Source organism: Humulus lupulus, chromosome 1, assembly GCF_963169125.1.
Source record: "Humulus lupulus chromosome 1, drHumLupu1.1, whole genome shotgun sequence".
Classification (NCBI taxonomy): Eukaryota; Viridiplantae; Streptophyta; class Magnoliopsida; order Rosales; family Cannabaceae; genus Humulus; species Humulus lupulus.
The window spans coordinates 20690273-20762361 of NC_084793.1; the positions used below are offsets into that span (position 1 = coordinate 20690273).

The 72089-nt window shown below is 38.2% G+C and overlaps 2 protein-coding genes across 2 annotated transcripts; both read right to left on the reverse strand.

The window, feature by feature from the left end:
- Positions 1-5011: 5011 nt before the first annotated feature.
- On the reverse strand, positions 5012-8366 carry LOC133788628 (probable amidase At4g34880). The gene is made up of 5 exons (XM_062226188.1): positions 7684-8366; positions 6273-6487; positions 5943-6185; positions 5652-5850; positions 5012-5570 (listed from the first exon to the last, which is right to left on the reverse strand). Exons 1-5 carry the CDS (start codon positions 8221-8223, stop codon positions 5169-5171), a joined length of 1599 nt encoding a protein of 532 aa, XP_062082172.1. The 5' UTR covers positions 8224-8366; the 3' UTR covers positions 5012-5168.
- Positions 8367-11265: 2899 nt separating this feature from the next.
- On the reverse strand, positions 11266-56287 carry LOC133794734 (protein ALP1-like). Its single transcript, XM_062232152.1, has 3 exons — positions 56158-56287; positions 11537-11785; positions 11266-11453 (listed from the first exon to the last, which is right to left on the reverse strand). The coding sequence occupies exons 1-3, from the start codon at positions 56285-56287 to the stop codon at positions 11266-11268; spliced, it is 567 nt and encodes a 188-aa protein (XP_062088136.1).
- Between the last annotated feature and the right edge of the window lie 15802 nt (positions 56288-72089).

Genomic DNA, 72089 nt, shown 5'->3' on the forward strand with positions numbered 1-72089 from the left:
TGGTTAAGGTATTGTGGAGGAACAGCAAGGTCGAGGAAGCGACTTGGGAGCTGGAGTCAGACATGCAAAATCAGTATCCCGAGCTGTTTAGGTAAATTTCGAGGACGAAATTTCTGTAAGGAGGGGATAGTTGTAATGCCCCGAATTCTCCGATGTGGTTTAATGGCGAGATTAGTAGGCTGGGAGGGCCATACCTGTTTAATTATGCTATTAAATGATTATGTGCATGTTTATGTGAATTATATCATAATATAATGTTATATTCATGCATGTGGGTCCACATTTGTTAATTGAACTGTTTTGGCAATTTGTCCCGTTTAGGGCATAATTGTATATTTGGGTGCAAATTGTGAATTATGAATGAGATTCCATCATTATGGAGATATATTCGAGCTAGTTGACATGAGACGGTCATATATAATGGATTAGCGGTTTTGTCATAACGGGGTCAGATATGGGGTAATAAGAATAATTATTTAATGATAAATTGGGAGTATTTGAGATCAGGAGGAAATTTCGAAGGTTTTGACTATAATGTCCTCGGGGGTGTTTTCGGGGTCCCGAGCACTAGGTTTTATTTGAGGTTACTTAAGCATGAAGTAGCTTATCAGATAGAACGTACGTTAGAAAACCTCTCGTTCTCCTTCGTTAGTTCATTTTTGCCATCCGAAGCCTTTTCGAAGAAATCTCGAGTTCTATGAGTCAGAATCGAGCGAGGATCGAGGCATAGCAATCCTAGGAAGGATTAGAAGCTTCTTAACTGAAGGATTTGACGAAAAACAACCCAATCGAAGGTAATCGAAGTTTAAAGTTTTGAGTTTTTAGAGTTTCTAAGCTTTGAATTAGACTATGTGAATCATTGAGTTTTTGGTTCGATTGAACCTTGGGTTTTGAGGGTTTTGGACCATTGGGAAGCTTGTGAACTTTTATTTGATGATTGGGGAATGTTTAGGTATGATTTTGGAGGCTTTGGAGTGATAAAAACGTGTTTGGGAATGGCCCAGGGTTGGGGGCCGCGGCCCTGTTCTTGGGGTGTCGCGGCCCTTGCTTGAAGAAGTAGGTGGGGCTTTTTGTGCCTGCTGGGCGCCGCAGCCCTTGCTTCAGGGAGTGCTGGGGGCCGCGGCCCAAGGTGCTAGGGCCGCAGCCCTTGGTCAGTTTTCGCCCCGTTTGCGTGTTTTGACCACGGAAACATAGTTTTAGGCCTCAGGATTGTTCCTACTACTTGGATTAGTTTGGATTGATCTCCCGGAGGCTAGATATTGGTTTGGAAACCTATGATGTTCATTTTATTGATGGTATTCCTTATTTGGTTATGATTAGGTGACCACTAAAGGACTTAAAGTCATATCGTTCTCAAGGGTCATTCTTTTACTCATTCTAGCTCGAATTTGAGGTAAGAAAACAGTGTAAGGAACTGCACCCCCAAATGAGACATGCATGGTTGTATTTTGGTGCATGTTGGATGGTTAAATGTGGACATTGATAGCATATTGAATGCTTTGCAAGCTTGCTCATTTGCATAAAGATATCATTAAGGTGTGCCATGAATATTGACTGTTAATTTGTTCAGAGCTTGAGTCTTTGTGTTTGTGCATGATCATTATTATGCTAGCAACTGTTAAGTAAGCATGATGAATGCCCATGTTTATATATTTGACCTATGATATATGCTTGGTAGCATTGCTTACTTGTGAATGGCACTGACTCATAAGTCAGGGCATTGACTCACAAGTCAAGGATGGTTTTTGCATGCTTAATGCAAGCCAACAAAGATTAGATCTAATCGACATCTGCATTGAATGACTCACATGAGCATTAATGCCAGACCAACCTCAAGTTCGATGAATATTAATAAGTGCTTGTCTAGCCCAAGGCTAGAAATTTAGAGCCAGAGACAGAAAAAGCTAAGGTGACCCACAGGTCACATGGCTAGGAGGGTATGGGACCTCCAGGGCATGGCTCATTATTCACCTATCCAGAGCGTGGCTCATTCGTCACCTATCCTGAGCGTGGCTCATTAGTCACTTAACCAGAGTGTGACTCATCAGTCGCCTGTCCAAAGTGTGTGGCTCATCAGTCACCTGTCCAAGGTGTGACTCATTAGTCACCTGTTCATCTGATGGCTAGAGACTTATCCAACAGTCACCCATCAGTTTAGAGCTATAATCTATGTGTGATGTAATTACATCATCTGATATTATTCACATGCAATATTGTGTTTTCTTGCTGGGCTTTGGCTCATGGGTGCTATGTGGTGCAGGTAAAGGGAAAGAAAATCTCACCCAGCCTTGAGTGGAGAGCTGAGGCGACGCTGTGTACATATGCGGCCGCTTGACCACCACGGCCAAGAAGTTCTCAGAGGAACTAGGGGATTTACCCTAATTTTGCCGCTTAGGTTGGCGGGTTGTAAATTTTAAATAGTAATGGTCATTTTGAGATGTAAACAACTTGTAAATGTTCTGGTGGGCCCATGAACAGTTTTTAATAAAATCTAGCCTTTCCTTTTTATTGATTTTCTCCTTAACCTAATAATGACACTAGAAGCACGTTTTTAACCAAAGGACTCAGGCAATGAGTCAAATTTCTGGTTCACCGATCACCGTCGCGTGTCCCGAGGCAGTCGGGGCATGACAGTATTTTTGGGAACAAAGTAAATAATAACATTATTTTGTAATGGGTTTTTTTCAGCTGCGGTCCCTATTTTTTATATTTTGTAACACTTAGGTCCCAAAAATTTATTTTGTATCAGTTTGTTCCCCAACATTTTCAAATCATATCATTTAGGTACCTAAATGTTATTTTTGTTTCTTTTTTCTTTTAAAATAAATAAAATAATACAAAATAAATGGTGAATCATTCTTAAAATGTTTTGAGATTTAATTTATGATAATAACAAACATGACATAAGAAAAAAATATTTAATATTTTTATAAATTAAATTAATGTTTTATTAAAAAAAATATTATTACCTTCATTGTTGTTTTATAATTAATATTAATAACTATATTATCTTGATTATCTTAATATTATCAATTTTTATTATGTTTATATTTTTTTTATTTCATACATTTTTTTAAAAACTTAATAATAATGTATATAAAGTTATTTATGTGCATATATATATGATTAGTTATAAGTTGCATTATAGAAAAAATTTACAAAATAAAAAATAAATGTTGACGGTGACAACTCGTCAACAATATAGGATTAGAAAACTCAAAGTGTATTGTAAAATCTAGGTAAAAAGAAAATAGAAAGAACTTGAAGAAGACAAGTGCAGAACCACAATGGAGTAAAAACTCGTATATTACTTAATAGCTTGAGTATACAATGAATTTTCCAACCCCCCTCTCAAGTATAGGGAGGCTCTATTTATAGGTGAGCATTATTGGCTCCTAATACATGGTGGTCCCGAAGGGAGAGAATGACTCATCTGCAGGCCACAAATAATTGTGGAGCAGGTGGTAGTGATGTTGGAGGAGTGGCGGTCGGGTCTAGTACATGTCAGGTATCAACAAGTAATGCCCAGCCTTTGTACTACATCGTACCACCACTACCTATATGGTATAGATGTCTGGAGCGTGGTAGTAGAGGTTTCACCACGTACTATCTTTGTATTACCACTACTTCTTTGCCGTGGGCACTTGGTTCGTACTCTGTGCTTTTCCTAACACATACGTACCTGACGTACTCTGTGCTCTCTTGGTTCGTACTACTTTTCGGTTTGGCTTTCTCACTTATACCTCCCAACGCTTGACAAGGTCGATGCGTGGCTTCCTTATTGGGAACTTGTTGTGAACAAGTTATTGTGCTCTAGCAAGATTTTTAAAGTTGTCTTAACTGTATGATAAGCAAACGATGCCCCGCTGGAGGCACGAGGCTCATGTGACGAGCCACGGCCTCATCAACAGAGTAGGCATCACTAAGTGAGGCAAGCTTGTCTCATGTGACGTTGGCACGAAGGCCTGTGAGGTGCGATGGCCACGCAAGACGCCAAGAGGCGTGCGAGGCACTACCATGTGGGCGAGGTACCGAGTGGAGCGCGAGGCACCAAGTGAAGCACAAGGCGCGGTTGTGTGAGTGAGGCGTGATGGCCTCGCGAGGCGCCTGTTAGCATGCGAGGCACTGCTGTGCAGGCGAGGCGCCGAGTGGAGCGTGAGGCGTTGTTGTGTGGGCGAGGACCTATGGGGCTTCGCGATGCACCAGGGGTGCGCGAGGCACTAGCAGGTGTGTGAGGCGCATCCGCCAATCCACGTGAGACGCTACTGGAGTAGGCCGATCCGTGCCAGGCACACCCGAAGTTAGCCTGTGCAAGGCAGCTGGTGATGCTCATGTATATTTGGTCTATGCTTCATTTTATATTTCTACTCTCATAGTGTTTGAGCACCGCTTCGAGAGACCAACAGGGCTTTCGACATGATTGCTTTGGACTTTCAAGGGACCTTAGACACGAGATGTGGGTCTTTCACCGGTGTAGAATTTTTAGCGTCCCCAATAAATATGTACATTATAAATATTGATAATCTTGTGATAGTTCAGTTATTAATATTAAAAATTTATAGGTACGAATTATTTTAATGAAAAAATAATTTAAATTATTAAATATTTTTTTCAATGTCATGTTTGGTATTGTCATAAAATTAAGTGGTCCATTTTTTTTAAGATTGATTCACCATTTTTTTTATATATTTTACTTATGTATTTTGAAAGAAAAATAAATAAAAATAGCATTTAGGGACCTAAATGATAGGTTTTGAAAAGATTGGAGGCCTAATTGATACAAAATCAACTTTCGAGACCTAAATATTACAAAGTGTAAAAAATGAAAACTGCAGCTGAAAAAAACAATTTTGTAATGTTAGAATAAGGTGTTACTTTTTGGAATTATGAGTCCAAAATATGGGTAGAAACTCAAATTTCTCTAGTCAAATATATTTGAATATCTATTAGCATAAGGTACAAATACTAGAAGAGGAAAAAACCAATAATCGTGTGAATTATTACGTTATAAAAAAGAAAAAAAATACCAATAAAGTGATCAATTACGCTCTAGTTAAGTAAATATAAAACAGATCAAACAATTATCAACCATGCAGAAAACCCATATGACAGTCTTATGAAATATTAAAAGTTCAGTGATTAGTTCAGAAGGGTAAGCATTACAATCACTACCAACTTCCGAAAAGACCTTCATTATCTACTAATGGTAATGGATATGATCTGGAAAATGGAGGCCTCCGGATCAATGTGGCCTGTTCAAAAGCATGAGCAGCCTCAATTAGATTTGGCTCTGTTCCTTTCAACCCTCCAAAGCAGAGACCAAAAGGCATGCCTTTGTCATCGTATCCAGCTGGGACTGTAATTCCAGGATAACCCCCAAGTGCCAATACAGAAATAGCTCCTGTACCAGGTGTTACTAGAGCATCCAATTCATTTTCCACCATTAGTTTCTCAAAGCCATCACGTGAGAGATTTTTCATCAACTCAGCTGCATTCCTTTCCTTTTCTCCAATTCCATTCGTTTTTTCTGATGAAATAAAAGTGGCTTGACCGTATTCTTTGATCTTCTCCTGCATTGGGAAAAAGAGACCAAACTCAAACAAGAAATAATCTTCTCTTTCTAGATTCACTTTTTAGAATGAAATCCTTACCAAATCAGGGTGTTTTTCATTGAAGGCAATAATGTCAGAAAGTGACCTTACTGGGGAAACAACAAGTTCTTTTAAGTAGTCATTAATGGAGAGCTTAAACTCGGCCAACATTGATGTCAGCTCCCCACTTTTACCAAGATTCAGCACTGTTTTTATGTTCTCTATTTCAAGATTGTCCACTATAGTTGCACCCCCTTGTCTAGTTTTTAAACATATTGACCAAACAAAATAAACAAAGTGAGTACTTTTCTACAGAAACTAAGAAGGCTTAGTCTTGTTGTGATTACATACCTTAATGTGTTCAAATGACTTTCAAAAGCTTTAAAGAGTGAAGGCTTTTTTATGGGGTCCACAAATGGCTTCCTAACGACCCCAAGTCTTTTTCCTTTTAGTCCATCTAGTTTGAGAAACTGCTTATAACCACCCAAAGGAATGAATTTAGAAGCTTCTTTTGTTGCTTCATGATCTCTTTGATCATAGCCCACTATACTATCAAGTACATAAACCGCATCAGAAACTGTCCTGCTTAGAGTCCTGACCATTTAAAACGACAGTATCAAGTCAAGGGTCTCTTAATATTGATATTAGAAGTTGTGTAATGGCAAATAGATTTATGTCTACCCGATGGTGTCATGAGGAGGCAAAACAGGAATGACCCCAGCTCGGCTGGTGAGTCCAACAGTGGGCTTGAACCCTACGACAGAGTTGTGGTCAGCTGGGCAGAGTATTGAGCCACGGGTCTCGCTCCCAATTGACACAGTAACCATGTTTGAAGCTACTGAAATTGCTGATCCACTGCTTGATCCACATGGGTCTCCAGAAGCTAAATAAGGATTCTGCGTTGTTTTTAATATTATTCACTTGATAAGAACAAAAACTATAAAGACATTCGTAAATTAAGGCCATCTCAGGTAGCTACTTGTCTCTTGTCACGTACATAAGAGTTTACAAAATAAAAATGCAAAACATTACTTAATTTGCAAAATTGGTACAAAAAAACACCAAAATATATTAGTGCAAACTTTAATTAAAACCAAAAAAAAAAATGATATGCCATCTAAATAATACACACTAGAAACAAAGAAGTTGAATGCAAAATAAATAAATAAATAAAATTATTTATTACCCTGTTTCTATTAACAAATTAACTAGATAATTTGATTACTATTAATTTACAAATTGATTAAAAAAATTCATTTGTTAAAAATGACCATTTTTATTTGGAAAACCAAATATTGAGAATGTTAAACTTGTAACATTTTTTGAGTTAAAAATAACCCTAACTTTATGTATTTATATTAAGACAAAAAATTATTTTGTTTATACTCAAATTTAAGTTCTATTTTTAACAACTTTATTTTAGATGGTAACTATCAAATTGTTACCTTTTGTCATATTTTGTTGTCCAAAAAAAAGGATAAAACAATAGTAACGATGGCACAACAATTCACGCATGCCCTTTTTTTCTTTTGAGAATCAATTCACGCATGTCTTAAATGGTTATAATTTGTAATCAAATGGTTACAGTCGCACAAAAAGACAAACAAAAAAATCATAGTTTTTTATAAACAAAATAGTAATTGTCGTTACACGAATACTAAAAGACAAATATATAAATATATATATACATTATTCTCCTCAAAAAATAAAAAGATAGTGAAATATTTACTAAAGCTCAATATTGAAGCCCAGCCCATAGAAGTAGGCTTCAAGAGGAGCATGTTTACATTTTAGGCGGCCCACTTTGGGCATTAGGCCATTTATGCGATGTGTCATCAATTTTAACATCTATTTTTTAAAATTACATTATTAGTATTTTTTAAAACGATTTATATTATTTTAATATGGTTTACTAATCACACAAAACTAAGATATTTTTGTATTTACCAGTAAATTAAATTATATAAAAAATAATATAGATCTAGTGATAAGATTCAGCATAAAAAAAATATTTGGTATTTGTAAAAGTCAATAACATATATTAACTTATCCGGTTTTTTAAGGTTTCATTTATAAATAGTAAAAGACTGACCACGCCTTGTCCGGCTCTGGCACACCACCCGTTCGGCACGTGACCAAAAGCACGAAATGAGTACCACTCCGACAGACTAGCTTTCCCCAAAATGATAGCTCCGGCGGCTCTGAGCTTCTCCACCACTCCGGCATCGCGAGCCACCACCGATCCCAGCAGCGCATACGACCCAGCCGTCGTGTTCAGCTTATCTTCGGTATTAATAGTATCCTTGAGCAGCACCGGGACACCATTCAGCTCTCCCAACGATGAACGACCCAGGTTGTTTTTTCTCCGGCGATCGGCCTCGTCTGCTAGATCTAGAGCGTCCGGGTTGACCTCTACGACGCTGTGAAGTATGGGGTTTAGGGTTTCGATCTGGTTCAGGTAGAATTCCACCAGCTGTCTTGATGTTAGCCGGTTCTCGGCGAAGGCTTTTTGGATTCCTTCGATTGTTGCCTCGTGGAAAGTGAAATCCTGGCCGTTGGTTATATTGATGATAACGATTATCAAAGTGAGGAACGGAAGAAAGAGGGGAGAAGCTTGATTCTTTACCGCCATTGTTATGGTCTTGTCTTGGCTCTTCAACTACTTAGGGCGTTTGGTATGGAGAGCTCAAAATTTTCATATTGCTCGGTAATCAGATGATGTTAATCTGATTATCTTAAAATCTATACCGGGAATATCAGTTTTCTATTTTTGGTTGGAGATGGGAATGTGATAATTTATAAAAAAAAATTACAAATTAACACATAATTTTTTTTGGTAAAGTCACATATAATATTATAATATATATAATAATTTGTTAAAATTAAAATTTTACTTTTACAATTTTATAAAATATATTATTCAATCTAATATTATTTATTTATTTTTTTTAAATCTAAATCTATATTTGTTTAAATGTAGTTAATTACTATTACAAAATCAATACTAATACAACGTAAATATTACATAACCAATACCAATATCACTTATATTTTCTCATAAAATTATATTTAACAAATTATAAAAGTACTTCAAAGATTATATAATTATATCATTTCTTTTATAAATTTACGAATTTCACATCATATTGTTCACCAAAGTCAAAAAAGTTACATTATAATGTTCACAAAAGTTACATTATAAAGCATGTATATAGCAAAATGTTGTACAAAAAGTTTGGGGCATGGTGCAAAATGACCCTTAATGTTGTGTGAAAGTAAGTAAATGTCCATATTTTTAATTTTGTAGTAAAATAACTTAATCATCTATTTAATATCACATATTACCAAATACACCATCGAACAAATTACTATTTTATTCTAAATATTTTAATATTATGGTATATGTATATTAGTTTTGTTTAATTAGTTTTTATTTTAAAGTTATTTTGATTTTTTTTCATTTTTTATGGGTTGTTGAATGATATACCATACCACAAAATATATATACTGAGTTAAAAAATAATATACCATCAAAACTTACAAAATTATTACTAAAAAATGTATATACTATGCTAACAAAATTATATACTACCATCAAAATGTATATACCATAATACAAAATTATATACCACCACTATGTATAATAAAATAGAAATTAAATATCACAAAAAAAAAATTATATACCATACCACAAAAAACATATACACTAATTGGAAAATAATATACCAACAACCTATAAAAAACTTAAAAAATCAATATAACTTTAAAATAAAAACTAATTAAACAAAACTAATAGACATATACCACTATATTAAAGTCATACAGTCCTAAATAAATAAATAAAATTATAAAAAAAAGCAATTTAGGTAATCAACAATGTAAAAGAGACATTTATCTACAATTTTAAAAATGAGAACATTAGCTTCTTGATAGCTTTATTTTGGGTCATTTCCTATAATTTCTCCAAAAAGTTTCCTAGCTAGCCCACCATTCATTTGGCAAATTAGTTTGGCAAATTAGTTTCTAAAGCATGCATATGACAAAATGCTACATAAAAGGTTTTGTAGGTAGTCAGTTCATCATTCATTTGGCAAATTAGTTTCTAAAGCATGCATATGACAAAATATTACACAAAAAGTTTCCAAGGTAGCCCACCCTTAGCCTATTTTTAATCATTCCAGTAGTTCCATAAAAAATCTAAGCTTGACTCCGGATCTAATGTGAAGAAGTAGTCGGTGTTAGCTTGATTCTGGACAAGAAGTCATCCAACTGTAATTCGTTGGTCATTTGTTAGTCCATCAATCTTTTTAATTTCATCAAAAAGTGACATCCTTCTAGCAACACTATCAGCCTCAAATTGAAAGCAATCAGCAAGTCTTTTGATGTTCTTACCAGTTTGAGATTGCATAGTAGTAAATTGTTTTACTGTGTTAGTGAGGACCTCAATCAATGGATCTTCAATCCTAGCTCTTTTTTGACATTTTTATCTACTTGTGTTGAAGATGAAAGGGTGTTTGTACAATTTGCATCACCAATCAACTCATCTAATGAATTGAAATGATCGAACTCATTGATTTGCTCATTCACAATCTCTGACTCAATTTCTTCAACTCTTTTGGAGAATCCCATTGCACCTTGACCATTAGCACGATCATTCCCAAAAACTTGTCCCAAATCATCATAATGAGTAAATGATTTCATTCTTAAGCCTTTTGCAGTTGGATGACTCTACAATATTTAAAAAAACATGAAAAAAAATAAATATTTAAACAATGAAAATAATTGATAACTAATCAAATGAAAATATTAAAGTAGAGAAATTAACCTTCACTCATTCATCAAAGACAGTTTTCTCTACCACAACACACTTCAAATCCTCATTCCACCCAAATCCAGTAGCATTAGGCCCTAACATTTCAGAAATTGCATAGTATTGTTTCTTCGATATCTTAACACGCGAATCAATATGTGGTTGTGCTTTAAGTCCACAAGTTGGAATCTTTTCATTCATCATTTTTTCTAGCTGTTGTAAGTAGCCAAGCTTGAACATTCCATTATTTGCCTTCCACCTTCCACTATTAGCTAAATCCAATAAGCATTCCACCAATTTTGAATCATCAATGGTGGTCCATTGATGCTTTCTCCCACCAATTAATATTGATTGGGCAGCATCATCCATTTTTTCCTAACAAATATCAAACATATATATATTAAACTTAAACAAGCAAATGTAGATTAATCCATCAAACAAGGAAATGTAAAAATCTAATAATGTTTGCATTAACAATATTCCATCAAAGTTATACAAATCCATATAATTTTGTTACATAAAAATAAAAATATTCATAGTTCAAACCTAACCATAAAAAAAGCTCCACATAATCAAACATTTCATTAAACATCATAAAAAATAAAATCTATGCATATCGACTTCATCGCCATTGCTCAAACATTTCTTTAGACAAGTTGCCAATGCACTCGATGTTTCAATATGCCTATAATAATCATCACCTGTATCATTACTATCATCATCAATATTACTTTCCTCAATTGGAGAATGTTCCAAAGGGTCCATAGGCATTTCTCTTCTAATCAAGTTATGTAGAAGACAACAAGCTAAAATAATTCGACATTGTATCTTCATATGGTAGTATGATCGACCTCTAAGAATTTCTCATCGTCCTTTCAATAATCCAAATGCTCTCTCAACTATATTCCTAGCAGATGAGTGTTTCATGTTAAAAAATTCTTCAGGAGTATTTGGTGGGATATCCCAATCATTCAAATGATATCGTTGACCTCTATATGGTGTTAAAAATCCTTCACTGTTCGGATATCCAGCATCACATAAATAATAATATCCTACAATTCATTTAACAAAAAATTTAGAATGCTAATTTATATGAGTAGGAATTCAAAATGTAGGATAATTTTTATTCAATTACCTTGGGGAGCCTTAAAACCATTTGTCCTAGACATAGCATCTCTCAAAACTATTGAATCAGCAGTTGAACCCTCCCATCCAGGCAGAACATAAATAAATTGCATATCTTGGGAAACCACCCCTAATACATTAGTGGCAATTTCGTTCCTTCTAGTTCGATACCTAGGTCTATCTGATTCTAAAACATTGACCTTGATGTATGTTCCATCAAGTGCCCCTAGAAAATTCTTAAACCATTTCCACCTTTCATCTGTTGAATTATTTAGAATTGGCTCTGGTTTTATTAGCAACACCTTGTAACGCCTCACGTCACTATGGTTGCTTCCTGGAATGATGATTGGCTCTACAAACCAACACAAGTCTTTCCAGCGTGCTTTGTCCTCACTCGCACGCTTCCTGGGAAAACTTTCTAGGAGGTCACCGATCATGAGACTACTCCAAGTCAAACACGCTTAACTTTGGAGTTCTCAAGTGATGGGCTACCGAAAAGAAGATGCATCTTGTTGGCATAGGTAGTACCCATCAATCCATTTAAGTCATCTTCAAATGTGTAGTCTCATACTTACACAGTCTTAGAATCATCACACTTGACCTTCCCCAAGCGAAGTGGGATTGCACCGCTTTTACCCAGTCTTTGTAGCGTCCCAAAGTTGCTAATAAGGCTTAGGGCCTTGATTAGTGTGTCTGGAGGGCAATAAGTGATTTATTGTATTAATATGTTAATTTGATAAGTATGTGATTAGAAATGCATGTTTAGGTGAATTAAATATGCATGTGGGCCTCATTTGGTTATTAGGGGCATGTTTGTAATTTTAGCTCGTTGAGGGCATAAATGCAATATTGTGATTGACACCACGCGTTAGTGGTGATATATTTGAGATGCACGATCCGAGACAGTCCTAGGGAGTGGTTTAGCTAGGGAGTCACAACGGGACCCGATACCCGACTCGGGGTGAGTCAAGGGGTATTCTGAGCATTGGACATTTAATTGAGTTATCGGGTTATGAAAATAAATATTTGGAGATATATTTGAAGTTAGAATGTTTAGGAGGGAATATCGGGGAAAGTTACCATTTTGCCCTTGGGGACGTTTTTGGTACCCCGAGCCTGGGAAGTAACTTAAGTGACCTAGATTAAGTAAGACAAAACATAAGAAACACTCAAAAACTTGGTATAAACCGACACTATCTCCCTTCTCTCTCCTTCTTGTTTTCTCTAAACTTTACCGAGGAAGCCATTGAAGCTTAAGCACGGAATTGGGGCTCTAGACTTGAGGATTAGCTCAGTTTCAACTTGTGGATTCAAGCAGAGGTTAAGGTAAGCTTTGAATTGTTATTTTAGCCATTTAATTATGTAGTTCTTGACTGGGTTTTAGCTTTCTTGGGCTGTTGAAGTTGAAGATTGAATTAGGGATTTGATGAGGTTTTAAGCTAGCTTTTTGTTCGGTTTTGTTGTTGGGACCATTCTAGAACTACTGTGGTGATTAAATTGAGTTGTTAGATTGGTTTTGGGGTAAATTGGCTGGGTTTTGGTTGATAAATGGGGGATTTTCTGGGTTCGAAGGGGTCGGGTCGCGGCTCTGTTCTTGGTGAGCCGCGACCCTCTAGGTCAGATGAGAGGCCAGGATGGAGGGCGAGCCGCGGCGCCCCTTTGGTTGGGCCGCAGCGCGTGTCTATGAAATTGGGAGGTTAAGCCTCTGATTGAGGAAAGCCGTGGCACAAGGCCTTGGGCCCGCGGCTCTTAAGGGGTTTTTGTACCCTGAGAAGGTTTTAGGCTCAGGAATTCAAAAGTTAAGGCTCGGGATGGATTTTATCACCCGGATTGATATAATTCAAGGTTCTGGAGACTAGAATTATGTTCCAAAGCTATTTAATAGATTAGGGCTTGATGGATGGATGTTGTTGATACGTTGTGACTAGGTTATCAGCGAGGCTCGGACTAGGTGATTGTGCTCAGGATATCGGTGCTCGGGAAGCTTGGGACATAGGTAAGAAAACTGTTATACCCGTAGAGCAGGGCGTGGCCCTGTAGTTTGTATTGCAGGACACGACCCTATGTGATTGTGTTGTAGGGCATAGCCTTATTGATTATGTTTGTATTTATTTAAGTATTGGTTAAATTTACATTGTGTGTTGCCTATTTGTAAATGAATGGCAATGGAACGATGAAGACCGAGAACGGCAGGGAGCCAGAAACGGCATTAAGCATGTGGAGTGCGAGGCCGAGTACGACAAAGGGCCGGGAGCGGCGTTAAGCACGCGGAGTTCAAGTTGCTAGGGTGAGACCCTTCTTGGATGCCTGAGTCATCCTTATGGTGTATACCACGAATCCAGGGCCTGGTAAAACGTCTGGGACGGCACGACCGCTATATGTTTAGCTTGTTGGCTGCCTTGTTATATGTTGATTGATAGTTATGCATATGTTGATTGTTTGTGTTGAGTTTTCTTGCTGGGCTTTGGTTCACGGGTGCTCTATAGTGTAGGTAAGGGCAAGGGAAAGGTTGACCAACCATGAGTACGGAAAGTGTGAAGCGACGTGTACATGTTCAGCCTGCCTGGCTGCCACGACCAAGGGTATTTTTGGGAAATGCTATGTATTAATCCAAATTTTGTTGTTTAGTCGAATTTAATCATATTTTTGAGTTGTAAATATTTCTAAACAGTATTTTGGGATCCCAAATGTATAACGCTTTATAATTTCAATGAATGATTACATTTTCAAATTATATGACTTTTATTATAGTTTAGTTACACTTTTAACCTAAAAACTCGACTAGCAAGTTAATTGCACGTTTAAAACTCACTTAGTAACGACTCTAAGGAAGTAGGGCATTACAGTCTTCCCCCCTATGGTGTAGAGTCCAAGAACTTTACTTAGCTAAGATAGATAGTAGTATGATAGTATTTATAGCATTATCTTTGTTACTATGGATTTTTGGTTCAGACCGGGAATTATTTGGACACTCATAGTAGTACTTATAGATTTTCTAAGTTTAATCTATAGTTTAAGAATATTAAGTTAACCTAAGGTTTGATTAATGTGACTGATATTAAGGATTATATATTTTATACTATAAGGTTTAGATATCAACCAATAGGATTTTAAGCACATGTTATGAATGGTGATTAAGGATTAAAGATTTTTGAGGATTAAATATAATAAGGAGTAAAGTTTGAATGTTATAGGGTCAGTCAGCAGCTTTGAGTACGTTGAGGGCTTAGTCAAGGCTGTTTACTCCATTCAAACTTAGCTAAAAATGTGTAATTTCGTGTTTAAATATTCAGCGTGTGCCGATATATCGCAGCTATATGGGGCGATATATCGCAGCACGTAGATACGAAAAACACGAGACGATGCACGGTCGCCTCGGGCATACTGGCCCAGGCGATATATCGCCTACAGGGGGCGATATATCGCCTCCTTCAGCATGGATTCAAACTCTTTTGAATTCATTTCCTTTCAGCCATTCAAACTCCTTCAATAGTCCAGCATCTTTTGAACGAGTCTTCAGCCTCTGCTGAACGATTATTCAAATGATTTTCACCTAAAAAGCCATTATTTTTATTCAAGTAAAATCAAGATATTTTCATTCCCAAACTCTATAAATAGGACCTAGTACCCAGCCATTATTCACCATTTGCTCTAAGTTCAGAAGCTGCTAGTGTTAAGTGAGTGTGAGAGTGTAAACACCTGGTTTGGGGAAAAACTATAAGCTTAAACATCATAAGCTTATCAAACACTTTGGGAAGTGAGTTCTATAGTATTTCGGTGAAGGTTAGATTGATCTTGAAATCTTTGAGGTAAACCCAAAACTCTAGTTCCTTTCTGTATTTTATGTTATTTCCTTTCTCAAAACCTTCTACTCAGTCCCCTAACCTTATTCTTATTTTGGTTAGGGAATCCAAGCTCTTAAGCATATAAGTCGGTAAGTATGTTTTTTTTATGGTTTAGTCTTTCCATCTCTTTCATTTCATCTCCTTTCTTAGACTCACTCTTTCTTATGGTTTTAGGAGTGTTCCAAAAGTCCCAACTCAGTCCATAATCCCGGTAACTTTGGTAAGGAAAATAGGCTAGAATCAATATGTTATGTGCTTATGTTATCTATATGTTTTATGTTATTAAAAGTGTTATGATATGTATATGTGTATGTTTGTAGGCTTGGGCATATGACCCATATGACTAACAAGACCCCAAATGGGTTATGGGCATATGACCTACTTAGCTAGTAGGACCCCACTAATCCCATGGGCATATGCTTGTTTAGTCTATGGGACCCCAAGTAATAATGGCCATTATAATAAGTGTATGTTATATGTGTTATGTTAAGTCTTTATGTTTTCTTATGAAATTATGTATATGACTTTGTGTTAGATTTTCCTTACTGGGCATTAGGCTCACTCCTTTCTGTTTATGTGCAGGAAAATAAGCTTAGAGGCGGTAAGATTCGTGGCGCTTGGAGGATGTGTATCGATGATGAATGGAGTCAAGGGGTCGAGCGTTAATCGATTCGAGGATGTAGTTTCGGTTTTATGTCTTTTTTTATATGTATTTTCCGCACTAATTATGTAATGTTTTATTATTTTAAATTATGTTTTTGTTTTAAAGACAATGGGATCCCATATCCGTTTTGGTATTTACTTTGTAAATAACTCTTATTTTGCAAGTTATTCAATAAATTATGGTATTTTCGTAAAAATGTAAGTTTTATGTATAGTTTCGTTAATGGTCCAAATAGTCTAGATTAGTGGGTCATTACATATGGATCACGGGATTCTGACTGTCACAATCACCCCCCTTAAGGGTCCGACATCCCCGTTGGCCATACTTCCGGCTAAGTCAAGGCTCTGATACCATTTGTAATGCCTCACGTCACTATGGTTGCTTCCTGGAACGATGAATAGCCCTGCAAACCACACTTCCAGCTAGGTCAAGGCTCTGATACCATTTGTAATGCCTCATGTCACTATGGTTGCCACCTAGAATGATGACTGGCCTTGCAAACCAACACGAGTCTTTCCAGCGTACTTTGTCCTCACTCGCACGCTTCCTGGGAAAAATTCCCAGGAGGTCACCCATCATAAGACTACTCTAGGTCAAGCACGCTTAACTTTGGAGTTCTCAAGTGATGGGCTACCGAAAAGAAGATGCATCTTGTTGGCATAGGTAGTACCCATCAATCCATTTAAGCCCTCTTCAACTGTACACATTCTTAGAATCATCACACTTGACCTTCCCCAGGCGATGTGGGATTGCACAACTTTTACTTGGTCTTTCCCCCTATGGATCATGGGATTCTGATTGTCAGACACCTCATGGAGACGTAACAAAGCAGCTAATATAAGATTGAATTGCCTACTAATTGTTTCACCTGAACGTGCAAACTAACGCCTTATAATTCTATTCTTCACATCATGAGATATGATATTTAAAAATATAGCTATCATTTCTTCAACATCCATATTTTTGGTTCCCTTTAAACCCACATTAGTTCTAAGAAGATGGCATAATATGACAAAAGTTCTCATATCCATACGAGTGCTTTCTAAACATGCTAAATCACTATCATGTATCATTCGATGATAATTAAGTTGGCATATATGATGCCTCTAAAAAGAAGTTTGATCCCATATTATTTTTCTACGTAATCTCCTGTTAGTATTGATGATATATAATATGAAAATAAACAAACACGTCATATCATTTAACATCTCCATATATTGAATCAAATTTGCCATAATTCTTTTCTTTGCAACCAATGGAAGACGACCTATATTTGCACTTTTAACAATGAACATATTTAAGTTATCTACTCTAAATAGCAATATTTTTGCACAAAAAACTATAACTTTATATTTGAATTATATTCTCTCTAAGCAAATATATGTATATTCTAAATAAAATATATCTTATATATGCAAAAACATTTCACTGATATGTTTTAGATTATGAATCCATGCTATTTGTATTAATAATATATATCCATCAAAATATTCCAGTAACATGAGGCTATAAATCTATGATTTTGCATAATGTATTTGATGCACTTGCAGAGTTAATAAATCACCCAAATATATGTAAAAGGCAAGAGAATAGATTGACTCAATAATTGGTAAAACTATATATATTTATATAAATATATATATAGAGAGAGAGAGATAGACACGAAAGATTGAAAGGGAGAAAGAATAACATAACAAAAAAAAAAAACAAAATCTATGAATCTCACCAAAAAAAAAAGTCTCTTTCTTACCCAACAACTCAACTGAATAAAATGAAACCTTTATATATGTACACTTGCAGATTTAATAAACCACCCAAATATATGCAGAAGGCAAGAGAATAGATTGATTCAGTAATTGGTAAAACTATATATATATATATATATAGAGAGAGAGAGAGAGGGGGGTACGAAAGATTGAAAGGGAGAAAGAACAACATAACAAAAAAAAAAAAAATCTATGAATCTCACGAAAAAAAAATCCCACACTAGAAAAATAAAATATCTTTCTTACCCAACAACTCAGCTGAATGAAATGAGAACTATATATATATATACTCCTAACAAACTTTATAGATCCATTACAACAATAGGAAAAATCTAACACCAAGATTCAAGAGCACTCAAATCTCGAAAAACAAAGAAAAATAAAATAAAATTTTAAACAAAATAGCTAAAATTAGCAATAAATCTCACCGAAGTCGTGAAAATGATCAACAAGAAAATAGGAGAAATACAAGCTACACTTGCTGCAATGGTGAAATGGAAAAGAAATATCATAAAAAAATACAAATAAGAATTAATTTTTATGAAGGAAAAAAAGAAATAAAAAGTAATGGAGAGCTCTATACTCGTCCAATTTAGGAGAGAAGAAAGGAGAGAGAGAAAGGTTAGGATTGTCTGGAATATAAAAACCACTATCTTGAGTGGGTTTGATTTCACCCCAAAAATGCACGTCGAGTTTAGTTTCCCAACGTCAAAAAAGTTAAAAAAAAATTGTACCGAACACATTAAAGTTGAAACTTTCCCATACCCACTCATCTAAACAACCATACCAAACAGCCCTTAATCTGTGATTTAAAGAGTGTACTTATATTTCATAAACTATGATTACGTATTTATTTTATATGATATAGTCAATTTTCAAAAAAATATTTATTTAATTAATCCTATGTACCATTAACACATGGTTGTTGGATTAAAATCTTATTATGGGCACATATATATCAATGTATTATGCTATTATAAAGTTTGATACAAAATAAAGTGACCAAATTATGGTATAAGTGTGATGGGGCATTAATATGTCATGGAATAAATGTGTGGAAACTATAAGTGATATTTATAATTTGATGAGGGCCCAAATTATAAATATCCAAAAATGGTACTATTATCAGTTAATATATACTGTTGTGGTCCTCAAGCAACGAAACGACTTGTATTATCTAATTCCCCATCACAGAAATATACACTGAGAGAAACTGCTGTCTTGAAAGATCACAACCATCTTTGTATCATCTCCAACAATGGCTTCAGGCTAGTGTTGGGAAAACTTATACATGATTTTGTTTATTTTCATGTAAATCTTATATTAAACAAATTAATATAAGACAACCTAGAACATGTTTCTATAATTGAATTTAAACAGAGATAATGATAAGAACACTTACATTATACGCAACGGAATGTATTAGTTCTTCCTTCAGCTTCTCTAACCATTGAATCCTTTCTGTCGCAGGGTATCACCAAGAAGCTGAACCGATCTTCAAATTTCTTCACAGCCTTCCAAAGTATCCTTAGAATCACCTAGACTAGAGTGGACAATTCTCAACACATGAGATAGATACAAAGAGAAGAAGATAAGATAATTTAGAGGTTTAGAAAATGACTTTTGATGTAGAGAGAATCTAAAACCTAGAACATCAAAAATAGATCTTTTGATTTACTTTTGATTCACACACCATCTATTTTCAACTCTCACTTAGCATTCCTTTTATAGGCTCAATTAGGTCATTTATTTAATTAAAAATCAATAAAATAATATGTAATATCAGCCATTAGGTCGAAATTAACATGGGCTTTAGGCCTGTGAAATTTTCCATTTAATTATAAGCCAGTTGGACTTAAAATCAAGGCCCATATTATTTTCTATTGATTAATTAATTAAATAATTATTTAAATCTTTTATCAAATTAACTATTTATAATTTGAACATTGATTTAAACTCATTTATTAATTTAGACATTAATTTGTCTTAATTAATAAATCTGCCCTAAAATCTATTTTCTTCTCTAAATTGTATAACTCTGTGAAACTATCAAAAATTGACCTAGTCAACTTTGATAATTCTAATTGATAATTAAATCAATTAATTGAGACTGTCTAGATGATTTTATCTAAGGTACAATGGGGACCATGGGCTTATGAAATCAATGTAGCGTCTCAGAATTTTACTTAGCTAGATAGTAGTAGTAGTAGTAGCTTGTAGTATTTTAGTTTTTGTGATTATTGGTTCAAGCCAGGATTTAGTTGGAAACTCTTAGAGGTAGTTATGAATTTTATAAGTTTAACCTATAGTTTAGAAATATTAATTTTAACATAAGGTTTGATTAATATAGCTGGTCCTAGAAATGATATTTATTATAACCTAAGGTTTAGATAGAATAATTAAGAACGTGACACTTGTCACGTGTATGTTTATTAATGATTTAAGGATTTTAGATGAATAAATTAATAAAGCATAGATCTAGAAGGTCTAGAACCTTCCAGTAGTTTTTAGGATCACGTTTTACTCAGTCAAAGTTGTTTAAACAAACTTCAAGTGTGCTGAAAGTGTGCAAAAACATGTTTAAAATATCAGCGTATGCCGATATATCGCAGCTATAGGGACCGATATATCATCTAAGGTTGATACAGAAAACACGTTGACTTCACACGAACGAAACCACAAAGGCTCGGGACATAGGGGTAGGTGATATATCGCCTATAGGGGACGATTTATCAGCTCTTTATGGTATTTTTGAAATTTTGTGGAAACCGAAGTAGAAACAACCTCAACAACTTAGATTTGCTCCTGAACGTGTTTGACCGAGTTCTTGGCATCTGTTGAACAAATAATTCAAATTTATTCAATTAATATTATTTTATTTATTATTTTTGAAAGGGGTTAGTTTCACTCCTTAAACTCTATAAATAGGACATTGCACTCAGCCATTTCATTCAAGCATTCTTCAGAGTTTCCAAGCTGCTAAGTTTATTCTAGAGAGAAAACACTAGGGTTTTGGGATTAAACGTTTTTCCATCTAAGCTTTTCTAAACACTTGGGACGTAAGATAGAGTGACATTTTGGTATTGAGGTGTAGATAAAAGTTCTAGTCTATGCAAGGTATTCTTATCCTCAGGTTTAGTTCATTATAGTTCTTTTTATTCTTTCATTTTCTTCCAGATCCTAACTTATTATTATGACTTTTGGTTAGCTGTTTGAGTTTCTTGAAATTTTTATGGTTTTCAGTAAGTTACTATCTTGATGGTTTAGATCTTCTTTTCATCTCCATTTCTTTAGAATACTTATGGATCTTACTGTTTGATTTTAGGAATTTTCCATCTCGTTCTTGTCTCCAATATTCCGGTTTTTGGTAAGGAAAATATGTTAGATTTTTTGTGTTATGATTATGTTTATATGCTATGTTATGTTTATATGTTATATGTATATATGTATATGTTTATGTTGTAGTCGCTTGGGAAATATAGTTGCTTAGATAGCAAATAAGGAAATCCCAAGATTTTTATCATTATCGTAGATTATAGTTATGATTTAACCTACCTCAAATAATAGCAAGAGGACCTAGATGGTTTATCATATACTATATTGTGTTTAAACCTACCTTGAATAGTAGCAAGAGGACCTAGATGGTTTCTATCACATACTACGGTAATGAGTTAATGACCATTAATATTGTAGTCCTATGTTTTTATGATTTACATTTTTACATCATACGTTTTATGGTTTATGTTTTAGTCTTATGTTTTATGATATGTTTGTAGTAGATTTTCCTTGCTGGGCATTAGGCTCATTCATTTTTATTTTAGATGGTGTAGGAAAATAAGCTTGGAAGGCGGGATGGATTCATGGCAGCTTTGGCATGTGTATTGGGAGAGGAATAAATGAATTGACTGCTGGAAGATCGAGGATGACGTTTTGTTTCAAGTCTTTTCAATTATGTATTTATGTTTTTCCGCATTTAGTATTTAAACAATTAAATAAAGGTTTTTTTTTTCTTTATGATTTTATGTAATAACAAAGGGATCCCGTATTTTGGATTTTTATAATAAAGTTCTATTATTTTATGCATGTATTCCAAAATAGTAGTTATGTCTTAGTAGTTTTAATGGTTTGAGGTCTTAGAATTAGTCAGGGCATTACAGGTGGTATCAGAGCCATAGTTCATATGCATGAAGTTCTCCTTGATACACATGCAAAAGCTCTGGATCTAACCGCCAATGTAAGTGTTTAAGTTATGATTATTATGTTTATGTTAATAGCTAACGTTTTAGTCATTATGTTTTCAGTCAAAATGAATGGAGCTTTGACCTATCATGATATCTGAGCCATCAAGGCATTGAAAAGGATTAGAGAACCAAGGGATACAATAGGAGTGCTAGAATGAATCACTCAAAGATTGATCCTATTTCACAAGGAGATAGTTCACCTTCAAATCACTAAGCAAATTATGATGAGAGCCATGGAACAATATGTCCTAGTAATTAGGCTTTTTGAGGATTTTCCTACTATCGTTTCAAATTGGAAGAATTATGACTATGGATGATGAAGATGACTTACCGGTAGCCATGAGATATTATTTTCTTATACTTAGGTTTAGCTCTAAGTTTGAGTTTCAATTCACTAATGAACAAAAGCATAATATCTTAATGAATGTTCCCCGAGGTAGTTTTAAGGCTCATAGTAATGATGATTATGAGGAAATAAATGATGATATGTTAGATGAAGGGCCAGATGTAGAAGATCCTGAATTTTTTTAGAAATTTTACCCTAGATTATTATTAGTATGGTTTCTTTATTTATTTTGAATTTGTGATTGTAATTAGTGAAAATCATTTTCCAAATGAATAAAGTTGTTATTTTTGAAAGGCATGTATGAGTTTGATTTTTTTTCTACAATCATAATAAATTTAGAATAAATTCAATAAATAATGAATGAGTTTTGTGAGGGTGGATACAAATCAATGGATCGGGTTCTATATTGAGAGTTTTGGGGGCCATAGTAGTGGGAATGATTTTACTGATCTCAGCCCTCCTTCAATATGGTTAACTTTGGAACAGTGACGAGTTTCGAGCTTGAGAATTAAGTCATAGAGGGTGATTAGAAACAGACCAAGAAAATAATAAAGCTAGCGTGATATCACCCTAATTTATAAAGATGACTTACATAATTTTTCATAAGAAATCATAACTGATAGGTCCGAGTTATGTTTGCTTAGACTAAGTTTTTCCTTAGAACCTATTAGGGTAAGTTCTAACATGTTTTCTCAAATATTAGAACTTTACTGAAGATGTCGCAACGAAGGTCTGCACGCACAAATGGAAATTCCCCCAACACCGCCAATGAGACTCATGAAGCCCCTCCAGTCTGAAGAAGGGGAATGCGTGCTACTACTGCTGCTGCCAATAGAAATGCACCACCTTTAGTGGACAACACCGCTGAAATTATCTAATTGCGGTAACAAGTAGAAGAACTGTTGCAACAACAACGACAACAGCCACAGCCGCAACCTCAGTCGCAGCCTCAGCCAGCGGTTCAAGCACCCCAACAAGTAGGATATCCATATGGGGGATGATTGATGGTGAACTAGACGCCTTATCCAGCTCAGTACATAGAGCCAATCTACGAACGTTTCCATAAGCAGCACACTCCAAACTTTGAAGGGACAACCGACCCCTTTGAGGTGGAAGAATGGCTCAAGAATGTGGAGCCGATTCTAGCACACATGAACCTCGACAACACGGATCACATATCCTACGTTTCTTCTCTTCTGAAAAAGGATGCTAGAATCTGGTGGGATTTAGTACAACAAACTCATGATGTTGCAACCATGACTTGGGATAGATTTGTGGAGCTGTTTCATAAAAAGTACTACAACTTGGCAGTTATCGCTACAAGGGTGGAAGAATGGCTCAGGAATATGGAGCTGATTCTAGCACACACGAACCTCGGCAACGCGGATCGTATATCCTGTGTTTCTTCTCTTCTGAAAAAGGATGCTAGAATCTGGTGGGATTTAGTACAACAAACTCATGATGTCGCCACCATGACTTAGGATAGATTTGTGGAGCTGTTTCACAAAAAGTACTACAACTCGGCAGTTATCGCTACGAGGGTGGAAGAGTTTTCCAATTTGAAGCAGGGCAATTTGACAGTAGTTGAGTACGCTCGACAATTTGATCGTCTAGCCAAGGTTGCACCAGAGTTGGTCCCAACCGATTTCTTAAAGGTAATCAAGTTCACCAGGGAACTCAGACCCAAGATTGAGTTAGGTGTCAAGCTAGCAAATCCTGCAACCACTTCTTACGCCGATGTTCTAGAAACGGCTATAAAGGTGGAAATGCTCCAAGAAAATGTTAGTAAAGAAGAGGTAAACGAGTCTGAACCCAAGCAGCAGAACCAGACTCAGAATGGTAGAAACAAAAACAACCACTAGCACAAAAATAATGAGCAGAAAAGAAAGCATCCTGATAATAAGCAAGCCGATGGTGACAAAAGAGCACGGACTAATAACAATAATAATAGGTCGGGTTATGTGGAATACCCTCAGTGCTCCAAATGCCAAAAAAGACATCCTGGGGAGTATCGTGCAAACACCAAGGGTTGTTTCAATTGTGGCCAGGAAGGTCATCGGAAAAAGGAATGGCCACAGTTCAAAATAGAAGACAAGAAGGACAACAAGATGATTCCAGCCAGAGTCTTTGCCTTGACCCAGGGATAAGCCGAAGCTAATAACAAGGTGTTCACAGGTCAGCTTCCTATCCTCAATAATATATGTTCATTATTGTTTGATTTGGGAGCAACACACTCGTATATCTTGTTAGGAATGATAGAGAAATTAGACAAACCTTGTGAAAGATTTAGAACTAGGTTTGTTATGGAATTGCCTTCAGGCGAAGTAGTTCTATCATCACGAATAGTATGAGGAGTATTGATCAAAGTTGAGGGCACGAAACTAGAAGGAGACTTGATAGAGCTAGAGATCAAGGACTTCGATGTAATACTGGGCATGGACTGGCTAGCAAGACACGGTGCAACCATTGACTGTAGACGCAAGCAAGTGACGTTCAAAACTCCTGGCGATTAGAAACTATTCGCTTATCTCATCTCTCAAAGCTTAGAGGATGATAGAGAAAAGATGTCACACATTCTTAGCAAGCGTCATGGATGTGGCACAGAAAACACCGTTAAATGTTGGGGACATCGAATTATAAAGGAATTCCTAGAGATATTTCCTAACAACTTACCAGGGTTACCGCTTACTCTGGAAATTGACTTCACAATCGAACTAGTACCAGGAATCGAGCCTGTCTCAAAGGCACCATACCGGATGGCACCTACCAAACTCAATGAGTTGAAAACACAGTTACAAGAACTCTTTGACTTGGGTTTCATCAGATCGAGCCATTCGCCATGGGGAGCACCAGAACTATTTGTGAAGAAGAATGATGGAAGCATGCAGATGTGTATCGATTACCGCGAGCTGAACAAGGTGGCAATTAAGAACAAGTACCCACTACCCCGGATTAATGATGTAACGACCCAAATTTACTAATAAGGCTTAAAGGCCTTGATTAGTGTGCCAGGAGGGCATAACTGGATTATATGTGATTTAATGATTAAAAATATGATATATGATTATTTGAATTTCTGTGATGCATGACTATGTGTATTAGTGTGCATGTAGGCCCTAATTAGGATAGAAGGGCATATTCGTAATTTTGGCCCATTGAGGGCATAATTGTATATATGTGATAAACTGTTGAGACCACATTATTATGTGGATATATTTGTAATATGTGACCTGAGACGATCCTAGTGAGCGGTTTAGCGAAAAAGTCACGGCGGGGATTTATACCCGGCTCGAGGCAAGCCTGTGGGTATTTCTGGAATTTAGAGAATATATTGGGGTCAATTTTGATATTGAGGAATGTAATTGGTGATTATTTAGGTGTCGGGAAGTAAGTGGTAAATAATAGAGACACTTAAGGAATTATCGGGAATTAGGTGAAATGACCAAAATGCCCCTAGGTTGTTTTAAAGGCTTAGGGATACAGGGGAGGGAAAATTGGTCATTTGGCTTATAAGGGATAAGTATTATCAGGCTTTATGCCTTAGTGGATTGTGTAGAAGGGGCTGGAATTCTGAAGGAAAAGAAAAGAAGGAAAAGGAGGAATAGGAAATCTATTTCTCTCTCTCTCTCGGTTTAGGCTTTTCTCCATCAGTTCTTGAGGTTTTTGGGGCAGAAAATCAGGGAGAGTCAGAGTAGAAGCTTGAGGCTAAGGTCCTTGGTATGGCCTGAAGAATTAGCAAGGAATTAGCAAGGGAAATCCATTCATTTGAGGTAAGGTTCAGGGTAGTTTTCAGTTCCTAGTATTGATGTTGAGCTGGTTTTCCTAAGCAAAATTCTGTGGGAATTCTAGGGAGTTGAGGCTGAATATTTGAGGAGGATAAGGATAAGAAATAGTGGGACACAACCTAGGCTAAGCTCATCCATCAGAGGTAAGGAACTCAAGCTTAAGCTTTGTGATTTCTGTGGTTTTATTGAGTTTCTGAGTTTTGGGTCCAGCCATGGTGAATTCTATGTTTAGGGATGCATGTGGTTGGGTTATGTGTATTTGGGATGCTTGGGATGAGTGGAGGATGATGGTAGGCTTGTTTTTGTGTTTTGTTGAAGTTTGGAAGAGTTTTGAAGGTTTGGTTCGGGGAAAATCGAAGGAGGAAAAATGCAGGAGTTGCTGTTCTGTGACTAGCACTACAGCGCTAGCCTTTGGGCGCTGTAGCGTTAGGCCAAGTGTTCTGGGGAGTTTTAGGGCTCTGTTTGTAGCGCTGTAGCGCCCTCCAAAGAGCGCTGTTGCGCTACCCTGTTTCTAGAAAAGTGTTTTTGGGTTGTTTTCAAGGGTTTTTGCTCGGGGGTTCGGGGTTTGATTCCACCACTCCGTTTGGTGGAATTAGGGCTTCCTGAGGGCTCGGGATTGGTCCCGAGGCTAGGTTTTGGAGTTGAGGTTTGGTGATGATTTTGATTTATGGTTGTGACTAGGTGTGCGCTAGGGCTCGAGAGGGATCGTGCTTAAGGATTAATCGATCAAAGCTAGCAAACCTAAAGGTAAGAAAACTGCACCCGGTCATGTGTTTGTGATGGGACTAAGTGCTCCCAATATCTATATAATGTCATAGATGGTATTATGCCATGGGACATGTGAAAAAATGGCCTAAGGGTGCCGTAAATTATACTTGCGCATAGGGCGCGGCTCGAGCACTGGTAGCCGAGGACAACTTAATATTCACAGAGCTCGGTTTAAGCAGGCCGGAGTCAGTGGGATAAATAGAGGGTGCAGCCTAAGGGCGTTAACCTTAGTTATCATATGTGGATTGATTATTGATATGAGTTGATATATTTGGTATGATGAATACTTGATTATCATGAATGCCTAAATTGTTGAGTACATGCTTATGCGATAAGAGTTATTTGATTGTCTATTGAATGATTGTGCTATGTTATTGTGTTTTCTTGCTGGGCCTTGGCTCACGGGTGCTTCGTGGTGCAGGTAAAGGCAAAGACAAGATGGACCAATCCTGAGATGGAGGGCTACGGGGCTGAATGTACATAGCCAGCTGTTCGGCCGCCATGACCGAGGAGTGGAACAAGACGGGATATGCTTAACTGTCTGTTTTGCCTTAGTATGGCCAATCTCTGTATTTAAATCTTGAAGCTTTTGTAAACAGCCCTTAACTTATTATTTTTTGGATCCCATGTAAAAAGAGAATGTTTAATTTTAAGAAATGCGATTTTTTAGACCAAAATCTTTTAACCATAGTTCAACTATAGTTTCAGTAACACGTTTGGAATTAAATGACTTGATTAGCAAGTCTTGCACCTTTATAAACACACAGTGTAACGGTCTTGGATATCCAGGGCGTTACAAATGACTTATTTGATCAACTTCGTGGAGCGACTGTATTTTCAAAGATTGATCTACGGTCCGGTTATCACTAGCTCAAGGTACGGGAAGAGGATATACCAAAGGCAGTTTTTAGGACTCGATATGGACATTACAAGTTCCTAGTTATGTTGTTTGGTCTTACCAATGCTCCATCCTCATTTATGGATTTAATGAATCGGGTCTTCATGGATTACTTGGACAAATTCGTCGTAGTGTTCATCGATGATATTTTGGTGTACTCTAAGGACAAAGTCGAGCACGAGGAACATTTAAGATTGATCATGCTGCGAATAAAGGAGCATCAACTTTACGCCAAGTTCAAGAAATGTGAATTTTGGCTATTGCAAGTAGCGTTCCTCGGCCATATAGTATCCAAGAATGGAGTCGCAGTAGACGCAACTAAAGTAGAGGCTGTGAAGGATTGGCCAAGACCTAAGAATGCGTCAGAGGTTAGGAGTTTTCTTGGGCTAGCAGGCTATTATCAGAGATTTGTAGAAGGCTTTTCCAAGATAGCCACTCCACTTACCAACCTGACCCGGAAACAACAAGAATTCAACTGGACGGATAAATGTCAAGAGAGCTTCCAGTTTCTCAAGGATAAATTATGCTCAGCACCAATACTTTGTGTATCGACACCCAATGAACAATTTGCAGTATATTGTGATGTGTCGAGCAAGGTTTGGGTTGTGTGCTGATGCAAAATGACAAGGTAATAGTCTACGCCCGAAGGCAGCTGAAGGAATACAAGTAACGCTATCCAACACACGATATGGAGTTGGCAGCGATGGTCTTCGCATTGAAAATTTGGCGCCACTATCTTTATGGAGAACGGTGTGAGATTTATATGGACCACAAGAGCTTAAAATATTTCTTCACGCAAAAGGAGCTCAACATGAGGCAGCGTAGGTGGTGAGAACTAGTAAAGGATTATGACTGTAAAATCCTATACAACCCAAGAAAGGCGAATGTAGTTGCATATGGGTTAATTCGGAAGAGTTACAGAAATCTCGTAGCATTATCCGGAATAGAAAAGCTTCTCCAATAAGAGATGATTAATGCCGAAATAGAACTAGTCAGGGGTCAACTGGCTAACTTTTCCATCCAATCGAGTTTACTAGAGGATATACGGATTGGACAAGGGGATGATGACATGTTAGTATCACATATGGCTCCAGTCAAAGAAGGCAACACTACAAATTTATCCATATCAGGACAGGAGTTCTTGAGATATAAGGGCCGAGTGTGCGTACCGAATGACTATGAGATTAAGATGAAGATTTTAGAAGAGGCACACACTACCCCATACTCAGTTCACCCGAGGTCTACCAAGATGACTCACGACCTTAAGGCACTGTATTGGTGGCCGAGAATGAAGAAAGACGTAGCAGAGTATGTGTCCAAATGTTTAATATGCCAGCAAGTAAAGGCGGAACATCAGTGACCTGCAGGCTTATTGCAACCGCTTAGTATTCTGGAATGGAAGTGGGAAGACATAGCCATGGACTTCGTGAAAGGATTAGCACGAACATATAAGCAACATGACTCGACTTGGGTTGTGGTAGATAGACTCACCAAGTCAGCTCACTTCCTTCATGTTAAGACTACGTACACTGTTGACCAGTACACAGACATTTATGTTTGAGAAATTGTACGACTGCATGGAATCCCTAAGACCATAGTATTCGATAGAGGATCGGTGTTTACATCGAGATTTTGGGGAAGCTTGCAGCAAGCCATGGGTACTAAGCTAAGTCTCAGTACGACATTTTATCCTCAGACTGACAGACAATCCGAGTGTACCATACATATTTTAGAAGATATGTTGCGCGCTTGTGTACTAGACATCGGAGGATCGTGGAGTAAGTATTTGCTGCTTATAGAGTTCTCCTACAATAATAGCTACCAAGCAACGATCGATATGGAACCCTATGAGTTACTTTATGGAAGGAAGTGTCGATCGTCGTTACATTGCGACCTGAAGTTGTTAGAAAGGCTCAAGATGCAGTGGAATTGATTAGAAAGCGTATGCTCACGCTCAGAATTGAAAAAAGAGTTATGCGAATGCCAAGCGGCGAGATGTGGAATTCAAAGTCGAAGATTAAGTCTTTTTAAGAATATCTCCTATGAAAGGAGTGAAGCGGTTTGGGAAGAAAGGAAAACTTCATCAGTCACTCATTTGAGAGTGCGGAACCCATGCAAGTGACTTACTCCTCTGTCACTCATTTGATTAGGGCTATAATCCCCAACATCGTTATCGGAACGTCCAGTGTTAATCATTCATCTGTTTTATGGTTGACTTGATAGTCATCCATACAGGAGGGCATGGCACACAACCATTATTATTTGGGTTTATTTGCATGCATGAATAGGACTATTATTGCTAGGCATGCATGTTATGATTTGGTAACATGTTGTTACTATTCATGAGCATATTGAGTTTTCTTGCTGGGCTTTGGCTCACGGGTGCTATGTGGTGCAGGTAAAGGCAAAAGAAACCTGGACCATCCTTGAGTTGGAGAGCTTAGGTGACGATGTGTACATATGTGGCTGCTCGACCACCACGGCTGAGGGTTGAAAGATAAACTAGGGTTAAACCCTATTTTTCCGCTTAGATCGGCTGGTTGTAAATATTTTGTTGTAATTAACCTCTAAATTATATTTTTGGGATCCCAATGTATATATAGTAAACGTTTTAGTGAAACGTTATATCATAACCAAAATTTTTAACTAATCATACTTAGTTACATGATTATGGCCAAATGACTTGATTAGCGAGTTTAGCACTGTTCAAAATTCACACCGTAACGGTCCCTGGAGTTTAGGGCGTTACGGTCCACTTTTAATTATAAGGGCATTTTGGTAATTTGGCCCATTTAGGGCGTAATTGTGTATTTTCATGCATGCTGGTGAATTTTGAATAAGGCCACATCATAATGTGGATTTGTAGTAGTAGTAGTAGTAGGAGCAGCAGCAGCAGCAGCAACAGCAGCAGGAGTAGTAGTAGTATGGATTTTATAAGTTTAGCCTATAGTAGTATGCATTTTATAAGTTTAGCCTATAGTTTAGAATAAGGATTTTAGATGAATAAATTAATAAAGGATAGATCTAGAAGGTCTAGAACCTTCCAGTAGTTGTTAGGATCACGTTTTACTCAGTCAAAGTTGTTTAAACAAACTTCAAGTGTGCTAAAAGTGTGTAAAAACGTGTTTAAAATATCAGCGTATGCTGATATATCGTAGCTATAGGGACCGATATATCGTCTAAGGTTGATATAGAAAACACGTTAATTTCGCACGAACGAAACCACAAAGGCTCGGGACATAGGGGTAGGTGATATATCGCCTATAGGGGCGATTTATCGGCTCTTTATGGTATTTTTGAAATTTTGTGGAAACCGAAGTAGAAACAACCTCAACAACTTAGATTTGCTCCTGAACGTTTTTGACCGAGTTCTTGGCATCTATTGAACAAATAATTCAAATTTATTCAATTAATATTCTTTTATTTATTATTTTTAAAAGGGGTTAGTTTCACTCTTTGAACTCTATAAATAGGACATTGCACTCAGCCATTTCATACATCATTCAAGCATTCTTTAGAGTTTCCAAGCTGCTAAGTTTATTTTAGAGAGAAAACACTAGGGTTTTGGGATTAAAAGCTTTTCTAAACACTTGGGAAGTAAGATAGAGTGACATTTTGGTATTGAGGTGTAGATAAAAGTTCTAATCTATGAAAGGTATTCTTATCCTCAGGTTTAGTTCATTATAGTTCTTTTTATTCTTTCATTTTCTTCCAGATCCTAGCTTATTATTATGACTTTTGGTTAGCTGTTTGAGTTTCTTGAAATTTATGGTTTTCGGTAAGTTACTATCTTGATGGTTTAGATCTTCTTTTCATCTCCATTTCTTTAGAAAACTTATGGATCTTACTGTTTGATTTTAGGAGTTCTCCATCCCGTTCTTGTCTCCAATATTCCGGTTTTTGGTAAGGAAAATAGGTTAGATTTTTTGTGTTATGATTATGTTTATATGCTATGGTATGTTTATATGTTATATGTATATATATGTATATATGTATATGTTTATGTTGTAGTCTCTTGGGAAATATAGTTACTTAGAAAATAAGCAAATCCTAAGACTTTTATCATTATCGTAGATTATAGTTATGATTTAACCTACCTCGAATAGTAGCAAGAGGACCTAGATGGTTTATCATATACTATATTGTGTTTAAGCCTACCTCGATTAGTAGCAAGAGGACCTAGATGATTTCTATCACATTCTACGGTAATGAGTTGATGGCCATTAATATTGTAGTCCTATGTTTTTATGATTTACGTTTTTACGTCATACGTTTTATGATTTATGTTTTAGTCTTATGTTTTATGATATGTTTGTAGTAGATTTTTCTTGCTGGGCATTAGGCTCATTCTTTTTTATTTAAGATGGTGCAGGAAAACAAGCTTAGAAGGCGGGATGGATTCATGGCAGCTTTGACACGTGTAGGACTAAATGAATGGCCTGCTGGAAGATCGAGGATGACGTTTTGTTTCAAGTCTTTTCAATTATGTATTTATGTTTTTCCACATTGAGTATTTGAACAATTAAATGAAGTTTTTTTTTTGTTTTCTTTATGATTTTATGTAATAACAATGGGATCCCGTATTTTGGATTTTTATAATAAAGTTCTATTATTTTATGCATGTATTCCAAAATAGTAGCTATGTCTTAGTAGTTTTAATGGTTCGAGGTCTTAGAATTAGTCGGGGCATTACAATCAAGCTCCAATAAGTTATCATAAATTTAACAAATAAATTTACTAACTTATTGATTCATCGTGACTCCACTAAAGACTCCGAATTTCACTTTTGAATTCATAGAATGCTCTATAACCAATATAGATATGTTATTAGTTATTCAGTGTTACAACCATAATTATCAATCAATCCTCTATAGACGGTCTACACCCTCATATTATTTATCCTTAAAACACTGAGTTTCTTGTAAATGGTATTTCAGTAAACTAATATTAATTACTGAAATGAGATCTCTATCATTTAGCACCTCGAACAAAACTAAAAGGAAATCATCGTTTTACTTCTGCATTAGAAGCTATAGATGTTCATATCTATGATTAACACTCCCACTCAATTATACTACCGAGTTCCCAAGATGTAAGTATGGGCTAGTCCATAGGGTAAGCTGGTAACGAACAAGTCAAAGAACTCAAATAATACAATCAGTTAGAATACTAACCACTCAGAATTTAGATTGAATTGACCTAAGGTCAACTATATGATATGAATAGAATAGATAATAACAGTATGTTTACTTATCCTATCTATTGTCAACATTGGTACAGTCCGATGTAACAAATACATCCGATCTTATCTACTTTGCTAATGTTCTGGAAAAAACATAATACTACAATGTGTAAGTAGATTGGCAAGTCAGTGTAAATCCTGTGCACTGACTAATCTTAGGAGTAACTTATTTTGACCATATAATCATATTTATATTCCACTATAATTACGTCACTATAATTATGATTAGCTATATGCTTGGAATTTAATATAATTTTATATTAAACAAATAATCATTAAAATAAAACATGTGAGCAAAGTGATTGACCAAGTCAAAATTGATTTCTATTCTTTTATTGATAATAAATGAGATTACAAAGAAATTGGGGTTTAATAAGGGCATAAATCCCCAACAAACTCCCACTTGCAGTAATTGAAACTAATGCCTTAATTCTACTAATCTCATTTCCTTGATATGCTTATCAAATGTAGCTTCTGGTAGTGTCTTTGTAAACAGATCCACACGATTGTCTTCAGTTGCAATCTTCATAACCTTCACATCTCCCCTGGACACATATTCTCAAATTATGTGATACTTCCTTTCTATATACTTACTCCTCTTGTGACTTTGTGGTTCTTTAGAGTTCGCTATCGCTCTTGTGTTGTCACAAAACACCACAAGAGGTTTATCCATATCTAGAATAACACCAAGATCTGAATAGAACTTCTTTAGCCAGACTATTTCCTTATCTCTTTCAAACGCAGATATGTCCTCAACCCCCTTATTTGATTGAGATCGCAGACTGCTTTACGCTTCTCTATATCACAACTTCACCCCCAAGAGTAAACACCATTCCAGAAGTAGACTTCCTGTCATCGACATCATTCTGAAAATCTGAATCGGTGTAGCCTACAGGGTTCAGAACACCACCCTTGTAGACTAACATTTAATCCCTAGTCCGCCTTAAATACTTCAAAATATGCTTAACTATTATCTAATGTTCCGATCCTGGGTTTGACTGATACCTGCTAACTACTCCCACTGCATAGTAGATATCTAGTCTAGTACACAACATAGCATACATTAGACTTCCAACTGCAGATGCACAAGGAACTTTTCTCATTGCATCTTCCTCTTTAGGATTCTGGGGAGACTGCTTCTTTGAAAGATGAATTCTATGGAGGGACGATAGACGTCCTTTCTTGGAATTTGTCATTGAAAATTGTTCAAGCACCTTATCAATGTAAGTTGCTTGAGATAAAGCTAAGAGTTTGTTCTTTCTATCCCTAATGATCTGGATACCTAGAACATAACTTGATTCATGCAAATCCTTCATCTGGAATTGAGTGCTTAGCCAATTCTTCACTTCTGATAATTTCTTAACATTGTTTCCAATGAGTAAGATATCATCTACATAAAGAATCAAGAATACCATTATTTGATTTGCATTCAATTGGAAAACACAAGGCTCATCAATATTTTGTTCAAATTCATAGGTTTTGATTATTTCATTAAACCCAAGGTTCCAGGAACGAGAAGCTTGCTTAAGTCAGTTACACCCAAATTTTGAGAATAGAAATTGTGGTCTCGAAATACAGGCTCATAAAGTGTAAGCTCGAAATAAGAAAATTCGTCATGTGATCAGCATTAATGAGAATTGAGTTTGATAGTATTGCTCAATATTAAAATGACGACGTCGGAATTGGCAAGCTCGGAACCACGGGATCCTGAGGATGTTTCGAGGTTACAAGTTAAGCTTGAAGCTATAATGACAAGGGTTCAACACTTGTCTAATTTTCCTGGTCTATTTTTATTAGTATCCGTCGAGAAGGTTCGAGCCCAAGCATTGCGATCTTTGAGAAGATGATCTCGATAAAGTCACTTGTTAAGACCGTGACAAGCCGAGGTAGCGAGCTTGTGATGGTTTGTCGATCCTGAAGATATGTAAGTCAAATAATCGAGATCAGTAATCTAGTGTGAATATGGTTACTATTTGAAAGTCAATATATCTATGGATTTGTTGTAATATGTTAATAAATCCCAAATATTAGGGGATATTGTATATTTATATGCTTTTGATTGTATTTATTTGAAATTTGAATCATAACTTCCCAAAATGTGAGGGGAGATATTTTGTAAACTAGTTTATAAATAGACTGGAGAAATTCATTTGTAGGGGGACTGAAATTGGTATTGGGAATACTCTGCTGAATTGTTCTCTAAAAGCTTTGAGAGAATTCCATAGTTGAATAATATCAACTCGTGGACTAGGAAGATTTTAACTACTGAACCACGTAAAAAATCGTGTGTTTCTTATTTATTTTTCTGATTTTGTGTTTAGTGCTCTTCATTTCTAAGTTGACGAAAAATGGCATCAACAAAGTTCATAAATGGACCTATTCAACTTGCAAACTTTTCCTTCTTGTCCAGCTACTTCAAATCCTTCTGGCTGATCCATATAAATGACTTCGTCAAGCTTCCCATTAAGAAAAGTTGTCTTGACGTCCATTTTCCAAATCTCATAGTCGAGAGCGACTGCTATGGATAGGAGGATGCGAATGAACTTGAGCATGGCTACCAGACTAAAAGTTTCCTCATAGTCCACACCTTCTCTTTGGGTATAACCCTTTGCTACTAATCGAGCTTTATAAGTTTTGATATTTCCATCAACACCTCGTTTCTTCTTGTAGATCCACTTGCAACTAATGGCCCTAAAGTCACTAGGTGCTTCCATAAGATCCCAGACGGAATTTGAGTACATGGACTCCATATTCTATTTCATGGCTTCGAGCCATAGTTCCTTTTCAGGGCTAGCCATTGCCTGTTTGAAATACAATGGCTCATCATCACTAGTGCCATCAACAACCATATTGGCGAACTGGGTTCCTAGATACCCTCCCACTACGACGAGGCTCCGTGACTGCTTGCTCAGGAACAATGGTTCTTTCTTTATTTAAATTGACTTGCGTCAGTTGGACATGAAGAGTGTAAATTTCATCATCAACTTGCATTGATGACGATGGAACATTGGTTGGAGTCAATTTTTCAACCACCTCCTCTAAAACTACTTTGCTGGGCGGTTTGAAGTATTGGACATAGTCATTTTTCTAGAAAAGTAGCATTCGTAGAAGTAAACACTTTCTTTTCTGAATGACTATAGAAAATTCCACCCCGAGTGCGTTTAGGATAGCCAAAAACATGCAAACTTTGGTTCGCGGTTCTAGCTTTCCTTCTTTTTTCCTCAGGACATGGGCGGGACACCCTCGGATTCTATAATGACGTAAACTAGGTTCACGACCATTCCAAAGTTCTAAGGGTGTTTAGGGGATTGATTTGAACGGTACAACATTTAGAATATCGTTTGTAGTTTCAATTACATGCCCACACAATGAAGTTGGCAGAGTTGAGTAACTAAGCATGCATGTAACCATTTCCAATAAAGTTCTGTTCAGGTGTTCCGCTACACCATTTTGTTGTGAAGTACCCGAGGCTATAAGTTGTGATAAAATCCCAAGTTCAGTTAAATGATCTTGGAACTGCACATCCAAATATTCTCCACCCCTATAAAATCGCAAGATCTTTAACGCTTTACCTATTTGGTTCTGAGCCATAGCTAGGAATTCCTGAAACTTTGAAAATGTTTATGATTTCCTATGCATTAGTTAAAGACATGAGTATCTAGAGTAATCATCAATGAAAGTGACAAAATACTCAAAACCACCCCTGGCTTGTACATTCAAAGGTCCACAAACATCTAAATGAACAAGTCCAAGTGGTTCTTTGGCCTTATCACCCTTTGCAGAGAATGGACGCTTGATTAGTTTGCCTTCTAGACAAGATTCACAGATAGGTAATTCACCTAAGGTGAGTTCCCTCAAAGTTATGTTGTTTGTAAGTCTTTGAATTCTATCATAGCCAATGTGACATAGTCTCAAGTGCCATAAATATGCCATGTTATCATTTTTGGTCTTTTGACGTTTATTGGTCCTAGGTTTATCTACTTTGAATAAATCATTATTAAGTGCGAGGGGTTCATTAAGTTGTAGAATATAGAGCCTGTTTAACAAACATGCAATACACAATTGTGATCCATTGAAAGAAATAGATATATTAGAACTTATGAAAGTCACCTTGCAGAATGGTCACCTTGCATAATGGTCCCAGCAGAATTAAAGGAACTAAAGGTACAAATGAAGAAGCTGTTAGACTTGGGTATTATTAGACCTAGTTTCATACCGTGGGGTGCACCAGTCCTGTTTGTAAAAAAGAAGGATGGTTCCCTAAGAATGTTCATTGACTACAGGGAACTGAACAAGTTAACAATTAAGAACAAGTATCCTTTGCCAAGGATAGATGATCTGTTTGATCAGTTATAGGGTAAAATGGTATTCTCAAAGATAGACCTTCGATCAGGTTATCATCAGCTAAGGGTCAAGGAGGGAGATATACCGAAGACTGCCTTTCGTACCAGATATGGGCATTAAGTGTTTTTAGTCATGTCATTTGGGTTGACTAATGCCCCAGCTGCTTTTTATGGATCTGATGAGCAAGGTGTTCAAGGATTACTTGGACCAGTTTGTGATTGTCTTCATCGATGATATTTTGGTTTATTCTCAGTCGGAGTCAGAACATGAACAACATCTGAGGTTGGTTCTGCAGAAACTAAATGAGCATAGGTTGTTTGCGAAGTTCAAGAAATGTGAGTTTTGGTTATCTCAGGTAAGTTTCCTTGGTCATATTGTCAGTAAGGAGGGGATCAAGGTGGACCCAGCCAAGATTGAGGCGGTCATAGATTGGCCAAGGCCAAGGAATGCCTCAGAGATTAGGAGCTTCCTTGGATTGGCAGGTTACTACAGATGTTTTGTGGGAGGGTTCTCAAGGATTGCTACTTCATTAACTGAACTGACATGCAAGAATTAGATGTTTGTGTGGTCACACAGTGTGGGAACAACTTTCAAGAATTGAAGCAGAGGTTGATTACAGCTCTAGTTTTGAGTCTTCCAACAGATCAAGAGAATTTTATGATATACTGTGATGCCTCACATAAGGATTTAGGTTGTGTTCTTATGTATTTAGGGAAGGTGATTTCTTATGCCTCATGTCAGTTGAAAGAGTATGACCAGAGATACCCCACTTGTGATTTAGAGTTGGCAGCAGTGGTCTTTGCATTAAAGGTATTGAGGCATTACCTTTATGGGAAGAAGTGTGAGATATACACTGACCACAAGATCCTGAAGTACTTTTTCACACAGAAAGACATGAACATGAGACAGAGGTGTTGGCTAGATTTTGTGAAGGATTACGATTGTGAAATCCTGTATCACCCAGGAAATGCCAACGTAGTAGCAGATGCCTTAAGTAGGAAGGGTCTAGGACAGATATACAGTGCGAGACTGATATCCAGAGAGTTAGCATAGGATATGAACAGAGCTAGTATAGAATTGTTGGTAGGCCAGTTGGCCAACATTATGCTATAGTCTACGCTGTTAGAAAGAATAAAGGAAGGTCAGTTGGGTGATCAACAACTGACAAAGATCAGATAGGATGCTCTAGCTGGAGTGTCTCAGGATTATACAGTGTCAGGTATGGGCTTACTGAGATACAAGGGTTGGATTTGTGTTCCGATGGACACTGTTATTAGACGAGAGATATGAATGAATCTCATTCTACTCCTTACTCTTTGCATCCAGGCACCATGGAAATGTATCAAGATGTGTGATTACTGTATTGGTGGCCTGGGATGAAGAGGGATGTGACAGAATATGTAGCTAAGTGCTTGACATGTCAATAGGTCAAGGCTGAGCATCAGAAACCAACAAGGCTATTACAACCTCTGGACATCCCAGAGTGGAAATGGGAGGACATCACGATGGATTTCGTCGTATGGTTACCCAGGACTGTGGGTCAACATGATTCGATGTAGGTTATCATGGATCGATACACCAAATTAGCTCACTTCTTACCAGTGATGACAACTTATTTAGTTGACCAGTACGCACATCTCTATGTGAGAGAGATTGGGCACCTTCATGGGGCACCGAGGTCGATCATGTCAGATCGGGACCCCACATTTACTTCTAAGTTCTGAAGAAGTTTGCAAGCCATGGGTACACAGTTGAAGTTCAGTACTGTTTATCATCCTCAGACAGATGGAAAATGTGAGAGGACGATCCATATATTAGACGACATGCTGCGGGCATGTGTGCGGGACTTTGGTGGGTCCTGGAGCAAGTATATGCATTTGATAGTGTTTTCCTAAAGTAACAACTATCAATCTACTATTGGAGTGACTCTTTATGAGATGTTGTATGCTAGGAAATGCAGGTCTCCCATTCATTGGGATGGGACGGGAGAAAGGAGATACTTGGGTCCTGAGGCGGTTCAAAGGACCAATGAGGCCATTGAGAATATCAGAGCTCGGATGCTCGCTTCTCAAAGCAGACAAAAAAGTTATGAAGATCCCAAGCATAGAATGTGGATTTCCAAGTGGAAGACTATGTCTTCCTTAGAGTCTCATTAGTAAAGGGGTGAGGAGAATTGGGAAGAAGGGCAAGTTGAGCCCTATATTTGTAGGACCATTTGAGATCTTGGAGAGGATTTTGGTCAGGTGGCCTATAGGTTGGCCTTACCACCGATATTGTTAGCCATGCATAATGTATTTCATATTTCAACTCTTCGAAAGTATGTGTCAGATGTGACTCATGTGTTGAGTTACGAGGATCTGGAGATTGAGGTAGATCTCTCCTATGAGGAACAACCAGTCCAGATACTAGACAGAAAGGACAAGGTCCTGAGAAATAAAACTATACCTTTGGTTGAGGTATTATGGAGGAATAGCAGGAAGCGACCTGAGAGCTGGAGTCAGACATGCAGAGTCAATATCCTGAGTTTTTTAGGTAAAATTTCGAGGACGAAATTCCTGTAAGAAGGGGATAGTTGTAACGTCCCAAATTCCCTAACATGGCTTAGTGCCTAGATTAGGGGGCCAGGAGGGAAATAATAGTTTTAATGTGTTATTATATGATTATATGCATGATTATGTGGGTTGTATTATTAAATGGCTGTGTTTGCATATATATGGGGTTATTTCTTATAAGAAGGGCATTTTCGTAATTTTGGCCTGCTGATGGCATATTTGTATATTTATGTGCATGTATGTGATATATGGGTGAGACCACATTATTATGTGGATATATTTGAGCTATTCGGCATGAGGCAATCCTAGGAAGCAAGTTAGGAGTTTAGTCATAACAGGGTCAACCGAGGTGAGCCTAGGGGTAATTTGGTACTTAGTACATTACCAAGATTTAGTGGGTAATGGGAAATGATTTGGTGATTATTTGATGACATTGGGAGTAACGGGAATTGCGAGACGTTAATTATGATTAACGGGGTAGGTGGCAAATGACAAAACTGCCCTTGGGTGGCTTTGAGGGAGAAGGTTGGCCTAATGGGTATATTGGTCATTTTCCCCTTAAAGGTTAGATATATTTTGCCAAGGGAAGGTTGTAGAGTGAACTAAAGGAATAAGGCACTTTTCTTTCTCTTTCTCGGTCACACACTCTCTCTCTCATTTCTCTTTTATTTTCTCGAGGAAAGCTTGGAGTTTAAGGGAATTGAAGCTAAGTTTGAGGTAGGTTCTTGATTGGGTAAAGCTAAGGGATAATTTAGTGATTGAGGTAATGATTCTAAACTTGAATTTTTAAATTTATTTCTCTATTTTTCATGTTTTTCTTAAGTTTAAAAGCTTGCTTATGGGATTGGGTATTTGGAAGAGTTTTGAGTGTTTTAAAGCTTGGGTTTTATGGTTGGTTTGGTGATAATGTTGTACTGGACTTTAGTTTTGATTTTGGGATTGTTTGGAAGTGATTTATGGTGAGTTTTGAGATGAAGAAAACAAGTGTGTTGGGTTCGCAAGGTCAAGTCCCGGCCGTGTTCTTGGGCGCCGCGACTTGATTGAACCCCAGAGCCTAGATAGAGCTCTGCCTTGATAGCATGCCCCAACCCTTAAGGGCAAGTCACAGCCTGCCCCTGGCACCCAGACATGGGGCTTTCTGTCTGGGAGGTGCGCCGTGGCCCTTGGGGGCAGGTCGCAGCTCGCCTGGTTCTTTTGAGCCAGCAAAGGTTTTAAGGTTGGTGTTTCAAACCTTAAGGCTCGGGATCGAATCTACTACCTGGTTTAGTAGATTTCGAGGTCCCGGAGGCTAGGACTTGGTCCGAGAACCTTTAATTGTTCTTTATTGATGGGATTTCACATTTGGTTATGACTAGGTTACCGCTAAGGGCTCAAGGTCAAGATCGTGCTCAAGGGTCGTTCTTAAGTTATTTTATGCTCAAATCGAAAGTAAGAAAATGACACCCATTATGTGATATACATGATTATTGATGAAGCATATTAAGTGCTCTATATATGGTTAACTGTTGCATTATGAATGCTTGGTTGCATTATTTTTAACTCACACACTCAGGAAAAACTTGAACATGAGACTGAGGCGTTGGCTGGAGTTGGTGAAGGATTATGATTGTGAAATCATGTATCACCCAAGATTGGCCAACGTAGTAGCAGATGCCTTAAGCTGGAAGGGTCAGGGACAGATATACAGTGTGAGACTAATATCCAGAGAGTTAGCAAAGGAAATGACCAGAGCTTGTATAGAATTGCTGGTAGGCAATTTGGCCAACGTTACGCTAAAGTCTACGATGTTAGAAAGAATAAAGGAAGGCCAGTTGGGTGATCCACAATTGACAAAGATCATAAAGGACTTTCTATCTGGAGTGTCCCGGGATTATACAGTGTCAGGTATGGGCTTGCTGAGATACAAGGGTCAGATCTGTGCTCTGATGGACATTATTATTAGACGGGAGATTTTGGATGAATCTCATACTACTCCTTACTCTTTGCATCCAGACACCATGAAGATGTATCAAGATGTGAGATCGCTTTATTGGTGGCCTAAGATGAAGAGGGATGGGACAGAATATGTAGCTAAGTTCTTGACATGTCAACAGGTCAAGGCTGAGCGCCAAAGACCAGCAGAGCTATTACAGCCTCTGGACATCCCAGAGTGGAAATGGGAGGACATCACGATGGATTTCGTAGCAGGGTTACCCAGGACTGTGGGTCAACATGATTTGGTGTGGGTTACACCAAATCAGCTCATTTCTTACCAGTGAGAATGACTTATATAGTTGACCAGTACGCACATCTCTATGTGAGAGAGATTGGGCACGTTCATGGGGCACCGAGGTCGATTGTGTCAGACCGGGACCCCACATTTACTTCCAAGTTCTGGGAAAGTTTGCAGAAGGCCATGGGTACACAGTTGAAGTTCAGTACTGTTCAATCTGAGAGGACGATCCAGATATTAGGGGACATGCTGCGAGCATGTGTGTTGGACTTTGGTGGGTCCTGGAGCAAGTATCTGCATTTGATAGTGTTTTCCTACATTAACAACTATCAGTCGACTATTGGAGTGGCTCCTTATAAGATGTTGTATGGTAGGAAATACAGGTCTCCCATTCATTGGGATGAGATAGGAGAAAGGAGATACTTGGGTCCTGAGGTGGTTTAGAGGACCAATGAGGCCATTGAGAAGATCAAAGCTCGGATGCTCACTTCTCAAAGCAGATAGAAAAGTTATGATGATCCCAAGCATAGGAACGTGCAGTTCCAAGTTGGAGACTATGTCTTCCTTATAGTCTCACCATGGAAAGGGGTGAGGAGAATTGGGAAGAAGGGCAAGTTGAGCCCTAGATTTGTAGGACCATTTGAGATCCTAGACAGGATTTCGGCCAGGTGGCCTATAGGATGGCCTTACCACTGGCATTGTTAGCCGTGCATAATGTATTTCATATTTTAGCTCTTAAGAAGTATGTATCTGACGTGACTTATGTTTTGAGCTATGAAGATCTGGAGCTTGAGGCAGATCTCTCCTTTGAAGATCAGCCAATCCAGATACTTGAAAAAAAGGACAAGGTCCTGAGAAATAAAACTATACCTTCGGTTGAGGTATTATGGAGGAATAGCAGGAAGCGACCTGAGAGCTGGAGTCAGATATGCAGAGTCAATATCCCGAGCTGTTCAGGTAAATTTCAAGGACGAAATTCCTGTAAGGAGGGGATAGATGTAACGTCCCAAATTTCCTATTATGGCTTAGTGCCTAGATTAGGGGGCTAGGAGGGAAATAATTGGTTTAATGTGTTATTATATGATTATGAGCATGGTTATGTGGGTTGTATTATTATATGGCTGTGTGTACATATATATGGGGTCGTTTCTTATAAGAAGGGCATTTTCGTAGTTTCGGCCTGCTGAGGGCATATTTGTATATTTATGTGCATGTATGTGATATATGGTTGAGACCACATTATTATGTGGATATATTTGAGCTATTCCGCATGTGGCGATCCTAGGAAGCAAGTTAGCGGTTTAGTCATAATGGGCTCAAATAACGGGCTCGGGGTGAGCCTAGGGGTAATTTGGTACTTAGTACATTACCGAGATTTAGTGGGTAATGGGAAATGATTGGTAATTATTTGGGGACATTAGGAGTAACGGGAATTGCGAGACGTTAATTATAATTAACGAGGTAGGTGGCAAATGACAAAACTACCCTTGGGTGGCTTTGAGGGAGAAGGTTGGCCTTAGGGATATATTGGTCATTTTCTCCTTAAAGGATATATATGTTTTGCCAAGGGAAGGTTGTAGAATGAAAAAAAGGAACAGGGCACTTTTCTTTCTCTTTCTCGGTCACACACTCTCTCTCTCATTTCTCTTTTATTTTCTCGAGGAAAGCTTGGAGTTTAAGGGAATTGAAGCTAAGTTTGAGCTAGGTTCTTAATTGGGTAAAGCTAATGGATAATTCAGTGATTGAGGTAATGATTCTAAGCATAAATTTTTAAAGTTATTTCTCTATTTTTCATGTTGTTCTTAAGCTTAAAAGCTTGCTTATGGGATTGGGTATTTGGTAGAGTTTTGAGTGCTTTAAAGCTTGGGTTTTATGGTTGGTTTGGTTATAATGTTGTTTTGGACTTTAGTTTTGATTTTGGGATTGTTTGGAAGTGATTTGTGGTGAGTTTTGAGTTGAGGAAAATAGGGGTGTTGGGTTTGCAGGGTCAAGTCACGGCTGTGATCTTGGGCGCTACGACCTGTGCGATCCCCAGGGCCTAGGAGAGGATCTGTCCTGATGGCGCACCGCGATCCTCAATGGCAAGTCGCGGCCCGCCCCTGGCACCCAGATAGGGGCCTTTCTGTCTGGGAGGCACGCCGCGACCCTTGGGGGCAGGTTGCGACCCGCCTGGTTCTTTTGAGCTAGCAAAGGTTTTAAGTTTGGGGTTTCAAACCTTAAGGCACGAGATCGAATCCACTACCCGGTTTAGTAGATTTCGAGGTCTCGTAGGCTAGGACTAGATACATGAATCTTTAATTGTTCTTTATTGATGGGATTTCATATTTGGTTATGACTAGGTTACCACTAAGGGCAAAAGGTCAGGATCATGCTCAAGGGTCGTTCTTAAGTTATTTTACGCTCAAGCTTGAGGTAAGAAAACTATACCCATTATGTGACATACATGATTATTGACAAAGCATGTTGAGTGCTCTATATATGGTTATCTATTGCATTATGAATGCTTGGTTACATTATTTACTTGAGAAAGGCATTGACTTATCAATCAAGGACGACAATAGAGTTAAGCGCTGGTCGTAAAGCATTGACTTATGAGTCAAGAGCGGCAATAGTGCATTGAGCGCTAGTTGATATGATTAGATCTAATCAAGAGAGCATTACACGCTCGTCCACCCAATGGTCGTAGAAAACTAAAGCGCTTGACTAGTCCTATGGCTAGTTACTCAGAGCTAGGGCTAAAAGGCCCAGGGTGACTTTATGGTCACATGTCTAAGGCACAGGACCCCAGGATGACTCCATGGTCATCTATTCAGGGCACAGGACCCCAGGATGACTCCATGGTCATCTATTCAGGGAAAGGGACCCCAGGTTGACTCCATAGTCATCTGATTAGGGTTGCGGGCCCCAGAATGATTCTAGAATCATTTATTTGTACTTGTATGCGTGCATCATTAAGTTTTCTTGCTGAGCCTTGGCTCACAAGTGCTATGTGGTGTAGGTAAAGGAAAAGAAAAGCTTACTAAGCCTTGAGTGGAGAGCATAGGTGGCGATGTGTACATATGCGGCCGCTTGACCTCCACGGCCAAGATTTCTCAGAGGAACTAGGGTGTAACCCTATTTTGCCGCTTAGGTCGGCCTATTGTAACTTTTGAATTGTAATGACAATTTTGAACTGTAAATAACTTTCTAAACATCATTAGGGGATCCTATGTACAGTTTAACGTTTTTAATCAAATATCCATTCCTTTCAACCTAAACTTTTAACCCTGGCCCATTAATTAGATTAGATGCACGTTTATGGCCTAAAGACCTGTTTAGCGGGTTAAGCACTATTTAAAATACACAGTGTGATGGGCTTGGCTAACCAGGGCATTACACTGCAGGCTGCACGTGGACCATGGAGGAGGAGCAGGCCCAAGTCCATGAGGAGCTCCAGTTGAGTCGGGCAGAGTCATTAGCCCGTGTCGATGAGCTAGTGTAATGCACCGACTAATTCTAGACCTCGGACCATTAAAAAATACTAAACATAGCTACTATTTTGGAATACATATATAAGAAATAACATAACTTTATTTAAAACCTGAAATATCGTACGAAATATAAAATACGGTATGGGTACCCATTGTTTAGTGCATAAAACATAAAAACATAACTTAAATAAATTGTTAAGAAAAAACTAAGTGCAGAAATACATAAAAAAATAAATCAAAAAACTTAAAAACAACGTCATCCTCGATCTTCCAATAGTCCATTCAATCCATTCATCCTCAATACACATGCCGAGCTGCCATGAATCTGACCCGCCCTCCAAGTTCATTTTCATGCACCATCTAAAATAAAAGGAACGAGTCTAATGCCCACAAGGAAAATCTACTAAAAACATATATATGTCATAAATCATAAAACATAAGACTATATCATAAAGTAAATACTATAAAAACGTATATCATATAAGACTACAATATTAATGGCCATTAACTCATTAACGTAGTATGTGATAAAACCATCTAGGTCCTCAGTCTACTAATCGAGGTAGGTTAGATCACAACTATAGTATATGATAACCCATCTAGGTCCTCTCTCTACTAATCGAGGTAGGGTAAATCATAACTCTAAACCACGAAAATGATAAAAATTCTTGGGGCTTGCTATCTAAGCAAGTCATATGCCCAAGTGACTACAAAAAATATCATATCACATATCATAGCATAGCATAAAACATATCATAACATAAACATATAAACACATATAATCTAACCTATTTTTCTTACCAAAAACCAGGATATGGAGATAAAAACGAGATTGGAACACTCCTAAAACCAATAGTAAAAACCATGAGTTTTCTAAAGAAATGGAGATGAAAAAGAGAACTAAACCATCAAGATGAAAACTTACCAAAAATCTTAATGTTTCAAAGAACTTAAACACCTAACCAAGAATCATAACAAAGAGTTAGGATCTAAATGAAAACAAAAGAAAACTAAAGAACCATGAAGAACTGATCTTAAGGATAAGAATACCTTGGATGAACTATGACTTTGATCTACACCTCGATACCAAAATAACATTCTATCTTACTTCCCAAGTGTTTAGAAAAGCTTAGATTGGAAAAGCTTCTAACCCAAACCCAAGTGTTTTTCTCTATAGTAACCTTAGCAGCTTGGAGGCTCTGAGAAAAGCTTGAATGATGAGTGAAATGGCTGAGTACTAGGTCCTATTTATAGAGTTCAAGGAGTGAAACTAACCTCTTTTAAAATGAATAAATAAATAAATATAAAATGAAAAATATTTGAATTTCCATTCAACAGATGCCCAGAACTCGGTCAAAATCGTTCAAGAGCAAGTCCAAGTGGTTAAGGCTGTTTTCAAATTTAAATCCTCATGCTTCAAAAAATGTCTCCCAGAGGTGCTATATCGCCTACCATGGGCGATATATCACCTGGACCTTTACCACGAGCCTTCATGCTTTTGTTTGTGCGAAGTCGACGTGTTTTCTGTATCTCTCGTAGGAGATATATCGGCTCCTATAGTTGCGATATATCGGCATACGTTGATATATCAAACATGTATTTGCACTTTTTCAGCAAATTTTGAATTGATTAAACAACTTTGACTGAGTAAAAATGTAATCTTAACAACTACTAGAAGGTTCTAGAGCTTCTAGATCTTTCTTTTAATTAAACTAATCATAAAAAATACTTAAATCCTTAATAAACATGCTTGTGACAAGTGTCACACTCTTATTAATTCTATCTAAACCTTAGGTTATAGTAAACAATATTTCTAGGACCAACAATATTAATTAAACCTTATGTTATAATTAATATTTCTAAACTATAGGTTAAACTCATAAAACCCATAACTGTTGCTATGAGTTTCCAACTAAGTCCCAACTTGAACCAAAATATACGGAAACTAACTTACTACAAGCTACTACTACTGCTGCTGCTGCGGCTGCTGCTGCGGCTGCGGCTGCTGCGGCGGCTGCTGCGGCTGCTGCGGCTGCTGCTGCTGCTATCTAGCTAAGTAAAATTCCGAGACACTACAGATATAGAAAGCTGAAAGAAACGTTGAAGAACTTGCAAAAGACCTTGGTGTGATGGGCGAGGATATGCTCTTCGTTGCCTGGCAGAACAATAGAGACATGGATTTCTCGTTCACAGAGGATCCCGACATGAAGACCAAGTTCGAGGCATGTCTCGAGGCGGACACTACCCGGGCAGCCCAGGAGAAAAAGGCTTCGGTGGCAGGTCGTACCCTCGAAGTTGACCCGATGATCAAGCTGGTGTCGGAGGTGCCCCTAGGCCAAGGGCCTCAGTAGTTGTCTTGTTTAGAATTTTTTCTCTTTAACCAAGCAGGCCTGCGTGCCATGGTTTTGTTGGGGAAAAACCCGTAACGCTCGAGCCCCCGGGCACTAATTAAAATATTTAATATAATGACAGCCTACACCACTTTTAAACTCTAATTCTTTTTAGTTCATCATAGCATTACATTCACGAGAACAAGAACCCCAAGTCCTGTTTCCCTTGGTTTAGTTTTATAAATTCAACGTAACCCAACCGCCATGAGAATAAGCACTCAAACCATTTTAAATGTTTGATTTGGTTATGTAAATTCAATGTAACATGACTGCCATGAGAATAAGAACTCAAACTGTTTTAAATTTTTTATTTGGTTCTGTAAATTCAACGTAACATTATTGCCACAGAACAAGAACTCAAAATCGTTTTAAATATTTTTGATTTGAAACTGTAAATTCAACGTAACATTACTGCCAGGAGAACAAGAACTCGAAATTGTTTTAAATATTTGATTTGGTTCTGTAAATTCAACATAACATGACTGCCACGAGAACAAGAACTCAAAATTGTTTATAGGTGATTTCCATCATCTAGTGTCTCTTGTAGGCTCGTAGTCCAAGAAGTAACTTTAACGCAAAATTTAGCATTAATTTAACATAGCTCAACATCCTCAAGTTCCTACATCCCAAGATGGAGTCGGCCTGTTGTGCTCGAACCTTTAGACGTTTAGTGTTTTCCCAGGCTTGGAGTCCTTGAATTAACTTTTCGTCCCCCTGTGTCCCCATAGTCCAAAGACTCAGGCTTTCAGAAGTTTTTGCACATCAATTTCCTACCCCCCGAGTATGCAAAACTCGGAATGTCAGTTATGGGCTTTAACTTTGCCCCCCGAGCGTATATCTCGGGGCTTCCGTTCACCTTTCAAGATTATCTCACAACTCCTCGGGCTCGAAGTCCCCAGAAGGTGATGTTAATCCATACTAGTGCTACTAGGGGTTACCATGACTTGGTCAGGGCTTCCCGGGTGTGATGTCCATGGGAGGTGACCTTTAGTCCACTCACGTTGACCAGGGTTAAAGTTAGGGTCTTGCAAACTATTGACTTGAAAGTCGTAGATACTTCAGTCTATGCCTGAGTACAAGCGACTCAAGCATCCATTCACATTTCGAAGATTAGGATTTGGTTATTACTCCTCAAGCACGCGTTGTCCTTGGGAGGTAACCTGAATCTCTAAGTTCACACTACTTGGACTTTTTACGCTGGGTTTTTTTTCCAGGTTTAAGTTTAGGGTTTTTACCTTAGGGGTACTACACTTGTCGACTAGTTTAGTTCCCTAGTCTAACCTCCCACTACTTGTTGATCTTAGCACTTAAGTCAATGACTTGGTGCTCATTGGATTACAATGGGCTTGATCAGAGCTCCTCGGGCTCAAAGTCCTCGGGAGGTGACAAAAACCACGTGCTCTAGACCGAGTATACTGGACTCAGTCTCCCTTTCACATATTAAGAGCAAGAGACAGTGGTTAGAGCTCCTCGGGCTCAAAGTCCATGGGAGGTAACAAAAGTCAATTCTCACGCTACTGATATTGTCTAACTTCTAAGTGCTAAGCCTTATTCTGCTTGGAACAAGTTTAGTCTCCTAGGCTAGACTCGAGTAGTTTCCTAGATTTTTCTATACTCGGGTGGCGACATTAGGCTTACTCCACTTGACAAGCTTAGTTTCCTTGTTCGCTCCCTGCAAGTTGTGACACTGCCTTAACTCCATGCCCCTAAGTGATCAGAGACTAGTCTGCGTTCACTTGTTCAGGCCAGTGAGTGGGTGTTCTTATACATGGAAATAACAGAATAAAGGAAACTAAGAAATATAAGCAGACAATAAATTTCTTTCATATTGTGTTTTATATACACAGTTTTTATTAAATGTGCCTGAAGGCTACAAGGGATACTACAGAAATTAACAAAGTTCACTGCTCATACTACTGGTAATACCGGTGAAGATGCTCGACATTCCAGGCGTAGGGAATCAATTCTCCACTTAGTCGAGCCAATTTGTATGTTCCGGACATACAACGCTCTCGACTTAATAAGGGCCTTCCCAGTTAGGTCATAGCACTCCTGCATTGGGGTCTTGGATGGCTAAGAAGACTTTTTGCAACACTAGATCTCTGACCCCAAAATTTCTATCCGTCACTTTAGAGTTGAAATACCTGGCTACCTTCTACTGGTAGGATGCTACTCGAAGCTGAGAAGCTTCACGGAGCTCTTCCAAGAGGTCCAGGGATTTTTGCAGTAAAGCATGGTTCGTGGTCGGGTCATATGTATCTCGCTGGTGCGTGGAGATTGCTGCCTCAACTAGGAGCATAGCCTCATATCCATAGACCATGGAGAACGGTGAGTGGCTGATGGAAGTCCTAGCAGTGCTGCGATAGCTCCACAATGCCATAGGCAACTCCTCGGGCCAAGCTCCATTTGTCTATTCCAGTCTTTTCTTCAAAGTGGACTTGAGTGTCTTGTTAACTGCTTCCACTTGGCCATTTGCTTGCGAATAGGCCACGAAGGAGAAACTCTTGATAACCCCATGTTGTTGACAAAAGTCTGTGAATACTTCACTATCAAACTGCAACCCATTGTTGGAGACTATCTTCCTCAGGAGCCCGTATCGGTAAATGATGTTTTTAATGACAAAATCCAAGGCCTTTTTAAAGGTGATCGTAGCTAGTGGCTCGGCCTCGACCCACTTGATGAAGTATTCAACGACCACTATGGCATATTTCACTCCTCCCTTTCTTGTAGGCAGGGACCCAATAAGGTCGATACCCTAGACAGCGAAAGGCCATGGACTGGTCATCTGTGTAAGCTCATTTGGAGGCGCTCGGGGGATGTTAGCGAAGTGCTGTAACTTGTCGCATTTCTTGACATAATCCATCGCATCTCCATTCATGGTGAGCCAAAATTATCCTTTCCTTAAGATCTTTTTGGAAAGACTTTGCTCCCAGCGTGGTCCCCGCAAAAGCACTCGTGTACTTCTAGAAGTACTAGACTAACTTCTTTCTTAGACACACATAGGAGCAAAGGCATAGAATAACCTCGTCGATACATCTTACTGTCCATGATCACATACCGAGGTGCCTGATAGAGCAGCTTCCAAGCTGCCTTCTTATCTTAAGGCAACTCCCCAGAGACAAGATATTTTACTATTGGCTCCATCCAACCATCTTGGGGTTGTACAGCTTCCACCTTGTCAGGAGTTGAGATGCTCAGAGCAGAAAAGTAATCAATGGAGACCACATTGATCAACTCAACGTCTTTGGTGGTAGCCAACTTAGCTAGGGCATCATTGTTGGAATTCTTCTCTCATGGCACCTGCTGAATAACGAATCTTCTAAAGTTATGCAACGTTTATTGAGCCTTTGCCAGATACGCTACCATTTTTGTTCCCTGGGCCTGATATTCTCCAAGTACTTGGTTTAGTACGAGTTGGGAATCGCTAAAAATCTTGAGGTCCTCGGCTTTGAGCTCAATTTCCATTTGGAGACCAGCGATTAAAGCTTCGTATTCTACTTCATTGCTAGAGGCGTCGAACCCAAAACGGAGTGCGCTGTGCACTCTATGCATCTCAGGGGAAACCAAAATGAGTCCAGCTCCAGCACCATTTTTGTTTGAAGATTCATCCACAAAAAAACTTCCAGGTTGGTCCGACCGCTGGGACACCTTCAGGCTTCTCATGATTCCCCATGCACTCGACCAGTGCCTGACCTTTTATAGCAGTCCTCGGATGACAGGTGATGTCAAATTAAATTAATTCCACCGAGCATTTCAAGAGTCTTCCCGATGACTCTGGCTTTTGAAGGACCTTCCTAAGGGGATGGTTTGTGAGGACCTTAATTTGATGTGCCTGGAAGTAGGGTCTTAGTTTTCGAGAAGCCACCATTAGGCCAAAAGTTAGCTTCTCCATTAGCGGGTACCTAGAATCTATGCCGAGGAGTCTTTTGCTAACGTAATAGACAGGGTGCTGAACACGGCCTTCCTCCCTTACCAAGGCATCACTGATAACATTTTATGAGACAGCCATATAGAGCAGGAAGGGTTCTCCATCTACGGGCTTGGATAGAATCGGAGGATTTTCCATGTGCGCCTTGAGCTACTGGAATGCCTGTTCGCATTCTTCTGACCATTCAAATATCTGACCTCCTCAGAGCATATTAAAGAAAGGGATGCACTTGGCTGTTGCCTTGGAAACAAAATGACTTAAAGCTACGATCCTTCCTGCCAGGCTCTGAACGTCTTTATGCTTCTGAGGAGATGATATTTCAATTAGGGCCTTGATATTCTCAGGGTTTGCCTCAATTCCTTGAGTACTGATGATGAAACCTAGGAAATTTCTGGAGGCCACCCCAAATGTGCATTTTTGGGGACTTAATTTCATCCAGAATCGGCAGAGAACCGAGAAAACCTCTGCCAAGTCGCCCACATGGTCGGGAGATGTCCTAGATTTGACAAGAATGTCGTCCACGTAGACTTCCATGTTTCACCCTAGCTGGTTCCTTAACATCTGGTTTACCAGACTCTGGTAGGTGGCACCAGCATTCTTCAGTTCGAAAGGCATCACGATATAACAGTAGACAACTTTATCGGTCTGGAAACTAGTATGCTCTTGGTTCACGACATGCATAAATATTTGGCTATAGCCCAAGTATGCGTCCATGAATGACAAAAAATCGTAGCCAGAGGTGGCATCGACCATCTGATCTATCTTGGGGAGTGGGAAACAGTCTTTTGGGCAATCCTTGTTCAGATATGAGAAATCGATGCATGTCATCCAGGTGCCATTTGGCTTGGGCACAAGAACTGAATTGGATAGCCACTTGGGATACTGGGCTATACCAAGTACAGCTTATCATCCTTAGACAAATGGGCAATCTGAGAGGACGATCCAAATATTGGAGGACATGCTGCGGGCATGTGTGCTGGACTTTGGTGGGTCATGGAGTAAGTATCTGCCTTTGATAGAGTTCTCCTATAATAACAGTTATCAGTCTACCATCGGTGTTAAACCTTATGAGATGCTGAATGATAGGAAGTGTAGATCTCCCATTCATTGGGATGAGACAGGTGAAAGGAGATACTTAGGTCCTGAGGCGGTTCAGAGGACCAGTGAGGCTATTGACAAGATTAGAGCTCGGATGCTTACTTCTCAGAGTAGACAGAAGAGCTATGCAGATCCCAAACGCAGGAACGTGGAGTTCCAGGTAGGAGACTATGTCTTCCTTAGAGTCTCGCCATGGAAAGGGGTGAGAAGGTTTGGGAAGAAAGGCAAGCTGAGTCCCAGGTTTGTAGGTCCATTTGAGATCCTGGAGAGGATTGGTCAAGTGGCTTACAGACTAGCTTTGCCTCCGGCGTAGTCGACCGTGCATAATGTGTTCCATGTATCTGCTCTTCGGAGGTATGTATCTGATGAGAGTCATGTTTTGAGTTATGAAGATCTGGAGCTTGAGCCAGATCTCTCCTTTGAGGAGCAGCCTGTTCAGATACTTGATCAGAAAGATAAAGTCCTCAGGAACAAGACAATACCTTTGGTTAAGGTATTGTGGAGGAACAGCAAGGTCGAGGAGGCTACCTGGGAGCTGGAGTCAGATATGCGGAGTCAGTATCCCGAGCTGTTCAGGTAAATTTCGAGGATGAAATTTCTGTAAGGAGGGGATAGTTGTAATGCCCCGAATTCCCTATTATGGTTTAATGGCTGGATTAGTAGGTCGGGAGGGCCATAACTGCTTAATTATGTCATTAAATGTATTTATGCATGTTTATGAGAATTATATTATAATATGATGTTAAATGCATGCATGTGAGTCCACATTTGTTTACAGGGGTATTTTGGTAATTTGGCCCGAAGAGGGTATAATTGAATATTTGTTTGTGTGTTAATGATATATATTGTGAGACCACATTATAATGTGTATTGGTTCGAGTATTTTGACATGAGACGATCCTTAAACATGATTTATCGGTTTGCTCATAACAGGTTTGAGCTCGGGGCTCGGGGTGAGTCTCGGGGTGATATTGATGATTATAGCGTTATTGGGGATTTTAGGGTAACGGGATATGAATTATTGGTGTTTGAGGATATTGAGATTAGCGGGAATTGGGAAGCGTTAATTATGATTAACGGGATAAGCGGAAAGTACCAATTTTACCCTTGAAATGGTTTTAGAGGCTTTAGGTGGCTTAAGGGTATTTTGGTCATTTGAGGGGATTAATATTACCCTTTAGTTGGCTGTAGAAGGATAAAGATTAAACAGAACAAAAATAGGGGTTGTCTTCTCCCTTCCCGTACATCATCCTTCTCTATATTTCCTTTGGTGTTCTTGAGCTCTAGGAGAGGTTTTAAGCTAGGAAACTCAAAGGCTGGGTTGATGGACTTGGTTCAACCATTGAAGGAGGTTCAAATCTGAATTTGAGGTGAGTTTTAGTCATCGGTTTCAGGTGTTACTCTGTTTTCCTTTTAGTTTTCAATTCATGGTTTTTGATGTGGAAAGTGGGAATCAAAGGGAGTTTTTGTGTTGGTTTGATTGGGATTTGATGAGGGTAAGCTATGGGTGTTGTCTAGAGGTTAAATTGGGTGTTTGGAGGAGGTTTGGAGTTGGTTCGAAGGGTTGGTTCTAAGGGAAAACGCAGGGGAGAGTTTGGTGCGTGCTGGTTTCTTGGCTGGTTTGCGAAATGAGTCGCGACCTGTGATGGCTTTAAAGGTGAAAATGGCTCTGTCAGGAGGGTGAGCCGCGGCATGGCTCTGGTGAGCCGCGGCCCATCAGGGCAAATTTAGCCAAAAACATGTTTTTAGCTTGGGGATTCAAACCTTAGGCCTCGGGGTTGAACCTAGTACCTAGTTGGGTTATGTTTGATGTCCCGGAGGCTAGATCTTGGTTTGGGAACCCTCTGTTATCATTTTTATTGATGAATCCTATATTTTGGTTATGACCAGGTGACCGTCAAGGAATTTAAAGATTGATCGTTCTCAGGGGTCGTTCATATAATAATTCTCACTCGAACCAAAGGTAAGAAAACAGTGTATGATTACAGTTGCACCCTGTATAGGTATATGACATGCATGGTTTGATATTGGAGCATGTTGGTTGATATATGTGAACGTGGATTGCATATTAAATGCTGGCGTACGCTGATTACCTGTTTAAGACACTGACTAGTCAGGGACCGACTCTAAAGTCGAGAACCATGCATTGAATGGCTCTATGGCATTAATGCTAGACCGACCCTAGGGTCGAAGAACTTATAAGCGCTTGCCTGGTCTACGACCAGATGACTATAGCCAAGGCATATGACCCCGGTGATCGTTTGTCACATGGCTAGGGGACGTTGTCCATAGTTTCGACTCTAGAGTCGCGAGGAAGGTTATGTTGGTGACCAATCACCATGCACCTGTCCTGAACAAACTTATGAAAGAATCACTTATCAGTTAAGCCCTGGTGACCCTATCGTCACATGGCTAGAGGGAGCGATGCTCATTATTGTGACTTTTGGCTATTGTCACCTATTTGTTGGACTGATAGTCCTGAATGGTTATTATGATCGTTGTTGATATTATATCATGCTTTATTGTGTTTTCTTGCTGGGCCTCGGCTCATGGGTGCTATGTGGTGCAGGTAAAGGGAAGGAAAAGCTTAACCAACCCTGAGTGGAGAGCTTGGGCGATGTGGTGTACATACAGGGCCGCTTGACCGCCACGGTCAAGGAGTTCTCAAAGGGACTAGGGGTTTACCCTATTTTTGCCGCTTAGGCCGGTGGGGACTGTAAATTTGAAACAGTAGTGACTCTTTTGTATTACGAACTACCTGTAAACATTTTGAAAGGCTCATGAGCAGTTTATTTACTTAATGAAATATATCCTTTCCTTTTTACTGGTTTTCACCTTAACCTGATAATAGCACTTAGATCACGTTTTTAACCAAAGGACTAGGGTAGCGAGTCAAATTTACGGTTCACTGTTCACCGTAACTGTTCTGGGGTAACCAGGGTGTTACAAAGGCCATAAACTGCTAGCCATCATAAAACCTCTTGGTTCTTGTCACCTCCTCCTTAAAGTGTTTGATGTATGCCTTGAAGGTCTCAAAGGGCCCTTGTTTAATGTTGTCCGAAGCATTGACTTCAAAGCTCACCTTCTGAGCTCCTACGAATTTCCTTCGGAAGGTAGATGACAGCTGATGCCGCAACTGAATGGATCATGGTTAGTGCTTCTTGAACCACTCGCCTGCTAGTCCTGTTAAAGTGATCCGGAATAGGTGACATTTAGCGTCGTCAGAGACGTAGTGCACCGACATCCATCTGTTGAACTTAGAAAGGTGGTCAGTGGGGTCCCAGCCGCCATAATAGGGCTGCCACAATGTGGGGAGTGCATGGCTCCACTTCTTTGTCTTTCGAGTCTAAGTTGTGGCCTTGCCATCTGGCCATTCTTAGCATGATCTTCTTCAGACTCTTTAATTCTGCGTGGAGCGGGTCGCGGTCTCGGTTGACGCTCTTCACTGGATTATCTATTTTTCGGGTGTTGAGGTTGTCCTGCAGGTTAGATAGACCTCTGTTGGCGGGCTTGCGCCCCTTGAACTTATTGCACCTTCAGGCATTAAGATTGTCTCTTAGGTCGGCTTGACCTCAGAACACGCCATTATGCTCGGGACGAGCCACCTTGGTTTCTCCTTCGACTTAATATTCTCATCATTTATCGAGATACTGATGCCACGTTCTTGATTCTGTGAGACATTCCTTGGGCGGATCCCTGGACCGTTGTTCCTACGAGGTTGGCGAGGTCCCGAGGGGACACCACCTCCAGACCTTGTGCGGTCTGTATGGACGCGTTGTGTAACGACCCAACTATTCTAGACTTTGGACCATTAATAACTACTATACACAGACACTAATCTTAAGAAAACATATATATGAAATAACCATAACTTTATTAAAATTGTAAAGAGTTAAAATACATAAAATTCATAGTAGGATATGGGATCCCATTGTTTTGAAAATAAAATAGAGCATAACTTAAATCTTAAATAAAATGGTTACAATATTAAGTGAGGAAATACATAAAAATCATAATTTAAAAGACTTAAACAACTTCATCCTTGAATCGTTCGCGCAGTCCACCGATTTCATTCTCCCTCAATACACATTCCCAAGCTGCCAAGAACCCTCCCGCTACCATAACTATTTTCCTGCACATATAAAACATAAAGGAATGAGCCTAATGCCCAGCAAGGAAAATCTACTACAAGCATGAAACACAATCATACACATAAACTATGAACATATATCATATACTATAACACATATATCATAATTCTAACCCATGTACATGGTGACTATTGGGGTTTGCTAACTAAGCAACTATAAGCCTTAAACTGCAATGAGGTTTTCTAGTTAAGCAACTAAATGCCCCAAAAACATATAACTATTGGGGATTGCTATATAGCAACTATAAGCCCCAAAACATAAATGTGATAGGGATTACTATATAACAACTATAAGCCCCAATCATACATATATCATACACATAAAATCATACTATAGCATAATCATAACATCTTACATAACATAGCACATATCACATAAGAACTATCCTATTTTCCTTACCAAAATACTAGGATGATGAGAACAAGGTCAGGATTTTGGAACACTCCTAAAAACCATTAATAGAGAGGTGAGTTTTCTAAAAGAAAGAGATGAAGAGGAATGAACTAAACCATCGAGAAGATACTTACCAACAAGAAATCTCTAGTTCGAAGAACTTAGACGCCTAACCAAGAATAGAGAAGACTGAGTTAGGAATTGAGTAGAGAAAAACTATAAGAACTAATGAAACAATATAGAAAAAGAACTAAGAATAGGAATACCTTTGAAATTGCTATGACCGAACTACACCTCGAAACCGAAATACACACTATGAACCTTACTTCCCAAGTGTCTAATAAGCTTAGAATGATAAAGCTTATAACCCCAACCCAAGTGTTTATCACTCTATAGTCTCACTAGCATATGGAAGGCTCTGATCAATGCTTGAAGAATGAATGAAAAGGCTTGGTGCTAGGTCCTATTTATAGAGTTTTAGGAATAAAAATCTTCTTTTTAGCTTTGAATAAAAATAATGAATTTAATTGAAAATATTTGAATATTCTTTAGCCAAAGGTTTAGGACTTGGTCAAATTGTTCAGAGAGAGGTTTAAGGAGTCAAAATTTGATTTTTAAAAATGAAAAAAATAATAAAAACAAATAGAATCCTAACTTCTAACTCCCTAAATCTCGTAACTCTATACTCACATGCAATAAAATCAACATATCTTGAGCAGTAAGACTCTGATTTAGACTATCTTTATACCGTTAGAAAGCTAATTCAATTATCTATAACTTTCTAGAAATACTATTTTTCGAAAACCATAACATAACTGGGTCAAAAATAGGTCGAAAGTTACAGTACCCTAAAGTTACGAAAAATCTATTTAATTATCTAAATAACAACCTAATCTACAAATAAATAAAATTGTGACAAATGTCATGCTCCTAACAGATTCTAGTGAAGACTAAGTCTTATATTTCCCTTATTTTATCATTAAAATAATAATTCCTTAATAATCATGCATATGACAAGTGTCATAATCCTATTGGCTCTATCTAAACCTTAGGAATAACTATGCTCATGACAAGTGTCATATTCTTATTGGCTCTATCTAAATCTTAGGTTATAATAAATATCATCTTCATAATCAGTCATATTAATCAAACCTTATGTTATAATTAATATTCTTAAACTATAGGTTAAACTTATAAAATCCATAACTATTTCTAGGAGTTTCCAACTAAATCCCGGCTTGAACCAAAATCCACACTAATAAACATACTATAACTACTACTAGCTATTACTATTACTACTACTATCTAACTAGCTAAGTAAAGTTCTTGGACTCTACATGTTGGGGCAGAATGTCTCGAGCTCCATAGGCGTTGACAGCTTGGTGGTGTCCTCGGGCCCTTGGGCAATTACCCTCACCAGCCTGCTTGGGAATTTGGTGGCCCTCAGGATCTTAACAAGCCTTCTTCTGCTTTGGAGCAGGATAATCTTCAAATTTTCCTTTTCCATTATCCTGGAGCAGGACTGGGGTTCCAACTCCAGCTTGATGCTTGGTGGGCACTCCGACTGGCGCATCTTGCGCCTCTTCAATCGAGTGCTCAAGGGGCACACCGACTGTATTGAAAAGTGGCACTCCAACAGGGTGCGCAGGTGGCACACCAGTTGGGTACCCAGCTGGTACATTACCATTGGGGTCCACTCGTAGCCCTTGGGCTACAAGAGTGGCCTTCATGAAAAGTACCATATCTTGTAAGGCGTCGATGCTACCCTCTTGGGCATCAATATTTTGCTGCTGGGTGGCTACCTGTTCATGGAGCACCACCACCTTCAGTGTTTCCTCTACGTCCATGGGCTAAGGGTATTCTTCCTCATAATACTCTTGGTTACCACCGTCATCTTTGCCATCGTACTCGGCGTCTTCTTCATAATCGTTCATCATTTCAGGCATGTCCTGAGGTGGCTGTCCATTAGTTTCCCATCCTTCAACTCCAGTATGAGGGACTATGTCGTCTGTGACATTTCTTCGAGTGGTTACCATTGCTTTAAATGTTTTGAATGCATTCTTCAAGCTCTCAATGAAAGAATCAAAATGTTGACTACCTTTTTCGCTATCAACCTAAAGAAGAAAGATTAAAGAAATGAACAACAAGAACACAATAGTTTTTACGTGGTTCAAGCTATAAAAGAGCCCTACTCCACGAGTCTCTGGTATTAAGGAGATTTGAAGCTTGCTAAGGCAATCTCCAATGGGTTTTTCTCAGGAAACGTTTATATTGCTCTGAGTACAAGGTTATCTTTCTCTAAAAATTCAAACCATTTACAAAGAGACTCCCAACCCTATTTATTGAGACTAAGGTCATTAATGCTAATTATCTGTAATTAATACATATTATCCCCGTTATTGGGGGATTAATGCCACTTTAATGCATTGGGTTGCATTAACTGGAGACCACGGTCCAGGCAATAAACGCGGGGCCCACTGCAGAAAGTTACCCACTTTATGGGGAACATGCCCCTAGCACTGTCAGGGCATGCTGCACGTATTTCCTTGTCAAGCGGCATAGTGAGAGTGCGAATTGTTGACTCGTACAGTTGAAAACACTATGGGCGAATCACCAAAAAGGTTGTCAGACGATCTTCTGATGCTGCAAACCTGCACTGGCAGACACCTGGCCAATCTTCTAGATCTCGAGGACAAGATCCTTGACCTAAAAGGCAACTGGTTGTAAAGAGTTCAAGGGCTATTAACAAGTCCTCGGGTCATAAACTCAAAGAGACGCCCATGCCCTACCTTTACTCGAGGGACGTGGCCTCTAGTTGAGATATCCACCCTTCGAGGACTGATCCTTGGGGCGTGGCCTCACTTGAAATGGCACGCCTCTTCGGCACCTGCCCTACCCGCACTGGTTTCAGATTGCCACTTGCCTTTTGGTGAAAACACGGACAACAACCATAAATATGTAAGATATGGAAAAAATACCAAAATAATCATATCTCTATTTCTTTAGGCTTTTAACTATTCTATGATACCATTATCTCGGTTGGCGAGATTAAAAAATATCATTAGTTAAATAAAGTTGTAAACTCGTGTAATAATGGACACCATTATTAACGACCTACTATTCGATCAAAATAAGAAAACAAAAAACTCTTATTTTATGAGCTAGACACATGGTTTCGATAATCATAGATTTAGTCCTAGTAGTCACCGTAGGAGTGAGCCTAGTAGAATTAGACCTATAATTATCTATCTTTTGAAATCTAACCTTGTCAAAATAACTAATGAACAATTTCTGTAGGGGACGAATCAAAGCGTTTTGAGGCCCCATTAAGCTATTGACCTAGTTAACCTAACGGTGGAGATCGAATATAATTTTTTAAAATAAGCTCATTATTAAAATTGAAATGGTATTTTTATTATTAATTTTTTAAAATTAATGAGTATGGTTCACCAAAAAATTGTAAAAATTAAAATTTTAAAACCAAAGTCCTATAATTTTCTATTAATTCTAAAATGTTACATTGAAACAAATTCAATTAAATTAGAATTAATTTGTTGCTAATCAATATTTAAGTTTAACTATTATAATGAGCATATACAATTAAGTCCAACTCAAGCAAATAGGCCTTAACAATTAGACCTGTATGGAGGAGGGCTGTGTCCAGTATGTCGTTCCCACTACTAAGGCTCTCATACTTCCATACAAGGTCCAAAAGACACGAATTTAAACATTCATTTTATTAATTGTTATTAATTGATTAGGCCCACTATAGTCATGCAAAGCAAATGAGCATTCACAAGTGGAACCACCCACAAGAGAAGAATTTAAACTTTACATTTTCTAATGGGCCTAAATAAAACCTATCATTTTATGAATGTTTTATTAAGCAAAATCCATATATTAAGCAAACATATGGGCCACTATATGCATCTAAGCCCAATTGCAAAAATATCGCATATAATGCAAACTGACATGTTATAATTGGATGGGCCTAATCATGTTACTATATGAGCAAGTCTATGAATTTATGCAAAAATACCACAATTTTTTTATTTCATTTGCAAAAATACCACAATTATTTTTCTAGAATTTATCCAAAATTTGAATTAATTAAATTTTTGCAAAAATAAATAAGTCAATTTAAATGAAATTTATCAACAAATAACAAAAATTAATTTAAATTTTATTTATCAACAATCAACTTAGTTTATGTCATTTTGAAAAATATTAATTTAATTTAAATGAGATTTATCAACAATTAACCAATGTTAATTTAAATACCATTAAAAAAATATTTTATTAATTGGTTTGCAAAATGTGATATTTTTAACAATTTAACCAGTTAAATTTTTTAAAACAAATATCATTAGCTGTTTTTGAAAAAAAAAAATCTTAAACACTTAAACAAATTCAAATATCCATAAAAATATCTAGTCAACAAATTTTCAAATTTAAAAATATTTAAATATTGAAATCCATAGAATAATCAGATATTATTATTTTCAAATAAAATATTTCAAAAAATATCTTTAATATCTGATAACTTAATTATAATATTTTAATATATTAAAATATTTAAATTAATTAGTTATCCTATTTTTAAATTTGAATTTGAATCTTTGTAGAAAATATCTATTTTTTAAAATATCAAACAACAAAAATATCATATTTCAAAAAAGATATTTTTAAATGATAGAAAAAATATGATATTTTTGTATTAACCCATTAAAAAATAAATTCAAATTTTAAGAAAAAATTTACTGCAAACCATCGCTAGTGAATGTTGGTGGTCGTGGCCACGAGACTTTTCTGGGCAAAAATCGCATTATGGCCGTGGGCAGAGGTTAATGGTGGTCGCAGCCTCTAGCCGCTGATACCCAAGCTACGACTACAGCCCGAAAAAAAAATTTGTGTAATTTTTCAACTCAAAAACGTTTTCTAAATGATTTTGACCATGTATTATATCAAATAAAGCATTTTATAAAAATTAATTGCATTAAAAACACAAAAAATAACTCAAATTTGCTAATAATCACATAAGAATCAATATGCTTCATAAAAATCATGAAATCCATCCATTTACTCAATAAATCAAATAATTCAATTTTCGCCATGTTCATGCATGAAAATAAAGATTATCAAAGGCTCTGATGCCAGTTGTTGGGAAAACTTATACATGATCTTGTTTATTTTCATATAAATCTTATATTTAACAAATTGATATAAGACAACCTAGAACATGTTTCTATAATTGAATTTAAATAGAGATAATGATAAGAACACTTACATTATACGCAGCGGAATGTATTAGTCCTTCCTTCAGCTTCTCTAACCCTTGATCATTTCTGTCGCAGAGTATCACCAAGAAACTGAACTGATCTTCAAATTTCTTCACATCCTTCCAAAATTATACCTTAGAATCGACTAGACTAGAGTGGAAAATTCTCAATACATGAGATAGATACAAAGAGAAGAAAATAAGAGAATTTAGAGGTTTAGAAAAGGAATTTTGCTGTAGAGAGAATCTAAAACCCTAGAGTATCAAAAATAGATCTTTTAATCTCCTTTTGATTCACACACCATATATTTTCAACTCTCACTTAACATTCATTTTATAGGCTCAATTAGGTCATTTATTTAATTAAAAATCAATAAAATAATAGGTAATATCAACCATTAGGTCGAAATTATCATGGGCTTTAGGCCTGTGAAATTTTCCATTTAATTATAATCTTGTTGGACTTAAAATCAAGACCCGTATTATTTTCTATTGATTAATTAATTAAATAATTATTTAAATCCTTTATCAAATTAATTATTTATAATTTGAACCTTGATTTAAACTCATTTATTAATTTAGACATCAATTTGTCTTAATTAATAAATCTGCCTTAAAATCTATTTTCTTCTCTAAATTGTATAACTCTGTGAAACTATCCAAAATTGACCTGGACAACTTTTTGATAATTAAATAAACTAATTGAGACTATCTAGATGATTTTATCTAAGATACAGTGAGGACCATGGGCCTATGAAATCAAGCTCAAATAAGTTATCATAAATTTACTAACTTATTAATTCCTTGGACTCCACTAAAGACTCAAAATTGCACTCTTGAATTCATAAAACGCTATAAACCAATATAGATATGTTATTAGTTATCCATTGTTACAACTATAATTATCATTCAATCCTCTATAGACGGTCTACAATGAGATGGGACTAAAATACTATTTTACCCCTCATTGTATTTTATCCTTAAAATACTTAGTTACTTGTAAATGATATTTCAGTAAACTGATTTCTACTCTTTTATTGATAATAAATGAGATTACAAATAAATTGGATTTTAATTAGGGCATAAAACCCCAACAGTTAGTATTTTCGCTCTTGTGTTCATCTTCTTCTTTAAATTTAGCAAAGGATCTATAGAATTATGATTTAGAATTTCTCATATATTCATGATTTTGGATTATGTGTTGAAGATTATTGTTTGTTCATGTTATTTGAGTGCATTAGAAATACTAACAAGTGCTACCAAAGCCACCTTTGCTGGATTAATTGAAGATTTGATTATTTTATTCATAGAAATTTGGAAATTTCCTAAAATTAGGGTTTTGATCTTTCTAAATATTATATCCGCTTGAATTAATTTATCGGTTCATTTTTATTTTTTAAAATCGACAATATGGGTATATTCAGATTATATGATTTTCGTAAGAGATAAAATTAAATAAACCAGACCCTGATTGTTTATCTTCTAGTGACACGTCTATGTTTTTTATATAATATTACGACTGCAGGTTTGGTTGTGGATACAGGTTTGGTTTTGTCTCTGTATAGCGTGATTTCGTCTTTGATGAATTATTGTTTAGATACAAGTTTGCAGCTTTTCTTTTCTTTGTTCATAAATGATTTTAGTTTTTATGGTCACAAAAGTATATATATAATCACATAGGGAATCTACGATTTGTTAAATATTTTATTTTATATATTTTTGTGGATTTAACATTTTGGTTATGCTTATATATATATATGTTGACGCGGTTTTTCGCCAACAATGTATTACGTAATTAACTGGAATAAACTAGTGCTTAAGGATAAACCGTAGTAAGAATAATGACTCTTAAGGATGCTTCGGATGAAATAATAAGGACACTTGTTCCTTTTTACGTGGTTCAGAGGCTAAAATCCCCCTAGTCCATGAGTTGATATTATTACTGTATCTCTCTCTATATTTCGACAGAGTATTTATATTACACAGAAAAAAAACTCAACCCCTTTTCTATCCAAGGTTGTTAGGCTAATTTTAGCCTATCTTTTCAAGTGTCTTTATCAGTGTCTTTCTAATGGTTCTTGTGTTTTTGGAGCGGAATTATGCTTGTTTTTGCTTGATTTCAGGTTAAGCTTATGTTTTGGGCATTTGGAGTGAATTGTGTAGAAATCAAGCATTTGGAATGGATTATGCTGAAAATTCAATTAGGGCCGCGGCGCAGGAATTGGCGCCGCGGCGCTAGTGCGTATTAGAGCCGCGGCGAGCCCCTTTCCAGAGACTCGAGATTTTTGCCTTTGCCTATTAGGGCCGCGGCGCTATCGGCCGTACACTTCAGAATTTTAAGGGCAATTTCGTCATTATGGGGAGAATATAGAATGAGGTCTTCATTCTGAAAAGGGGATCGCGATTTTGGACGGAAAAACACACAAAAAGGAGAGAAAAGACAAGAGAAGACGGACTTTGGAGCAAGCGTGGGCGATCTCCGACAACTCCCCATCTAGTTTCATCCTCTTTTTCTTTGATTTTCCTATGCTATTGTTTAGTTTGATTATGGATTTGAATTTTGAGATGATGAACTAAACTCTTATTAGGGATTTGATGGATATTGACTTAAATTATCCCATGGTTAATGCTATTTGATTATTTCTTCTCGCTTGTTTATGAAATTTGTTCATATTTATGCTTAATGTATGTTTGAGATTGATCACCTCGAGCATGATTCATGATCCTAATGTGAAATCTGAAAAGTGAATATTAGGAATGCTCTAAGTGAATGAACATAGGTTTTGATGCGAAACGAAAGTATTTGCATAGCTTATGTGACTTATAGATTATTACTTAAAGCTAATTGATTGTTGTGCTATCTCAGAAATGCAATAGTTGACAATGCAATTTAGAACCTAAATGATCTGAAAAGAGTTTAGGTAATTTTATAATCTGTCATTTCAGTGAAAGAAGAAGAATAGTCAACTAGCGTTAACAATTGGGTAATCGAAGCAATTGAAATCATATCCCTATCTTCGCATCCATTGTTAAAACCTTAATTTCTTAATTGTTGATTTTGCTTATTTTGTTTCTGCATTATTATTTAAACACCAAATTTTATTGTAGCCAAATAGAAATATAGATCCAATTTTGTTAGTACTTAGCTACAATTCCCTTGGGTTCGACCTCACCTGTGTGAGTACTACTTGTATGATACGTGCACTTGCGTGTATTAAAATATAAGCTACAAAGGTCTTGGTATTTATAGAAGAACCATCCCAGGATAGGTGCAGGGGTCATCACGTGGATATCCATCCTATATGTGACCTTTCCTCAACAAATGATGAATATTACAATATATATTAAGGTATGGTCTAATCATTAGACAAAATTGATCATGGGTCGTCTGGCATAAACGGACATGTGATGTTTGATCACGCACGTTCATGTTGCGTGTCTGAGAATTCAAGAGTAACGGACATGTAATGTCTGACCACGCATGTTTACAAATAACGTATCCAGGTTTATAAGGACTCTTGGATATGGCAGATTGTCAGAGTACCACGACCTAAACATAACGCCAACTCATGCCCAGGATGCTGTGTTTTATATCCATCTCCAGCACGTACCTTAATGCTTCATATTCCTCAGCTCGTGTTATTACCTGGGGGGTCGCACTTCCTTCGCAGAGGAGATATCAACTTGTGGGTCCCTTAGTACTGTTCTTAGCTAGCCAGCTGTACTCGAGCTGCATAAAAGACCCGGGCTGAATATCAGGGCATACATTTTCCCCCCAAGTCCCTACTCATGTCTTATGACGTCATTCTCTGACTGACACGGTGGGGACTTTTAAACTTCTATTGCGATTACCCATGTTTGTTCATTGCCCGAGTACTGAACACGTGGAATGCCATGATTGGCGTCTGTTTGGGTTTTGAGGGTTACATTAAATGGCCTAGCCACATTTTTACCACCGTTTAATCTTTCGAAACATGACCCTCGTATCCCGCATTAGCTTGATCGGACAGTCCACGTTTCTTTACGCCTATTACGTATAAATAGGGCTGGCAATTTTCAGTGTTCATCACCTTCCATTCGAAACTTTTCCTAATTTTCTCTCTTCTGAACTTCAAAAACCCTTCTTCCTTTTCTCCTAAAATCCCAGAAATCTGCCACCAAAACCTTCAGAAACCCAGTCACCAAGGATCTTTTCAGGAACTCTCCTTCTACGTTGCTCATTCCTTTAGCCGAAGAATACACAGTAAGTTTTCTGTTTTACTGGAACTTTTCTTTTACTGGTTTTTGTGTGTTTCTCTTCTTTCTTTATCATGCTAATCTGCACTTCACCACCATTAGCATTAGGTTTTTTCCAAACGTTTTTGGTACATAGGTTTCAGTTTAGGTTTATTGAGTAGGTCCTAAAATATATTTAGGATGGTGATGTTCAAACTGGGTAAATCTTCGGGTGATTCTTGGGTAATTTTTAGAAAATATCCATTAGGCATGTAGGAGATGAAAGGTTTTTAGGGTTCGACATTAGGTTGCTTAGGGGCTACACTTCTTGAGCGATTTTTCTCTAAACGGTTCCCCAAGGAGGGTGGTGGCCTGATTTTCTGACACACGGATCCTTAAATATCAGGGGTCTGTTGGGAAACCTAGGCGTGTAGCATAGGTAGTGCGTGGCATTACACTGCAGGCTGATATTGCAACAGCTCGTGTGTTAGAACCCTCGGCCTTTGTTATTTCTTGCCTGTACAAAAAATTCTACGTCGCCCACTAAAAATTCTATCGTTCTTATTCGATAGGCGAGCTGATGGCACCCAAGAAAAGCGCGCCCAAAAAGAACGTACCTGGCTCGTTGTCCCAAAAAACTCACAAGGGAAAGGAGGTCATCCCCGATTCCCCCATTCCTGAATTTGGCCCCGTGGTGGAGAAGGAGGTCGCGGTCGCGGTCGCACCTGATGCATTTTTCGAGGCCGAGAGGATAGTCTCCAAAATAACAACCCAAGGAAAGGTCAACAAGATCATGTTGTCCCACAACATCAAGGTTGGGACGGGCATTCTCATCGCCCGTCCTCCCTTCGAGGGGGAGAGGAGCTGTGCACCACTCCAGGAAGATTTTGCGACCTGGAGTAATGAACACTTAAAGGCCGGGGCCTTCCTCCCCCTTGACCAGTACTTCGCTGACTTCCTCAACTATGTGAAATTGGCGCCATTCCAGCTCCCCCTAAACTCATACCGACTGCTGGCGGGGCTGAAGTGCCTCTTCTTAAAGCAGATGTGGGACATCTTGTACTTTTTCTACCTCAAGGCTAGCCCAGACCAACGGGGACGAGGCGACGGGTTCTACTATCTGACCCACTTCCCGAACTCACTCGCAGTCATCGAGCTGCCCAGCCACCCCAACGACTTCAAAGATCAGTTCTTTATGTCGAACAGGTAATGGAACTGCGAGCACCGGTACTTCAACTGCCCTCGTAAGTTTCCTTTCTTAGCTCGGAGAACTATTCTTTTTATACTTTCACGCATATGCTAACTGGAGTATTTTCATGCAGCCAATTTTGCGAGGATGGCCAAATCAGTGACCCTTGGGGGTCAATACGATACCTTGGCGGGGCTTCCGCTCAGTGAGAAGGATTACCCCCAGCTCGTGTCTAACGACACGATGTTGGCATGTAAATTAATTTTTGAAGGCCAGGCTTTGGCCTTGAGGAGGACGCGGGCTAATTTCCCGATAGCCCGCGAGCTAGTGCCCATCCGAGAGGGAGGCGTTGCTGCCGACGATAGCAAGGAGCAAGAAGAGGACGAGGTGCCGCTCGTTCGGAAGAGGCGAGCTGCTGAGGCCCCTCAGAACCTTGACGCGGACCGAGCTCTATCAGGGGCAGCAACTGGTCCCTCCAGCCAAGGTAACCCATACCCTTTTAGGGATCTAGATAGGGCTACCGCGTTTAACCCCAACTAGCTCGTACATCTCCACCCTAGAGATCCTGCCTATAACACAACCTTGCTTCAGTGTGTGGACCAATTAGTGGTACGGTACGACATGGGTCGCCCTAGAGGGACTGTAGTTGTAGATAACACTCTTTCCTTTAGGTCAGCCCTTTTGGAAGAGTATGGGACCAACCTTAGGTCGTGGGACTCCCTGCGCCAGGGTATCCTCGCCCCTGGACTTAGGCAATATGTAGAGGAGTCCAGCCCTGAGCCTGAACCTCCCCTAATCCAAGAAATCGTAGATCTAGACTATCCCTCTCCTGTAATGGTTCTGAGGCCGGAGGTCATGGCAATAGACTCCTCCTCTTGCTCGGAGGGTAGGACTCTATAATATCCTTCACATGCACACATTATGTAGATTGATGAATTTGTACACATACTGACGTACTTTCCATTCTTTTTCAGGTGAGGAGATGGCACAGCGAGGGGAACCTGACATCCGCTTGATGTTCTAGGAAGGGAGATCCAGCTCGGGTCCCCTTGTGAAGAAACTCTGACCCACATCAAAGAAGACGCCACCCCGACTGCGACTATTTCCAAATCCCCGGCCAAGGGGAAAGGCCCGGGCTCGGGAGCTCCATCCGCCGCAGCCTAGGAGAAGAGGGGTCCGACTGCACCTCCTCCTTGATTTCCCTCAGCAACTGCTCGGGACATGTAGCACCAGCTGGTCTCCCAGCTCCGATAATCCTCGCTTCCGCTGTTCACATCCCGGTTAACACCCAGGACCTAGAGCAAATTCCAGACACTTTTCGGGGGACTATCTACGAGACGGCGAACCACGCGGTGGAGCACTTTTATAAGGCCAAGCCTATGGACCTGAGGGAGATTGAGGAGAGGAGCCCAGAGAATGTTATGGAATCAGCTCTGGGAATGAACCTCACAGTAAGCACTTTCCTTAACCTGACCTTCTTTTTTATTTTTCCCTGGCATATGCCTAACTGTTTCCTTGCTTTTTGCAGGCGGTCTTGGCTCAACATCGCAACATAGCTCAGGCTAGGGATAGGAATGATGAACTTAAGGCCGAGCTCTAGACTGCTCAGGCCGCCCTGACTGCGACTCAGGCTGCCCTCGCCGCCGTTCAACAAGGTGAACAAAGTGCTAAGGCTACCTTGACGGCGACCCAAGCAGGCGGCAAAGGTTGCCTTAGCCGCAGCTCAAGAGGGTGAGCAGGCGGCAAAGGCTACCTTAGCCGTGGCTCAAGAGGGCGAGCAGGCGGCAAAGGCTGCCTCGGCTGCCTTTCAGACCGAGCTCACGGGGGCCAAGGCCAAACAGTTGGAGGCCGAGGCTGCTATTTAGGAGGAAAAGAAGGCCTCGACATCCTCCATGGAGAGCATGTTGTACCACTGCTGGGCCTTCAATTAGGATGGCAACTTCTCCTTCATGGCCTCCGAAGTGTGAAGGCACTACCTCGAGAAGTTCAAGGCTCAGCTTCAACAAGAGCTGCCGTCTGAGACCGGGGATGCCTCTGCTGCTCGCGAGCAAGAGACTGAGGAGGTGACGTCCTCAGAGCGGCCTGGAGGGTCTTAGATTTTATTTTCCTTCATTTATTTTACATGTTATTTTTTTGTAAACGTTTAGTACTAGGTTATTTTCCTCGAGACAATTTATCTATAATTTCAGTATCTAATTTTTATTTATTCCTTGATTTCCTTCTCATGCTTCATGACTTGTACGTTTAAAACCTTAGGAAATGACTCTTAGGTCGAGATAGATACTTAATTTTTCCCGTAACCAAAAATGATGATTTATATCCTATCTGTTAAGTATCAGGCCTTGGACTCGATTGTATCTGGGGTTTTTAATTAAAAACTCCGTTCGCGTTAGTTTTTAAAAAAAAACACTGGTTAATCAATTTTACCAACTTCTAAGTTTCGGAACCTGGTCGTATCAAGGGTTTTTATTTAAAACTTAATCTATGTTAGTTTTATTGACACCTCGCTTTTTTTTAGAAAAACAGTGGTTAATCAACTTTACCAACTTCTAAGTTTCGGAACCTGGTCGTATCCAGGATATTTAATTAAAACTTAGTTCGTGTTAGTTTTATTGACACCTCGCGTTTTTTAGAAAACCACTGGTTAATAAATTTTACCAACTTCTAAGTTTCGGAACCTGGTCGTATCCAGGATATTTAATTAAAACTTAGTTTGTGTTAATTTTATTAACACCTCACGTTTTTTAGAAAAACACTAGTTAATCAATTTTACCAACTTCTAAGTTTCGGAACCTGGTCGTATCCAGGATATTTAATTAAAACTTAGTTCGTGTTAGTTTTATTGACACCTCGCGTTTTTTAGAAAAAATACTAGTTAATCAACTTTACCAACTTCTAAGTTTCGGAACCTGGCCATATCCAGGATATTTAATTAAAACTTAGTTCTTGTTAGTTTTATTGACACTTCACGTTTTTTAGAAAAACATTGGTTAATCAACGTTACTAACTTCTAAGTTTTGAAACCTGGTCATATCCAGGATATTTAATTAAAACTTAGTTCGTGTTAGTTTTATTGACACCTCTCGTTTTTTAGAAAAACACTGGTTAATCAATTTTACCAACTTCTAAGTTTCGGAACCTGGTCGTATCCAGGATATTTAATAAAACTTAGTTCGTGTTAGTTTTATTGACACCTCGCGTTTTTTTAGAAAAAATACTAGTTAATCAACTTTACCAACTTCTAAGTTTCGGAACCTGGCCATATCCAGGATATTTAATTAAAACTTAGTTCGTGTTAGTTTTATTGACACTTCGCATTTTTTAGAAAAACATTGGTTAATCAACGTTACCAACTTCTAAGTTTTGAAACCTGGTCATATCCAAGATATTTAATTAAAACTTAGTTCGTGTTAGTTTTATTGACACCTCTCATTTTTTAGAAAAACACTGGTTAATCAATTTCATCAACTTCTATGTTTCGGAACCTGGTCATATCCAGGATATTTAATTAAAACTTAGTTCGTGTTAGTTTTATTGACACTTCGCATTTTTTAGAAAAACACTAGTTAATCAACATTACCAACTTCTAAGTTTTGAAACCTGGTCATATCCAGGATATTTAATTAAAACTTAGTTCGTGTTAGTTTTATTGACACCTCCCATTTTTTAGAAAAACACTGGTTAATCAATTTTACCAACTTCTAAGTGTGGGAACCTGGCCGTATCCAGGATATTTAATTAAAACTTAGTTCGTGTTAGTTTTATTGACACTTCGCGTTTTTTAGAAA

Coding starts and splice junctions, on each gene's coding strand:
- LOC133794734 (XM_062232152.1), bottom strand. CDS start 56,287: ATGTCACCTATTCCGGATCACTTTAACAGGACTAGCAGGCGAGTGGTT. Junction 11,786..56,157: donor AATTCGTAGGAGCTCAGAAG/GTGAGCTTTGAA, acceptor ATAATTCAACAG/ATGAAAGGTGGAAATGGTTT. Junction 11,454..11,536: donor TGGTTTTAAGGCTCCCCAAG/GTAATTGAATAA, acceptor AATGAATTGTAG/GATATTATTATTTATGTGAT.
- LOC133788628 (XM_062226188.1), bottom strand. CDS start 8,223: ATGGCGGTAAAGAATCAAGCTTCTCCCCTCTTTCTTCCGTTCCTCACT. Junction 6,186..6,272: donor CCTCCTCATGACACCATCGG/GTAGACATAAAT, acceptor TTAAATGGTCAG/GACTCTAAGCAGGACAGTTT. Junction 5,571..5,651: donor ATGAAAAACACCCTGATTTG/GTAAGGATTTCA, acceptor TTCCCAATGCAG/GAGAAGATCAAAGAATACGG.